Genomic DNA, 72,089 nt, shown 5'->3' on the forward strand with positions numbered 1-72,089 from the left:
TTAGTTATTGACACTTTCGCTGTCAAAGTTCATATGTGGTTCTTTTTGTCAAAATCTAATGGCTCTAGCAGAATGCAAGTTAGTTGTCCATCCCGGAACAGAAAATCAATCTTGCGAACAGAGTAAAAATATCTTACAAAATTTTCTACTATCTTCTGAATAAATTTTATATTTGATTTTAATCGCTGATTTTTTTTTTTTTTGGAAATATAATCGCTGATTTTATATACCAAATGATTATAATTTATTTGGTTGTAATCATAAATTAATTATTAATTTTTAATAAATTATAATAATTTGATGTACGAAAATAAACAACTGAGATTGAATGTAAAATTCATTATTTTTACATTAGTACAAGTTAATCCCATTAAAAAAAAGGTAATCCTATCCCCTAAATAATTGTGGTTTAAATTAACCCCGTGTTTTCCCACCGGTAGAGACCAAGGGCATGAAAATAAAAATAAAATTATTTACTAAACAATAAAAATAAAAAGGAAATTAAAACAAACATAAAAGTTTATGAAAAAAAAATCTTTGACAGCATTAATTAGCTTTATGAACAAAAAAACCAAGAAGAATGTAGGCAAACCGTTATGCTCAATATCTTTCAATAGATTTTAACCACCCACTTCGGTATATAATAATATGGTACTGTAAAATATATCATGGGCGTGCCGCATTTGAAACCTTAATTTTTCTCTCTAAGTAACCTAAAAAAAAAAAAAAGAAGGAATCAACGAAGCATATCCTTATCTTAATCTTAAAAAGAGTATAATAAAATCATTCGTGGGTCTCACGGTTTTCGATTGCTATGGCTTTTGAGCCCGTGGACCTGGTTCTACACATTAAATTTGGAAATGTATCGAATAAAATATGATCCGAAAAATTATAATTATATAAAAATAAATTAATTGTGATTTTATAATTATCTATTTTAATATATTTTTTTCTTTTTTTCTTTATTATCATTGATCTCCGTAACTCCTTTATGGGACATTTGATAGAGAAAAACTTTTTTTTTACCCTGAAATCATAATTACCAAAAATATGATGAGAAAGCAAATTTTCGAGGAATGTGATCAAAAGTCAAAACGCTATTTGGTAGGAAAAAATATTAATGAAAATATTTGCTCAAATTTATTGATTATATATTTGATTGATTGTTAAATAATATGAAAATGTCACATTTTTCTAACACCCGGAATTTTAAGAATACCTCTCTCCTCGTGATATTTTTTTATATCATTTTGCTATACAATTTGTTCACAAATTAGAATCTCGAAAAAATAAGATTTCCACAAAAAATTTCAAAGACCTTCCATCAAACATGGTTAAATTAGTTTCCTAATATCAATTTCCCGGAAATTGTACCGAAAGCTCCCTAATTTTTCGGCCTCTCGCCCATTGAATTTGACCATGCTTTTCTTTTCTCGGATGAACTTCCAAGAAAGCTCAACTATGCATGGGCCCTTGTTTTTTAGGAAGCCCACCGACTCCGAGTATACGGAATGCACCTTAGTTTAGGACTTTAATTTCTTCCAGAAGAAGAATCTCCCATTTAATCATTTGAGCATCTTATACCCCGCCCTACCAAATAACGTATAGTCTGTCAGTTCTGGAAGGTTTAAAAACATGATGACCAAGATATCTCAACTTCTTTTTTTTTCGATATATGATAGAATTGCGATATATATTAGGATTTTGGGTTTGATGTTTGTACTTTTAAAGGATATAAGTTATGTCATTTTGTGAGAGATATAGAACAAGAAATGAAAATCATGGGAAGGAAAGTGAGTGATTTTTTTAATTTAAATTTTAAATACAAAAATATTATTTTATGTCTATCTCTCTCTTAAAATGACATAACTTTATATCATTTAAAATGACAAATATTTTTCTCTTTTCTATATAATATTAAGATTATATATAAAAATAATTCAAAATATCCTAAAAGATTTCTACAACTCACTTATCATGTTGGACATTAGGAATATGCATGAGATTGAACCGTAAATTATGATGGAATTATCGGTATTATAATTATGGAATTTAACTAGGTTAAAAAAATTATTAATATAACTTCGAATATTCTACATAATCTTTTAGTATTAATTTTTCTATTTTCTATATGTATTATTTATTTCCTTATTTTAGGGTCCGATTAAGTATAAATAGGTATTGGTATTTTTTTTATTTGTATAACATAATATCACATGAACATATATACAATATTATTCTGTATATTATTTTTTCCATCCTTCTTCCCTCTCTACCCTTAAATTTCTGTAATTTCAAGAGCGAAAATAATAGTTTCGCAGTATTTTATTTAAATATAAAAAGCCATGCTGAGATATTCTAGCAATTGCAATATTTCATAAATCTTCGTGTACACAAGCATACACGAGCTATAAATACTGAATAAAAAAAAAAAAAATTAACGTGGTAATAAGCGAGTCTCGATCTTACGTAAATGACCAAAGTTCAAAGAAATGAAAATACACCGCGGTCAGAAAGAAGAATTATACATAATGAGTAAATTAACATTAAATACTTATAAAAATAATTATTTTCCCGTGAAATAAAAATTTTAATGTCTCATAATTATTTTATATTTAAATAAACGGTATGTCAATTGTTAGTTGATTTAGTATATATACACAAATTATGTAAATTGGCACATTTAGAATAATCTATCCAATAATTTAATGAATAATCCTACGTAGATAAACTCATCATATTATATACATAATTAGGGAATGTCAAATGTGCCTGCTAATGTTTATTATATGCCCCCAAGCATTTTCATATATATTCGATTGTGGCAAAAGAAAGACAACTTTGTAGAGGCCACTAACCGACAAAATTTTGAGTCAACTTTCGAATTCAAAATCTACGACTAGAAAAACAGACAACGGCCACGAAGGCCAAGAATTCGAGAATAACGTTTGTTAAACGCTATAACAACAGTTTCCTTTCAGTGTTAACCAACTTCTTACTATTCCCCCCTCTCTCTCACTATATATATATTATACCTGTGAGGCTGTGAGTCATCCCAAACCATTAATCAATCATCAAACACATCAAATTCCAATATTACTCTTTCCTCTCTATTAGTATTAGTTTTGTGATTGACCCCTTAAGTTACTGAGAAACATGAGTGTAGAAATACTAGATGGTGCCACCATTATAAGTTTCGTGGAAGACGAGGAAGCCTTCAATGTGTCTGTGAATGACCTTTTTGCTCAACTTGACACGGACAAGGATGGTCTTCTTTCCTACGGTGAGATGTTGAAGGAGTTGCAAAGCCTGAGGGTGTTTGAGACCCATTTTGGCATCGATGTGAAGCGTGACCCTGATGAGCTTGCTCGTGTTTATGAGTCTCTGTTCGTGCAATTCGATCATGATTTGAATGGGAGAGTTGATATGCAAGAATTCAAAGAGGAAACGAAGCAGATGATGCTTGCAATGGCAAATGGATTGGGCTCTATCCCAATTCAGATGGCCCTCGAAGAAGATAGCCTCCTCATGAAGGCTGTTCAACGAGAGTACTATCCTAAAATTGCTGCTTATAGAGCTTAGTATATCATCTTTACTCATATGTTTCATTCATGTGTTGTCTTGTCATCAGTGCGTTTTTTTTTTTTTTAATTCCTTTTACGTTTTTTGTTCAGTTGAGCACTTGTTAATTGAACAACTACTCCTCTTTAATGAGAAATTAAAATCCTCTGGAAAATTTATCAATTCTTTTTGTTATTATGTCAAACTTAGAACTGTTTGGATCCTATCTTTTTGAGCTCTCTTTTTTGGTACATAATAGGGCAAAGCCCCAAGCAAAACAGAAAAGAAAAGAAGACATGAACAACAATAAAAAAGAGAAAAACATAAACTAAAAACTCAGAGGAAGAACCATAGGAGGATCTCCTAGATCCAAACAATCAGCCGTAATCACCAGCTTCAAGTCATAATGAGGAGATTCAATGAAAGAGAGATCATAGCTTGAATTAATGGCTTCTTTCGCTATCCAGTTTGCACAGCTATTACAGGCTCTAGGAACATGAGCAAAAGAAACAATCCAGTCTCTTTTTAAGCTTTTAAGCTAGAAACTACTTTTAAATTAAAGTTTAAAAAATAGAGTTTACAAAAAAATGTTAAAAACTGTTTGGTGATTATACATAAAATTTTTAACTTAAAAAGCACACATTTTAAGAAAAGTTCATCTCTTTGTCTTTATAGCTCTTCATTTGAATAAAAGCATACAATTCAAGAAAAGTTGATAAGAGTTAAAAAAAAAGCTTATCTTATGAGCTTTTGACTTTTGATTTTTTTTTATTATAAAAAAAAATCTCTTCATTATAAAAAATTTTTCACAAAATTTGTTTAACTTAACTTTTACTTATGAGTAATTTTTAACTTAAAAAATTCAAATATCCACTTAGTCTTGGCCATACACAAGAATCTAATTGTGTAGGGGCAAAATAGTATAAAAAGTGGCGTAGCACAAACATGTTCGGTTTGCCAAGTTTCGATTATTTCAACAACTGGCCATCTGATGATGATATGGGTAGTTTATGCTTGGGTTCGATTGATACTTTGTAAAAAAGATATAACTACAAAAAAATATTCACGATGGATTGAAAACAAGTGATTTCTGGACCGAACCAGGCCCGAAGATATTAAGGACCAAGGGCGATGGCAATTTATTACGGTCGAGAAATTAATTTTAAAATACTTCCAACTGAGTTTTAATTTAGTAATATTTTACTTTTGATTTAAAAGTTTGTATAATTACTTAATGTCACGTCATACATTTTTAGTAGAATAATATAATTCGTAAGAATCTCTCCGAGTTGTTAATTAGATATACAATTTATTATATACACTCAAGTTATTATTTGATACGTATAAAGCTGTAAAGATAGTCATAATATAAATTTATTATTAAAAATATTTTTATACTAACTAAATAATGATTTTAATATGAAATAAAATAATATAATATAAAGAAAACTTCCCATAAAATGAGGGCAGGGTATAAAATATCTCCTCCTTTGAAAGAGGCTCTATGACACCACACTACTAAAAAAACATTAATTAGAGACGGAATAATTCTGTCACTGAGTGAAATATTTCTGTCACTAAATAAACTAGTGACAGAATTAGGGACGGACAAAAATCCGTTACATTATGGCTCGTCACTAACAGGTTGAGACAGAATTATGAATCTGTCTCTAATAGACACGAATTTTAGGACGAAACAAATCGGTCTCTATCTGAGACGGAACAAATTCTGTCACTATCAGAGACAAACATATTTTCCTCCCTGATAGTGATGGATAAATCTGTCCCTGTGATATTATTCCGTCACTAATTTATGCACTTGAAATATGCCTAATCCGTATCTATCAGGGACGAAAGTTGTCTGTCTCTGGTAGTGACAGATTTTTTCCCTCTCTATTAATGACATATATTTTTTCATCTTTGTTAGTGACAGATAATTTTCATCTCTGTTAGTGATGGATCGCTTTTGTCTTTGTTAGTGATAGAACTTTTTCTGTCTCTATTAGTAATGGATTTTTTCTATCTCTATTAGTGAGAATGTTTTCCATCCCAATTGATGACGAATATTTCTATCTCTATTTTCCATCCCTAATATTTGATTTTTTTCAAAATAAGTTACATTGAAATTTTTTATTATTATTAAAACCTAATGTTTCTTATCATCCAATAATTCTATAGCAAATTCAACCAACACAGAATATGAAATAGCTAATACTAAATGAAAATGAGATACCAAATCAAATCCAATCACTATAATATAATAAGTTTTAACGCGAATTCATGAAAAATAATAAATGTATGAGATAATAAGTAATATTCACAAATTAAAATAAGAGAAGAAAATATAATCCTACAATAATCGCCGGTCTATTTGCTTTTTCGTAACAGTAATTTGTTGCTACATGTTCTCATATTTCTATTGTAACTGCTCATTCTGGTTGGATAAGCTGGTGACCAAGTCTCTTATCATACGATTATACTCATATATGGAGACTCCTAACGAGTTGACAAAAATATGCACAGACTTATAATTCATCGCCTTTACATCGGAACCATATATTCAACCTTTCTTGTGCATACCACCAACAACTTGCTAGAATAACAGATCATTAGATTGGCAAATGGGTGTCTTTACCCCAGCCACCAATGAATTGTCACGATCAATCATATGCTTCAAGAAATCATCTTAAAATTATAAAAATTACATTAGTTATCATTTAAATTTAATTCAATATCAAATAAATAAAAATACCTAAATATTACAAACTCACAGTAGCTTTTAGTTAAATATTTCAACCATTTATAGATCTACCATTCAAGTTTCTATAATCCTTAGAGGTTATCTCAAATTTATGGTAGATACAATAGATGTAATTGTTACCACCGAAGTAAATTGAAGAGAAAATACAATTAACTTTTGAACACAATTATTTTTTTAGACTAGTTTTAAGACTTTTATTAGATTTTCTATTTTTGTTTTCAAACTCAACAAAATAAGTGGCAATTTTTTATGAATTTTCTGAGAGTAATAATTACAGTATTAAAATAAAAATTTATGAAAAATATTTAGGTTTCACGTACCCAGTCCCATAACGACATTACTACTTTTTTAACAAAAAAGCTCATGCTTTAAATCAGTGTCATGTTTTGTTGATTTCCTAATCTTAAATTTTTAATTTCTTACATAGAATCGAGGCTCACTTATTTAAGTCCCTTCAATGTACATTTTCCTTTGGTTTTTTGGTTAATCAAACTTTTTTGGTTTCTTCTGATTTTAAATATATTAGATGGCTATTTATCAAATAAAGTAAATTGGACAAGAAAAATGAAAATAATAAACATATGGAAAGTTCAAACTTTTTGCTGAATTACATGAAAAAGACGACCACAAAGGGTTCCTACAATCTTTTTTCACAAAAAACTTTATCAAACAAACGAAAAGGGTAGAAAATAAATACCTGTCATGGTCATTTTTATGTTTTCATGTGAAAATGGAAAGTAACTTTGCATAATCAGAGACAGCTACGTGAACTTGAACTGGAAATTAAATTGAATGAGAGAGACTTCAAATTCTTCTAAAATTGCTGGAAGATTTGTTACCAAAGAAGAACACGACTATCAAACTGATGAAGTGGGGAAACAATTTGAATAAGATGAGGACGTGCTGGGGGAGAGGGAGGCGGAGAAGTTATTGAGGGTGAAAAATTACAAAAGTGGGAAAAAAAATTTAAAGAGGAGGGAATATGAAATTTTTTTACAGAAGGGCGCGAAATGAAAGACTTCATAATGATAATAGCAAAGAAATATAACTCAGTTAAAAATATTTTCTTAATTATCATTCCACGTTGAAGTCCTAATTTGTTATGATACATGATAGATGATATAAACGAGAGATGATAGATGATAAGAGAGGAATTTTGAAATTAAAAAAAATCTGAAATTTCGACATCACGTCCTATCTACCTTTATTTTTGAAATTTTATGCCAATATAAATGAAATACCATAAGTGAATAAAGAATAATATTTTATTCAAACGACAAAGATTATAATTAATTTATAAAATATAAATTTCTTTATTTTAAATATTAATTGGACGGAATTGCATATTTTTTAATTTTTTGTGGCATAGTGGTTTAGTTTTCTTTTTTCCATCTTACCATTGATTTAAGGATGCATATTATATTATATCATTTGAATGTAAATAAGTTATCTACATTCGCTCCCAAAACGACGTCGTTTTGGGTTGAAAAATTAAAAAATTATAATGAAAAAGACTATTATAACCCTGAAATAAATTATAATTACAAAAATACCTTAATTTCTGCCTCAAAACGACATCGTTTTGAGCTCACTGTAGATAAATTATCTACATTGACTGTAGAAAAAGCAAACCCTATATATATATATACATACACACGTATATATATAGGGTAAAATCATTTATACAGCTGTTGTACGTACAAAAATTAAATTTAAACCGTTGATTGGTTACGATTCCCCACATTTAATGTGATCACCCACCTTTGTATGATTATAATTCCTCAAATTTAATTGTTGCACATACAGCAACTACAAAAAATTTAAATGCGATCACCCACATTTAATTGTCCTATATATACATATTACACTCTTAATCTTGGACTCCTAAGTCTTACACCGAAGTCAAAAAAGATCTCTCCCATATATGTGTGTGTGTATGTGTTTGTGTGTGGGCAGAATATTCCTATATAGGGTATAAGAATAAAAAGTCTTACACCTAATCTTAATGATTGATTTGCTTTAATCTAACGAACTCAAAATTCTAATAAATAGGAACCATTAGATATAAATAGGATCAACAAATAAGATTGAGAGTGTAACTTACATCAGTGTAAAATAATCTTGACCCTATAAGGGGAGGATCTTTTGACTTGATGAGTCTCCAATTTACTATGTATTAAGCGTTAATATGAGCATGCAATTGATTTAAAAGTAATTAAAAGTTATGAATTATAATTAAAATGTTATTTTATTCTCAGAAATATTCTAATACAAATTCTTAAATTTTGCAGTAATTTTCAGCTCTATAAAAAGATATATTTGAGAGCTTAAGTGGATTTATTTTATTAAATCTTATAATTGATTGAAGATCTTATTGAAGATTCTCTTGAATATTTTTTAGGAAGTTGTTTCCTTTAAATATAAAAGAGAAGATTTTAAAGATATGATTGAAGATTATATTAAAGATTTCATTAAAGATATTATGGGAAATTAAAAAATATGGTTTAAGATTTAATGCAAGATCACACAAGAAAATAAAAAGATATGATTTCTTCTATGAGAAGAGGGCTGACACATTCAAGAGTGGAGCTTTTGGGAAGAGCATTTTGAAGAATCGAGAGAAGGAATCCTATTGCGGATGGATTACTGAAGCTAGGGATTACTGAAGTGAACCCGTAAGAACAATAGTGCAACTGGTTAACCGCTCTTCAAAGCAATCTTATGGCATCATTGATGATATATTGGTAAAGGTAGACAAATTCATCATTCCTGTTGATTTTGTCATCCTTGACACTGAGGAAGATGTCATTATTCCTATGATTTTTGGAATACCCTTCTTGCAACTTCAGGAGCACTGATTGATATATATACTTAAAGGTGAGCTAATCTTACGAGTAGACGGAGAGCAAGCAGTATTCAAGTTCTTTGACAAAGAGGATCTCACACCTGAAGTTCAACCGCAAGATCAGGTTTACTACCTTGGAGTAAAGAAATAAAAGGAGGAATCTCCTCAAGAATGTAAGCCAAAGGTTAAGATGGAGAAACCTGATAGTAGAGGAAAGCATGAAAACTTGGATATTCTTGCTATGGTCCCACACAAGTCGTTACTCTTAATCTTGAATTTTCTTGCTTCGTGCTCGCACAAGTTATCGCTTCAAAACTAGGATTTTTTACCCTATGGTTGCACAAGTTGTTGCTTCAAGTGCAATTAACTGACTTCCGAGCTCTTATTTTTCTATATCTTATGGGCTAATCGGATGCGGTTGTCTCGTTTAATAGGTTTGTGATTTGATTTCTAAAGAAGCCTTTTAATGAGTCTAAGCTTGTACTATTTTGAAAATAGATCAGTGACAGATTTAGAGATGGAATGTGCATTTTCGTCTCTAATTTCCTCACTAATAAAGACAGAAAAAAATTCATCTCTATTAGTGAGGGATCTTGTTCCATTCATAATAGAGACAAATTATTTTCCATCCGCATTTGAGATAGAAAGTGATCTATCTCTATTAGAGATGAATTTTGAGACTGGTCAATTACTTTCATCTCAAAATTTGTACCAAATAGAGACAATTTTTTTTGTCTCAAATAAGGATGGAACACAATCTCTCACTAATAGAGATAAAACAATTCCATCTCTAACAATGATTGGAGACTGAATATGTATTTCCATCTCTAAGAGAGTCAGATTATTTTTTGTCACTATTTGAGATGAAAAGTAACGTATCTCTATTAGAGACGGATTTTGAGACAAGTCATTTACTTTCGTCTCAAAATCTGTCCCAAACAGAGACACATTACTTTTTGTCTCAAATAGGAACAAAAAATAATGTCTCTCTTAGGCATGGAACTCGATCCCTGACTCATAGAGACCAAAAAATATTTGTGTCTATCAGTGACGGAATTAGAGATGAAAATAAATGTTCGGTCTCTAAATCTATCACTGATAGAGATGAAAAAATCTGTCACTGAATTCCCTCACTAAATCCAAATGTATCCACCTAACACTATCATTATTTTCTACATATTAAGTTTTATCTCTAAATCTATCTCTATTAGAAACGAAAAAATAGTCGTCTCTATTAGGGACAGATTTAGAGACGAAATGATACCTATTAGAGAAAGATTGATGTTCCGTCTCTAAATCTGTCAATAACAGAGACATAAATATTATTGTCTCTAATTTCCTCCCTATTTATGAGGGATTGTTATTCCCTATCTGAATTCGTCCTTTTTAGAGATGGATTTTTTTCCGTCTCTAAATTTCGTCACTAATCCATGCTTTTTTAGTAGTGCCATACAAAGGGTAACTTTATTACAAATCCGTTCTTCTAGTATTCCATTCTTTTCTTTCTTTTTTTGGGGTACAAAAGTATTCCATTCTTTTGACTAACATGGGATTGAAATATTATAAAATGAAAGAGGGCGAATTAATGGACAGCCCGTTATTATAAGCATGACTTTATTTTATTTAATTTTTAGCTAACAGAAACTCTCATTAGCATAAGCATTTATAATGCAAGGCATTATGTTATGTTTATTAACTCAACTTCATTATTTCAATTGTTTGCAAATCAACCAACAAAAGTTGAAATTGACTTCTTTTTTTATCATACTTAATTTTTAGTATAGAAACTAAATTGATATTGAGGAAAAAATATAAGTATCAAAATTATGTTTTAACCTAATACTATTAATCTAATTCTTTATATATATATATATATATATATATATATATATATATATATATATCAAATAAATTAGAGTTGTTAGATATAAAGATTAATGACTAAAATTGAGAGCGTAACTTATATTGGTTTTAGCTCTTGTTCATCCTGTTTATATCTAATAGTTCTAATTTATTAGATATAAAAGTTATTATAGGCAAGCAAATTAATGATTAAGATCGAGTTTAAAACTTCTTATTTGTACACTGGTGTAAGTTGATTGTGTCCCTGCCCAACATATGTAGGATAAGATAATTTGAGATCCCATTTGAACTGTTGATTTTCATCAATTTAATGACTATAATTTATTATGATATACCTATTAATTAATTATTAATAAATTACCACATTAGAGTGACAGAATCAATGGTTCAGATGGGATGTCAAATTAAAAAGTTTGATATCAATGTCAAATGATGTTATATATATATGGGCTATATATGTGTGTGTGTTTATCGTTTCTCAAGCTGCTTGAGATAATTTTATCTCCAGCTACTAAATTATAAGCATACAAAGATTGATCAATGATGATAAAGGAAGAGAGAAAAAAAAGGGAATCATAATCATTCAAATTAAGGTGAATAAATTAATATAAGAAAATAAATAAATAAAACGAAATAGTTTTAAAGTGGCCGGAGATAAACTTATCTCAAGCTACTTGAGAAATATTTTTTCCTATATATATATATTACTCTTATGTAATATAAGATATGTTGTCTCATATTGTAGATACAATCATGTGGTGTGCCCAGAATTTATTAAAAAGGAAAAAAAAGAAAAAAGAAAAAGGCACAAAAATCGATGAGTCTATAAGAAGTTATATTACTCTCAAGCAACATGAGAGTAATATAATCCATATATAAATAGGTTATTCTATCTATATTTTTTTGTGCTTATATTACCTATCATTTTACAACACTGTTAGATCATAATCTCTATAGGAGAGAGAAATAATAAAAGTTAGTTAAGATTCTGATGTAACGATGTTGGAGAGTGACATATAAGATAGGTATAAAAAAATAGGTAGAATAACATATTCCATATATATATATGAAAATAGCAACGGAAATTTTCAAAGGAAAAATATTTCCATTGGTATTTTTGACGGAATTCTAGTTAAATTTCATTGCAAACTGTGTCAGAACTTTTCGATGGAAATAATTTCCGTCTAAATTTTCAACAGAAATTTTTTCGGTTGCAAATTTCGACGAAAAAAAATTCTGTCAGCTTTCATCAAAGTGTTTTTAAACGAAAAAATCCGTCGAAAAGGAATTTTTCGACAAAATTTTTATTGTTTGTAAAGAAAAAATTCAATAGAAAATATGGATTTTTCTTGTAGTGACTGTCATATGTTTGACTCTCATCATCCAAGTAAGACATTAAAATTATATGAAATTATGAAACATTATACAAATAACGCAAAAAATATTTAATTGATAAAATTTGATTTTAATTTAAAGATACTGCAACTTTTTCCGAATCTGTTGATACAACATCAATGTCGCAAGCATTATCGAATACTGTTTGATCATAAAAATTAAAAATATTTGTAAAACTAATACAAAGTACCAATATAATCAAATAACGTTTGCAAACGAAAACAATATATATATTAGCTATTTTTTTCTTTCTCTTCAGAAGTTGTCGGCTGACGTGGGGAGTGAAAAAACAATTTTCATATCATAACTATGTACTCGTCGGAGTACATCGTTATAATCGATAGCAGAAGAGATTTTTTTAGCAGCACCTGAGAAAAAAGTGACCCATATATATATGGAGAGGGTTATGTTTATGAATTTTTTGTTTACAAAATCTTACAAACTACATTATGTACTCCGGGGAGTATACTTAACTGGAAATATGCTCCTCAGAACACATAGTGTAGTTTGTAAATAAATAATTTTTAAATATAACCTATCAAATATGGAAAAATTGTTTGTCATTTTAAATGACATAAAGTTATGTCATTTTAAGAGAGAGAGAGACATATAATAATATTTTTTTATTTAAAATTTAAATTAAAAAAATGACTCACTTTCTCTCTCATGATTTTCATTCCTGGTGTCTATCTCTCTTCTAAAATGACATAACTTATCAAGGGTGTTCGTCAACCGATTCAAACCGCGATGATCAAACCGAAAAACCGATAACCGAATAAACCGAAAACAGAAAGAAAAAAAACGGCAAATTTTAATTGGATTGGATTGGTTTTTGGATGGATTGATGAAAACTGATCCAATCCAAACCGATCCAATATATTAATTTTCCTCTACCTGCTTGGTCCTTTCCCAATCATAGCTCAAAAATTTCCAAATCCAAGACCCATTAACCCATCAACTAAATCCACAAGAAAAAACCTAGTCACATCTCATCAACAAAATTTCACCTGTGTAGAGCTTCATATCTTATTGTCCCAAAAAAAAATTATATTATCGTTTAATGATGTTTTTGTATTTCAAAAATATAATAATTTACAAAGGCAATATATACAAAAGATGATATTTGCACAATAATCATGAAACTAATTTTAGGATTTTCAAAAAACTAAAAACCGGTCCAATCCAAACCGAAAAAAATTGGATTGGATCGTCGGATTTGAAAAAAAAAACAAATCAAGTGGATGACTACATAATCAAATCGAAGGGATTGGATCAGATGATTTTTGCTTCCAAAACTGATCCAATCCAGACCGCGAACATCCCTATAACTTATGTCATTTAAAATGACAAACATCAAACCCATCAAATATATATAGGGTTATATTATTCTTATGTTGCATGAGATAATATAATTTCCTAAATATTCATCGATTGTTGTGCTTATATTTTTTCTTTTTTAATAAGTAATGAGACCCACTATGTTGAGATATATAGTCCCACATTGATTGTATGAACAACTAATGTGGAGTTTATAATGCCTTGGACACTCCCACCCTTTGAAAATTTATATATATGAGAGAAATATTTCTCCTATCATAAGAGATAAACTTATCTCCAGAAACCCCAAAACTACGTCGTTTTGGGATTGAGAGAATTAATGAAGGATAATTTTGAAATTTTTATTTATTTCTTTGTTATATGAATTTTAACAAAATACTCTTAATTATTTCCTCCAACCTTCAGAACGGTGTAATTTTGAAGTTGCTGGAGATAAATTTATCTCTTGTGGCAAGAGAAACGATATATATATATATATATAGGTAGGATCCTTTGACACCAGTGTCAAATTTGAAATTTGACACCTTATCTGAGAGCCATTAGATCAAACAACATCAATGGCTCTGATTTGTAAGCATGTGATACCATTGATCTTTTTTGATCTATTGGCTCTCAGATGAGGTGTCAAATTTTAAATTTGACACTAGTGTCAAAGGATCGTACCTCATATATATATATATATATATATATATATATATATATATATATATATATATAGATAGATAGATAAAGTATTTCTCCAATTACTGGAGATAAATTATCTCTAATGACCCCCAAATTATATCTTTTTGAATTAATGAAGGATGTTTTCGTAATTTTGTTTATTATATGAATTTTACCGAAACTCACTTCATTAATTAAAAACAACATAGTTTTGAGGGTCGCGGGAGATAACTTATCTCCAATGATTGAAGAAATATTTTATCATATATATATATATAGGGTTAGGATCATTTTACACCAGTATAAGTTACACTCTTAATCTTGTCCGTTGATTCCACTTATATCTAAAGGCTCTAATTTTTTTATTAATGTGAGCCATTGGATACAAGTGGATCAATGGTCAAGATTGAGTGTAAGACTTCTAACTCTTACACCGGTGTAAGAATATCTTGCCCCATATATATATATATATACATATATATATATTTGTATATATATATATATATATATGGGGAGGGTTCTTTTGACTCCAGAGTAAGACTTTTAAGTCTTACTCCAAATCCCAGCCGTTGATGGACGGAAATCAACGGTTGTCATTAATAGTATAATTAATAATTAATTAATTAATATAACTTCTTAAATTATAACCGTTGGATGGACGGAAATCAACGGTTAGGATAGAGAGTAAGACTTATAAGTCTTACTCTCGAGTCAAATGATCTCTCTCCTATATATATATATATATATATATACAGGGCTTATCATTTCTCAAGCTGCCGGAGATAATTTTATCTCCAGCTACCAAATCATAACCGTACAAAGATGGATCAATGGTAATAAAGAAGAAGAAAAAAAGGAAATCATAACCATTCAAAGGTGAATCAATTAAGATAACAAAATAAATAAACAAAATGACGTAGTTTTGTGATGGTCGGAGATAAACTTATCTCAAGTTGTCAGAGAAATGTTTTTCCCATATATATATATATATATATATGGAGCGTGATTGGGTATCTACTCAGCTTTTTAAAATAAAGATAATTCCATTTAACTATTAGGACTTTGATACAGATGAAGATCTGTATTGAGTAACAAGAACAATCTGTTTTCTATGTATATTCAAGATAACTGTTTCTACACAACCAACTACCTTTTATAGGTGTTTCTACAAGCCACGTAGGCATAGCCTCTCACTTTATTAACTACCTCAACTATTAACAGCCCGTAAACTATACAAAGACAGTGGGCTTAAACTATAAGCTAGATGACAAAGCCATTGGGCTTATAGGACAAAGTCCTTGACCCATGTTGGACCACTCCTTATCCTTGTCCCCTTTCTTGTTACCGTATCAGACTTTGGCCGCGGACTTTGCAAAGATTTACATACACGGGATAGGCCAAGTTTGTCCAAGAGAGTCAACATCGGTCGGTTTCTTTTCATCTTTCACTACCCAGTCATTAGCTTTTGCCTTTTCATATTTCCTACCAAACACTATATTTTAACGCTCAACGACACCTAATCTCCCATCATAAGTGTAAAAAGGAGGAAAATGTAGAAATCAACTAGTTTCCATGACGTCATTACGTAGTGCGCAAGATGTCTACCCTGAGTCAACAAAATAAGACAGAAAATAACCTACATACTAATATATAAAGCACTCTCTGAATTGCACCCTAACCAGTAACCACAAAGCACCGAAACATAAGAAAAATCAAATAAAATAGTACGTATCAGTAGCGAATTAAGCTAGCTTCTCCCCCGAACATAAAGCTATCAAACATGAAGGTAAGATCACTTGTCATGATTAATAATTACATTACCTGATCTATGCAATTTCTTTTTCAATAATAATCTCTATACTGCTTCCGCAGAAAATAGTTATCCAGGTGCACATGGAAAGTGACAAATGCAGAAGCAAGGCCCTGAAAATTGCTGCTGTCTTTCAAGGTGCACGTTTTGTAACTTCAAGTATATCAATTTTAAATATAAATAGTCTTCAATATGCTTATTAATATACTGATTCAAATCAAACATATAAACAGGTGTGCATTCAGTGTCATTAGAAGGCGAAAGCAGAGATCAAGTGGCGGTGACTGGAGATGGAATCGATTCTGTTTGCTTGACTAATAAGTTGAGAAAGAAGTTCTGCTCTGCTACCCTTTTAAGTGTTGCAGATGCGAACACTTCTGATGGAGATGGAGATGCCGGAGGTTTAAAGTTCTGCTATGCTCCTCCACCTTGTCCCTCCTACCCTGTAGTTTATAATCAAGACCCCAATCCTTGCTCCATCCTCTAAGTTGCTTCTCGTTGGGGATGGCTTTAACTTTCCATCAAAGGATCAAACAATCCACGAAGAAAATGCTTTATGCATTAGGTATCAAAGAATAAAATTACATTTGCATAAATACTCTCTCTTTTTCTCTACCCTGTCTGGATAAGAAATAAGATAAACATTTTTCATGTAGGCTGAACTACTAAGATAAACATTTTAAGGTTCGAATTCCAATATATTTGGGTGTAGGTAAGAGATAAGATTTTATTGTGATGTGACCGAAATTTCAATTGCAACTCAAACTTTAAAGCTATAACGTAAAGATTTATGAAAAACTTTCAGGTTTGAAAAGTGCATGGATTCTAAAAGGTTTAGTATTTCTTTTAATATTTTATGGATATAATAATGCATTTGAATCTATTTGAAAAATGGGTGTATGTATCATTCTCATATTACGCATCGATTCTTCCTCTATAGCTACTCAACCGTTAAGGGTGTGATTCATCCATGTCGTTGTGTACCGCGGTTGTGCAAAAACATACTTCATTTGCCATGCTCTTGATCTGATTTTAACCTCACTCATAAATATTTATTTTTTTAGCTGAGTTTCAATACTGACCCACTTTTATTTGGCTCAGTTTTAGACCTAATTTGTTTTAATAATGACCCAAAACTTGACCCGCACTCATTATGTGAAAAAAAAGAAAAAAAATCACAATTACGTTAAAAGAAAAGTTTTAACGTAAAACAATTATGTCAAAAAATTTTACGAAAAATATTTTCATAAAAATTTTCGACGAAAAATATTTTCATCAAAATTTGTGACTGAACATTTCTGAAAAAAATTTGACGGAAATTTTTTTTTACGGAATTTAAATTTCGTCAAAATATTTCAGTAAAAAACATATTCATCAATTTTTTTGAATAAACACATTTCCATTGAAATTTTTTGACGAAAATATTTTTGTTAAATTTTTGGACAAAACAAAATTTTGTTGAAATTATTAGCGAAACACATTTTCATCGAAAATTTTCGACTAAATATTTTCGTCAAGTTTTTTGATAAAAAATATTTCGATCAAAATTTTCAAAGGAACAAATTTCTGTCAAAAATTTTGGTAAAATTTTTGACAAAAAATATTTCGATAAAAAATTTTGACGGAAAAAATATTCTTTCAAAATTATTTAGTGAATCTAAATTTCGTCGAAAGTTTAAAATGAAACATGTCCCTCAAAACAATTTTCGTCAGAACATATTCCCATCGAAATTTTGAACGAAAAACATTCCGTTAAAATTTTTTACGGAATTCTTTTTTCGTTTAAAACATTTGATGGAGGAAATCATTTTCGTCAAGGGTTTGGTGTTTGTCATTTTAAATGACATAAGTTATGTCATTTTAGGAGAGAGATAGAAACATGAAATGGAAATCATGGGAGAGAGAAAGTGAGTGGTTTTTTTAATTTAAATTTTAAATAAAAAATAAAATTATGTGTCTATCTCTCTCTGACGTAAGTTTAATACATTTAAAATGACAAACATTTTTCCATTTCGTCAAAACTTTTGACGGAAACTAAATTTCGTCAAAAATTTCGATAGAAAATTTATTTTTGTAAAAATTTTCATTAGAGAAAAAATTCCGTCGCTTTTCGACAAAAAATATTCGGACGAAAAAAATAATTTTGTGACTAAATTTTTGTCGTTTGCAACGTAGAAATTTTATCAAAAATATGATCTTTTTAGTATTGTGAAAAGTACATAAATCATTTTGTTAGAAATTTTAAATTTAATTTAATTTGTAAAATATAATAATTATATTAATTTAAAAAAAATATTAAAATAATAAAAATATCTCATTAACCTTCCATTTTTTTCACTTACCATTTTTTTAACTACCAAACAAGGGAAGGAAATACCCTTCAATTTTCTTCCCTTCCCTCTCCCTTGGATCCCCTCATTCCCTTCCCTTCCAAACTCTCAAACAAAGTCTTAAATTTTCTATTTTCTTTGTAGTTGATAACTAAAATTATATATGTACAATCATATTAGCCAAGAGTTGCTTTAAACTAATCGATCTTTCCCTAATAATAATTGTATAATTTGGGTTTGAATTTATGAATTTCATATCAATAGACATTATTTAATTTTATAATATATTATTGTTAAAATTAGTGGTTTGTCATCTTAAGATGGGAAGAACGTTCTCTCATCCTTCACTTTTCATTAATTTTCATTAATTTTGCTTCACATGTGTAGGGGCTTAAAATTACATTTCTTTATTTATTCAACAAATATCAAATTTATTATAAAATTTATATATTTTAAAATAAATAAATAATTAAATTACATGAGTTTAAAAAATAAATCAATAACTATAAAAAAATCAAATTAAAAATATATTTTGAAACCAAGTCAAAAACGGGTCAGGTCGGATTTGACCCACTTCAGAAACCAAGTCAGATCAGATCCGTCCCGGTTCTGAACTAGTTCAAAAAAATTCAAACCAAGTCAGACTTGACTTGGATCAAATTAAAGCGGGTCGGGTCAAAATACCTGACCTATAAAAACTAAGTTGGGTCGAGTCGGCATAAAAACCTGACCCGACCTGACCTATGCACACCCCTATGTACAACTCATACAAAGGAGAAGTACAATTTTATTTTATTTTTGGTAATCTAAGGAGAAGTACATTTAACCATATAGTGAAGTGTAGTTAATATGGTTTTTCTCTTTTTAAGCAAAATTATTTATAAGTTAAAGTTTAAAAAAAAACTAAAACTAAAAGGCTAATTTTTTTTTGATGATTACATAAAATTTGTAATTTAAAAGTTAGTTAAAAGCATTATTTTAAGAAAATTATCTCTCTCTATAGCTCTTCATTAAAAAAATACACAATTCAAAAAAAGTTGATAAGAATTTTAAAAAAACTTCTTCTAAGAGCTTTTGGCTTTTTGCTTTTAATTTTATTTCTTCATTATAATTTTTTTTTCTCAAAACCTATTTAATTTAGTTTCTGCTTATAAATAACTACTAGCTTAAAAAAAATAAAATAAAAATCCAAACGTGCACTTCATCAAGTCCGAATTCAGAGATAGCAATTGCCCGACCGTTCACCAATTCGCAAAAAACAGAATAAGCGTAAAGACTGAAATTTAAAATTTAAAATTATAGAAAATTATTTGAACAAATTAAAAAAATAAAATTATTTTATATTCACATTTAACATTTTAAAAAATATTTTTTCTATTAATATTTGAATAGTTTATTTATGTTGTAAAAAATATATTTAAAAAAAAAATAAAAACCCATATTTATGAAAAAAATAGAATTCGTGTTTTTCTTAATACTTCATTTATTTTAAAATCCAATCATGTCAAAGAATTTAAAAATTAAATATTATTTTTATCTAAAATAACATATCCAAAGGAAAACTAAATATACGTGGATCTATAATTTATTTAATAGTTATATTTATCTCATTTTGTATGAGATAACTAAATTTCCTATATACACAAAAGATGGTGGTCCCACTTTTTTTTTTCTCTCCTATTAGCTATGGGTCTCACTTGCAATCTTATTTCTACAACATAAAATAATTATTTTCCTACAACATAAGAAAATTATTTCCCTTTATTTAATTAAATTTTTAATAATATTTATTATCAAATTAATTCCTCAAATATAAAAGGTTAATATACTAATACAATTTTTTTTGGGTAAACATATTAATACAATGTTAAGTCCTTTTAAAATTATTATTACCAAACAGTTATTAAATTAACTTTTTTGTTTGGCCACTTTATTCTTTTTTAAGACAAATATGATAATGTTTTGGATTTTTAAAAAAGCTAATTTTGTCATCAAAATGATCAAAAGACTAATATAAAGAAATACTAATTTATAAGATACTAATTTAATTAAAAAATTTAATATTGTAAGATGCTAAAATTACGAACAATCCTTAGATAATAACAACCTTTGATCATTTGGTGAGGAAAAAGTCAGTCGGTCTCTAGATAGCAAATAACTTCCATGTAATGAGGAAAAAGTCAGTCGTTGGCTCGTTGCCATTTTTCATTAATTAGTGGCAATTGCTTGGAAGTTGGGAATTCCGAGTCGTGCACATTCTAAACCAATGGAATATTCCAAGTCAACTTAGTATTAATACGCGGTATGTACTTGACTATTGGTAGTTATAAGTGGTGGCCCGTAGATCACTCTAGGGATTACTTTAGCATACTATTAAGTATTAGCACCTTTAACATCGATCAATTGGTATGGGATTGATCTAATTTATTATTTGATTTTGAGTTTGAATCATGAGTATATATAACTATATATGTGTTAAAAACTTGGTAGGAAGAGTTTGTTATTTTTATGATGAATCTCACAAGAATTAGATTAGTCAAAACAATCAACGAATAAGTAAAGAATTAAAAAATAAAAATTGAAATATTTTTCTAAAATATTTGTTGTTTTAATTTAATTTTAGTTGGGAATAATATTTTTCCAGCAAGATAGAGACAACTTTTTAACTCTTGCACTTCCGTGAAAATGGGTAGAATATTTTTTCTCTTTTTTTTTTTCTTTTTCACTTTTATGTGAATGCAGCAGGAGAAATAGTAATCCTTTAATTTTATATATAAAATTCATTTAAGAAGTTTCCAGTCTTGTTTTAATGATATATTCTAAATTGATTCCAGCGGAAGCTACAAGAAAAAAGTTTATTTGTGACAAAAATTTTCATCACAAATTTTGTCACAAATGACAATTTTCGACACAAATAATCAAATTTCGTCACAAATAAATTTGCGACTTAAGAATTTGTGACGAAATTTCCTATGTAGTGACGAAATTTTGGACACTAATAAAATTTTTTATTGTAGTATAGTTATTTCATTGAATTTTTTTGTAATTATTATATTTTATCAATCCATTTTATGTATCAAAAGTTTTTAGAATGCCCAGTAAAATTTCATAAAAATCAAGAATTAATTGAACTTCATTCAACTATTTTATGTGAATTTATAAGTAGATCCTCATTCTTCAAATGCTTGTAATTTGGTCTTTATAGTTTTCATTATTGTTTTGGTTCTTATTTTTTTATTTAGATAATGTTTGTTTGTTTTTTTCTGGATATTATTCATCTATTCATTGATTACTCAACTAGTTCGATTCAAATCGAGTAAGACGATATGATCGGAAAAACTCTCCCTACTAAATTCTAATACAGCTGCATTCCGAGAGACTCAAACTCAAGACCCCAGATAACAACACTTACGAGTTGATTCACGCGCTTGTTGGTTGTTTGTTATATTTTTATTTATTTAAATTTTAGTTTTTCAAAAGCTATATTTTAATAAATAATGACGTCAATAAGAACCAATATTGTTCTAAAAAATAAAAATTAATATGTTAATAAATAGAAATACATAGACTAAATTAAATAAGTAAAAAATAAAAACTAATAGTTTAGTATAGGCTAAGTGTTCGTGATTTTTAATGACACAACTTTGTGTTATTTTTAATGACAACTACTTTTTCCTTAGTAATATTAACCAAAACTTAAATTACTAAAAGTATATAAAAAAGAAGGAAAAAATATTTGTTCTTTTAAAGGATATAAAATTATAGTCATCTGAAGTTTTATAATAAAATATCCGAAATTTTGAAAAAAAAAATTCATCAAATTCTCTTCAATGAGACCTCATTGTGTAGATTTCAAAAAATTATGTGGAATCAAAATTTTTTTTTACCTAATTCAGACACATGAGTTAAAAGTTATGACTTTTCAAAGTTTTATGATCAAACTGTTAATTTTTTGTACCACGTGTCAGCACCAGATAAGTCACGACCTTTGTGGGGCGTATCTCTCTATTAAAACATGTCCCATGTGGGGCATGTCTCTTTCCATTAGGTCACACCTCATGTGGAACATATTTAAATATTGCTATAGATTCATATTTACATTTAAAATGAGTATGTTTTAGTAAATATTTATTAAAAAATTATTTAATTTTTTTTGCCCAAATAGGTGTATGTATTAGTTTCGTATTACGCATCGATTCTTCCTCTATAGTTACTCAACCGTTGAGGGTGTCATTCATCCATGTCGTTGTGTACAGATCATTCAAAGGAGAAGTACAATTAATCATAATTATATAGTGAAGTGTCGTTAATATGGTTTTCATCAAGTCCGAATTCAGAGATAGCGATTGCCCGACCGTTCGTAATGACTTCTTAGTCGAGATTGAAAAGTTCGTCTCAACAAAATAAAAGTGAGTGGAAAATCAATGGGTCTCACTGTTTTCGATTGTTATGGCTTTTGAGCTTGAGGACTTGGAGAAAAACATTTTGTTGCACTAGGAGCAACGAATTTGGTGCTCCTCTTTACTAAAAAGAGAGTTTATTTTGCTTTTTATCCATGTTTTTTTTATATGTTTGTTTAAGTCCTAAAAATTTTCTTCTTTTAGTAAAATGAAACACCAATCGTTTTTAGTGCACTAAAGTTTTTCTCGTGGATACTGTTAGGTAAGGGTGTAAACGGCCAGCCGATTTAACAGGGGCTTACAGTTCGACCTATTATATAAAATCAAATAGCACAGACTCATACCTCATAAAAAATCTATTTAGAAAGAGGGACCCAGAATATTTTTTATATTTCGGATCTATAAGTCTACAGATCTGCTTATACCATATTATTTATTTTAAATATAATAAATAAATTATCATTTTAATGATTTTGAATGATAAAGTAACATTATTTTAATTTATTTTTTTAACTAGTGAAGGCCTACAGCTTAAAAGGCTAATAGGTTTGGATCAAAAGCTTTTTTTTTTCAAATATAAATTCATCCAAACTTATAATTTGAGCCTATATAAGACTAACAAATCAAGTCATACCTAAAATATTTTTAAGAAAGAATCTAGCCCGACTTAGTCTATTTATACCCCTACTCTCAGGTCAAATAAAACGTAAAATAGACATGTTAAAAAAAAGCATACTCATACAAAAATAAATCAATATTAATGATTTTATAACTATTTATTTTATTATGGAGAAAGTTATATTTACAAACTTTTTGTTTACAAACTCTTACAAACTATATTAAGTATGACCAGTCATACTTCAATCAAGAGTATATGACTAGTCATACTTAGTGTAATTTGTAAAAAAAATTGTAAACGAATTCTTCCCATTTTTTTTTCTTTATCATTATTGATTCACTTTATATAATAATAATTTCTCTGAAATTTTATTCAACATGAAAGGATGACTCCCTTCCGCACATTAAACTTTTCGGCCTCTCACTGTAGAGTTGGCCCATGCTTTTCTTTTCTCCGGTGACTTCCAAGAAAGCAAATCTATGCATTGAGCCATTGACCCTTATTTTTTAGGAAGCCCACCGACTCCGAGTATACGGAATGCAGCTTAGCTTAGGACTTGAATTTCTTCCAGAAGAAGAATCTCCCATTTAATCGTTTGAGCATTTTATACTACACCCTACCAAATAACTTATTGTCTGCCAGTTCTTGAAGGTTAAAAGCATGATGACTAAAATATCTCAACTTCTTTTTTTCGATATATAATAGAATATATATATTGCGATAGATAAATTATAATTCGAGAAACTATGTATGTTTATTAACACTTCATTATTTCAATCGTTTGCAAATCAACTAAAAGTTGACATGAACTAGTATAGAAATTAAATTGAATTTCAGGATAAAATATAAGAACTAAAATTATGTTTTAACGTAATATTATTAATGTGCCAAACTACTAAATATTACTTCATACTATCTAATTCTTTATATAGAGAGGGGGTAGCATCAATTTATATTAGTGTAAATTTTTTTTTTTTTTATATTCATTTTTAGCTATTGATTTATTCTTATTTAGGGACCCATATATAATTAATAAATTTAAATTATTAGAGACAAGTGAGATGATTGAAGGTATAACGATTATATATATATGTATATATAAAACGAAAGAGGTGGACAATATTATCTACCCAGCTTTGTAAATAAAGAACATTCCATATTTTCATTTAACTATGAGGACTTTGGCCGTGGACTTTGCAAATAGGCTCACATACATGGGACAGGAAAAAAATATCAAACCCAAAATAGAATTCAGACACGAGGCCAAGTTTGTCAAAGAGAGACAACACGGTCGGTTTCTTTTTTTATTTGGAGTTATCCAACCCTAATTATCTCTTTGAGGCGAGTCGGCTCCCTCCGGTATCCCCACGAACTTCGACTCTTTGAGCCAACTATGAGACTAATCCGGAGTGCGGGGGATCAGAGTGATGGCTAAAGGTTCAGCCCCTCCCCAATCATTATGTATAAAAAAAAAAACTACCCAATCATTAGCTTTTAAAGCCTTTGATTATTCCTTTATATTTCCTACCAAACTCGATATTTTAACGCTAATTTCCCATCATAAGTGTAAAACGGAGAAAAATGTAGAAATCAACTAGTTTCCATGGCGTGCGTACGTAGATGTTTACCCTGAGTCAACAAAACAATACAGAAAATAGCTTATATATAAAGCACTCTCTGAATTACACCCTAACCAGTAACCACAAAGCACCGAAACATAAGAAAAATCAAATAAAATAGTACGTATCAGTAGCGAATTAAGCTAGCTTCTCCTCGGCCCGAACATAAAGCTATCAAACATGAAGGTAAGATCACTTGTCATGATTAATAATTACATTACATGATCTATGCAATTTCTTTTTCAATAATAAGCTCTATACTGCTTCCACAGAAAATAATTATCCAGGTGCAAATGAACAGTGACAAATGCAGAAGCAAGGCCATGAAAATTGCTGCAGTCTTTCAAGGTACACGTTTTGTAACTTAAAAGTATCAATTTTAAATATTATAAATAGTCTTCAATATGCTTATTATTAATATACTGATTCTCTGTTGTGGTTGTGGCCAAATGGAACATATATATATACAATACAGGTGTGGATTCAGTGTCATTAGAAGGCGAAAGCAGAGATAAAGTGGTGGTGACTGGAGATGGAATCGATTCTGTTTGCTTGACTAATAAGTTGAGAAAGAAGTTCTGCAATGCCACCCTTTTAAGTGTCGGAGATGCGAAAACGACTTCTAGTGGAAGTGACACCACTAAAATTGAAAATATGAAGTTCTGCTATGCTCCTCCACCTTGTCCCTCCTATCCAGTAGTTTATGATTCATACCCCAATACTTGCTCGATCCTCTAAGTTGCTTCTCGTTGGGGATGGCTTTACCTTTCCATCAAAGGATCAAACCATCCATGAATTGTAAATTCTTTATGCATCAGATATCAAAGAATAAAATTACATTTGCATATATACTCTCTCTTCTTTTCTTTACCCTTTCTGGATAAGAAATAAGATAAACATTTTTCGTGTAGGCTGAACTACTAAGATAAACATTCTAAGGTTCAAATTCCAATATATTTTGGGTGTAGGTAAGTAAGAGATAAGATTTTATTGTGATGTGACTGAAATTTCAATTGCAACCCAAACTTTAAAGCTATAACGTAAGGATTTATGAAAAACTTTAAAGCTACTCGTTATAGAGAGTCATTGCTATAGATGATATATAATACTACTTGCTAAAGTGCGACAACATATTAAAATTTTAAATATTTTCACTAAAAACCATCAAAAAAAGATATTTTCATTAAAATTTAAAGTGCTTAGTTTAATTCTTTATTAAAGTGCTCATATTTAGTTGATGGCCAGGCTTGTAGCCCACTTGCATTTTCCAGTGTAATTGAGATCCTATGGTGTTTAAGATGGGTTTGGATATCTTCATATTCCATTTTTATTTTTGTTTTTTGTTTTTCACTTGGATCCCAGTGAAAGTCTGATAATTTTTTATTTTTTTTAAAAAATGTCCATAGTTGATTGGCAATTGATTCGTATTTATTAGTGCATATGTGTATTTCAAATTTTCTTTGAATACCGTTAATTTTCCAAAACAAAGCAAGGTTTGTAAACACAAATAGCAATAGAAAAATCCTTGATATTCAAGAGAAAAAAAAAAGAAATGAAAAGGTAATGTAAAAGGTGGGGGATTAAACCGTTTATTTGACTACACTTCGAAAACTAAATATTTTTCTATTTGATTTCCTTAATAAATAAAATTATTTTATATTCATATTTAAAATTTTAAAAAATATTTTTTCTTTTAATATTTGAATAGTTTATTTATGTTGTAAAAGATATATTTAAAAAAAAAATCAAAAACCCATATTTATAAAAAAACAGAATTCATGTTTTTCTTAATACTCCATTTTTTTAAAATCCAATCATGTCAAAGAATGTAAAAAATAAATAATATTTTTATCTAAAATAACATATCCAAAGGAAAACTAAGTATACGTGGGTCTATAATTTATTTAATTAAATTTTTAATAATATTTATTATCAAATTAATTCCTCAAATATAAAAGGTTAATATATTAATACAATGTTATTATTGTATAAGTCCTTTTAAAATTATCATTACCAAACAGTTATTAAATTAACTGTTTTGTTTCACCACTTTATTCTCTATTAAGACAAATATGATAATGTTTTTTGGATTTTTTAAAAAGCTAATATTGTCATAAAAATTATCAAAAGACTAATATAAAGAAATAATAATTTTTAAGATACTAATTTAATAAAAAAAAATTAAAAATTTAATATTGTAAGATGCTAAAATTACGAACAATCCTTAGATAATAATAATCTTTGATTATTTGGTGAGGAAAAAGTCAGTGGGTCTCTAGATAGCAAATAACTTCCATGTAATAAGGAAAAAGTCAGTCGTTGGGTCGTTGCCATTTTTCATTAATTAGTGGCAATTGCTTGGAAGTTGGAAATTGGAATAGTCCAAGTCCAAGTCCAAGTCCAAGTCGTGCACACTCTAAGATATTCCAAGTCAACTTTATTAGTCTAATACGCGGTACGTACGTACTTGACTATTGGTAGTTATAACTTATAAGTGGTAGCCCGTTGATCACTCTAGGGATTACTTTAGCATACTATTAATTAGCACCTTTAACATGCATCAATTGGTATGGGATTGATCTAATTTATTATTTTATTTTGAGTTTGAATCATGAGTATATATGTGTTAAAAACTTGCTAGGAAGAGTTTTCTATTTTTATGATAAATCTCACAAGAATTAGATTAGTCAAACAATCAATGAATAGGTAAAGAATTAAAAAATAAAAATTGAATGGAAAATATATACTTTTAAAATATTTGTTGTTTTAATTTAATTTTAGTTGGGAATAATATTTTTCCAGCAAGATAGAGACAACTTTAACTCTTGCACTCACGTGAAAATAGGTAGAATGTTTTTTCTCTTTCTCTTTCTTTTTTACTTTTATGTGAGTACAGCAGGACAAATATCAATCCTTTAATTTTATATATAAAATTCATATATGAAGTTTCCAGTCTTGTTTTAATGATATATTCTAAATTGATTCCAGGGGAAGACTTTGTATAGTTATTTCATTGAATTTTTTTGTAATTATTATATTTTATCAATCCATTTTATGTATCAAAAGTTTTTAGTATGCCCAGTAAAATTTCATAAAATTTAAGAATTAATTGAACTTCATTCAACTATTTTATGTGAATTTATAAGTAGATCCTCATTCTTCAAATGCTTGTAATTAATTTGGTCTTTATAGTTTTCATTATGGTTTTGGTTCTTATTTTTTTATTTAGATATTGTTTGTTATATTTTTTTGAATATTATTCATCCGTTCATTGATTACTCAACTAGTTTGATTCAAATCGAGTAAAACGATATGAGCAGCAAAACTCTCCCTACTAAGTTTTAATACAGCTGCATTCCGAGAGACTCAAGACCCCAAGTAACAACACTTACGAGTTGATTTACGTGCTTGTTGGTTGTTTGTTATATTTTTATTTATTTAAATTTTAGTTTTTCAAAAGCTATATTTTAATAAATAATGACAACAAGAACCAATAATGTTCTAAAAATTAAAAATTAATATATTAATAAATAGAAATACATAGACTAAATTAAATAAGTAAAAATATAAAACTAATAGTTTAGTATAATAGGGGTAAGTGTTCGTCATTTTTAATGACACAACTTTGTGTTATTTTTAATAAAAACTACTTTTTCCTTAGTAATATTAACCAAAACTTAAATTACTAAAAGTATATAAAAAAGAAGGAAAAAAATATTTATTATTTTAAAGGATATAAGGTTGTGTCATTTTAAGTGAGAGAAAGATACAAACTAATATATTTTTATTTAAAACTTAAATTAAAAAAATAGAAAAAATATTTGTTCTTTTAAAGGACATATAGTTGTGTCATTTTAAGTAAGAGAAAGACACAACCTAATTTTTTTATTTTAAATTTAAATTTAAAAAAGAAATACTCATTTTCTCTCCCATGATTTTTATTACTTGTGTCTTTTTCTTACTTGAAATGACATAACTCTATGTCCTTTAAAAGGACAAAACATTAAACCCAAAAAAAATACTAACTTTCTTCTCTTATGATTTTCATTGCTTGTGTGTCTTTCTCTCACTTAAAATGACAAAAACAAACATCAAACCGTAAAAAGAAATATATTTTCTCATATATTGTTTTAACATGACTATTTTATGTGAGAAATTTCAGTCATTCATTTATAAGTCAATGGTTAATAATTAAAATAATTATTTCTTATTTTTCATTGATTTGTTATGGAATAATAAATTCTTTCAGACATAAGTTGATCCATTAATTAATGAGATCGTTCACACAATATATGGTCATATTATAAGGTCGATCGATAGGTTACATAGTAACTTTATATTTCCTATCAAAAATATTTTAATTACAAAAAAGACCTAATTTTCCACTATGAGTATAAAATAAAAAATTTACTCTAATGCATACCAAAAAAAAAAAAATTTACTCTAATGCTTTTAAAAAAAATAAATCAATATATAGAAGATCAAATATTAAATATATATTGCATGTTGCTTAATATGTAATGAATTTTCAAACATTTATAATAAAATTAATAGCTTGCAAATATTTGACAAATTTTTATAACTACGATAATTTTATGTGTATGATAGATCTAGAGTCTCCAGTAAAAAGGAAGGAATTAATAAAACAAATAAATCTTGATTCATGAATTATCCTCGATCTCTGTGAAATCGATGGCTATCAGCTAACTTTATTTTCTTATTGATCTTAGCAAAGTGTCTGAAGAGTACGATCAAGTTGAAATTCAACAATAGTAAGGAAGTAAACTCAAGCAGTAAGGACGAAAGTGCTGCAATAACTTCACACAACTAGTTGCTTAATTAGTATGTTCCACCGACACTAACACGGGACACGATACGACACTCTGACACGTTAATTTTAAAAAATGTTAAATTTTGACACGTTAGGACACGTTTTGATATTATATAATATTTTTAATTTATGTAGTGTATATTATATTTAGTATTCAATAATTTAACAAAAAAAAGCTAAATTTATAATACTCATCAGTTTTGGAAAAAAACATAATATATCTCAAATATTTATATTAAACTCAATAAAATCGTAATCGTAATCTAACGAATCTAATAGTTGGAACTCAAAATGCAACGCAACGTGACCTTTGAAATTTTTTGAGTCTTTGCAATGAGTATTGGAGTGTCGGAAGGTGTCGATGAGTGTCAGGAAGTGTCGAACACGACACGTTAGGATTCTTGAAGTGTCGGTGTTTTATGGCTTAATTATAATATCATATCAAGTTGCAACGCTTTGTGCACAACAGCTTCGGTCGAAATTTTTAAGAGAATAAAAATTATATGAAATCGTATAATTTTTTTTTTCAAATTTTTGTGTGTATTTGTATATTTGTTTAATGTTGTTGTAACTTTAATTAATATTATTTGCTAAGCAATACCATCTTATACAAAACAAAATATAAAAAGTCAAAGGTGAAAGATGAAACGGAAGAATAGCGCACAGCCCATTAAGCAAGAGAAAAAATGGCATTGTCTCCAATAATTTCCACGTGATTAGGGTGGCCAGTGAAGCTGAATATTGGCTGAACCACTTATAAGGAGGATCATAGGATTTGGGACCAAAATGTCATGTTTTATCAAAAAATTTATCTCAATGTCATGTGAATAATATTTTTTACCAGACTGCAACGTGTCATAATTCGCTATCACTAGTAACGAATTTCGTGGCCAATAATTTTGTGACACATAGTTATATTGCAGACAAAATTCACTGTCAATAGTAATGAATTATGACACGTCAGTTTTTTACTGTGAAAGTGTGTCACGTGTCATAAAATTATTGGTGAACATAATATGCTACCGGTCGTAGCAAATTATGCTTACATGACAGTCTGGTAAAAAATACTGTTTGCGTGTCATTTGAGTATATTTTTTACCAAAAGATAATATTTTGGTCGAATCATATACGAGAAATTCTTGCATGCATATACATCCTGTTCGTCGAAAATATTTTCATATACGAAATATATCGACCACTCAGTACATACATGATTTATCAAATATGAAAAAAATAATATATTTACCTTAATTTTATCTTTATGGTTATTGTTTTCCATATCGTTATTTTTTTTTTCATTTTAGTAAAAATGTACTTACCCCGTTGTACTGAAGATTTGTTCCTGTCCGTCGTTGATACTAGCTAGCTATCTATTAGACCTTCACGATTCTAAGGGCACCTAGAACTAGAAGCCTCGAACCCGAAGGGGAAATAGTTAGAAAGTCCACGCTCTTTAGTGTGCTGCACATGCTGACTTTTATATTTCACAATTTTGCAAGAAAGATGGAATGGCACAACAAATTGCATCCCCAATGTGTTGCCCACATGCATGCGGTTCAAAAATAATCATTTTAGATAACATGGTTCAATAGAATAAAAATAAGAATTATTTAGTATATAAAACAACTAACATGCCTTGTTTAACTTTTTTTGCTCATATATAAATACAAAATTCACGGATCACCAAGGTCATGCAAACTTGCCCTTATCGTATGAACTGTCTTTAAGACTTTTTCATTATTAAAGGATTTAGGTTTACTTTTTCATTTTTGATATTTTTTTAGTTAAAACTATGGCACTTCTAAACTTTTTCAAACTAAAAAATCAGTATTGAACTTCATTTTCATTAGGTCAAGCTATTTGAATACTACCTCCTTCCTTTACCCTCTACACCTCTTTTTGATTTGTATTTTTACTTAACAATCTTAAGCAAAAGCTTCAGAAAAGAAAATAAATCCTTTATTCCATGCGTTTGTTCAGTTCACTCCACCATACCATACACGAGGTCCTAACTCGTTTAGGCTTTCCATCAACTTGCTCATAAAAGAAAGGCACACCACATGAAAAAACTTGAATCGTGACTTAAGAACATGTCACATATTGTAACTATGCCACTAAATGTGTTCATCCAAAAAAATAAAGCAATACTCTGCAAAAGCATTTGAAAATTGACAGTGAAGAATCCTTGGAAATTTTTTATGGCTTCCTAACCTGTCCCCAAAGCTACTGGCATCAAACTAAAGTAACATAAAAAAAAAAAAGCCACCCCAAGGACAGAGGAAGCAGTAACCAGAAAGGGAAAGACATAACCCCAGTAACAAGCAAGCTTTATGAAAGCCTATCCACTGCAAGCCATGTGCAAAAAGTATATGATGCTAAAGCAATAAAAACATGCACTCAAATCCATCCACTTTAATCTTTCTTTAACTTTCCAGCTTCTAATATTTTCAGATTTAGTGGTACCATTCCAGCTCTGCAAGGCTCAGCAGACAGATCATGAGATCAAAAACTTATTTCTAGTGAACATGTGGTTTCTCTCTAGATATAAAGCCTAGTAGTTTCGTGTAACCTTAAAATACAACTTTATTTAATGTATAATATTGTGTGTACAAGTAAGAATGTCACTTGCCTTTTATACTTTATCCAATTCTAATGATGTAGTTAGCTAGTGTCCTCCACTATATGTGCATTGGCATATTAATATAGTTGTGGACAATAACTTCATTGGGATCTAAACTGAGATGGAGTTGGTAAGAAGTGTCTTCTCCAAAAATCGTTCTTTTGGGTCTCATGAAAGCAAAGTGAGTGTCTGTCAAGTTCTATAGCTTCTCTATTTCTTTCTTCTCTTAATGCTTTTCTTGTTATCTACTACAGAATTAGCATAAAACTGTTCTGTTAGCTAAAATTTTCTACTTCCAATGCTGTTATCATTCATTGCTCTTAACTAGAGTCCATGAATAAACCAGCTTTGAATTCTGGTGTGCTAACAGGTGAGACGCAATACTGTGGAAAATAGAAGATGGGTATCTGTTAGATCGTACTTGTGTGGCGACGAGTTCAATTCAGTCCTTGCAGAGGAAGATTCAGCTTCAGTTAAGAGCTCTGAAGCCACGGTTACACAGCCAATACCCGAGGAGTTGACTGATAAAGGAGACACCAAGAGTGAAGAAACTGTGGAGAATGTAACACAGAAAAGGCCAAATTCAAACACCAAATTATTGAATGAGGAAGAAGCAGCTATTCTTATTCAATCAGCATATAGAGGCTTCCTGGTTAGCTCACCAAACTTTAATCACATCAATTTTCATGAAAGTAAAGTAAATATTTGAGCACATATTCATGTGTTTAACTTAAAGGTTGCTTGTGCTGAGTTCAAGTGTGTGCATGATATGAATGAAATTTGCTAGACTGAAGAGAGAATGGAGGAGAATGACAATTTCTGCAACAATGTCAATTTTCATCGTTCCCCTTTATTTCTCACATTCCCATCCTCTCACCCCTTTTAAATTTTTAATTGCTAAAATGTCAATGTTTACTGGCTAGAATTATAGAATATAACGGTATATTTAATACTCATATGATTCATAGTATGTTTTACCCTTGCATAAGGAATATTTCTTGCTTATTAACACATCACTAGTGTACTGCACATTTCAGCTTAGGCGTCAAAATGAAGAAATCAGATTGAAAACTGGTAAAGAAGAGCTCAATTTAGTAACAGAAAGTCCAGATAGCAAGTCCATGGGCACATCAGTTGAAGTCCAAACTGGGAACTCCACGGAAGTTTTCTCGGTTGAAGGAGAAAAAATGAGCATTTACCAGCGTATTCAACGCAGGACCAGAACTCAAGCAATAAAGCAAAAGGTATAAGTATAACAGAAGACAATGTTACTTTGTGAACTAGCACTTCATTTTGGTTAGAAGAGAAAAATAAATGAGTCACTTGAACAGAAGACAAGGACAAAGAAATTAGAGAGAATTACCATTTAAGGCATCTTCCCAATCATATTTTAAACTTCAGATGATTAACCAAAAGAGTGGTTAATATTTTCTCAAAAATTAAAAAAGAGAAAAAGAACAACTAGTGTGGTTAAAAATATGTAAAGCAAGGTCGACATGTTAACTTGAGTAACCAGGTCAACATGCTAAAAGCACGCAAGGATTGTTAAGATGCTAGGTATATAGTGATAGAAACGAGGCCTGTGTTTATATATGGATCAATAGCATTGCAAACAGCATGTTATAACATGGTTCAAAGGGTAATGTTACATATTCACAAAAAAGAGGGGTGATATTACATATAGCACATTGTTGAAGCATTTATAAGAGTCTGAACTTTAATTAGTATCCATCAAATTGGCAATAATTCACCATCAATCAAAATTCTCTTAAGCTGCATAATAACATAGACATTATCAGGATGACTGGGATGACAGCACCGTGAGTAGCTATGTTTCAAAAATGAGGAGACAGAACAGAATGGAGGCAACAACCAGGAGGGAAAGAGCACTAGCTTATGCTTTCTCACAACAGGTAAACATCAAAAACTATTTCATGTATGGAAAGGATATGGCAAGAAACAAAACACTAATCCTGGTTGCTGCAGTTACGAATTTGTTCAAAGAGAAAATCAACAAAATATAACAGCATGGAATCAAATATGAGCTGGAGCTGGCTTGAACGGTGGATGGCAACCCGTCTTCCAGACACCTCATCAGTTGAAAGCCATGCTATGAAGCAGTATGACCCTTTTATCAGTAATCACAAATTCACAATCAAGACAAGATTTTTAGATACTGCTGGGGAAGAAAAAGAGAGTTGTGGGTCAAATGAAGTGCCCTTTCATTTTGATAACTTATCAATAAATTCAAGAGAAGAAAAAGTTAGCTTCAAACCACCAACAGCGAAGACCAACTTTAAAGCTAGGAGAACTGTGTCAAGGCGGAAAACAGTGCCAAGTTATCAATTCCCTGAAGAGCAGCCAAAGGTCAGAGACTCAGAATCTCTTCATTAGTTCACAAGCCATCCAAGTCAAGCATAACAAATTCATGATTCATGATTCATGTTTGTGTATTCAATATTTCCTTCCTCACAATGATTTTTAATTAGATTTAGTCATGATCATGAAAGCTGTCATTAATATGCATGAGTATGTTGCTTCACTTGCTTGTATATGTCCATCACCACTGTCTTCTAAATATAATTTTTATGTTCCGCCAGGTAGGCAAGAGAGATGGTTCAAACAATGCTAGCAACGATATTAAGCAAAAACAAAAGCAACTAGGAAGCAAAACAGAAATGACATTTAGCACCTCCAAAGCTTCTGATGTGTAAATTCCAACATTTATCTGCCAAATAAAGTCAACTTATGTGTGTAACCAAAAAAAAAAAGAAAATGAAAAAGAAAGTCAACTTGTGTGTCTGGTGTTGAGATGTAATGGTTGGATTCTCTTGTAGATTCTTGATTCCATCCTCTTATGTGTACAATTTCTCTTCAGTACATATTATCAAGTGCATGGAAAGAGATGGTTGTTCTGATGATTTGCTTTTCAAGAATTCATCCATTCTTAAGCAGTAAATGCAATATAATCACAATTAGTTTAATATTGATAGGACACTAAAATATATTTTTCCACTGAGAAATTAAATGCTGAATATTAACATCCAACTTTGCGTACTTTTATCATACAAAAGTGTTTGGAAACATGTTCTTTGCAAAAATACAAGGATGAAACTCCATACTATCCACCCCACCCCTACCATCATGATAGGGAGGCTTGTACACTGTGATTTGCCCTTATCATACAAAAGTATTATGATTGCCGAAAACCCAATCCCTGTCCCATTTGTTCTCTCCCTTTAATACATTCTTCAATTAAGATTGCCGAGCTGAAGCATTAAGTAACTGTTGCTGTAAATAGTATAGAAGTCCCACATTGAGTGTGTCTCTTTGTATAGTCCCACATTGAGTGTGTCTCTTTGTATTCTTCAATTGGTTTGCTATATAATAGCACCAATGTTGTGTAGTTTAATATAACAAGGATTACAATGAATACCTCTTGTCTCTTGGTAATTAACATGGTATCTAGAGCTTAACAAGAGGAATCCTAATCCGCGGTTTTTCGGTGGACCAGTGTTCGCTGAGTAATATTTTTTTTTTCAGAAACCGTCACATCTGTCAGTTTCCGGCTTCCCTATTTTGTTTCTGACCTTGTCTGAGTACTGCCGCTGTCCAGAACCACCGTTGACCACCGTCTCCGGCGACTTTTCCGGCGAAACTCCCATCAATTTGACCGCCACAACAAGGCGGTCCTGTCTGTCCAACACCTCAGCCACGCGCCCACACGCGCGGGAGGAAGCTTCTGCCGTCTGCTTCATTGCAGCGGCGCGTGGAGGCGCGTGCAGCTCCGGCTGGACCTCCGACCACCACGGTTCAACTCGTCTTCTCCTTGCGCACCTGGATCTGTCCTCACTTTGTTGTTCAGACTTCGTTTCGGCTTCCGACAGTGTCTCTTTCTCTTGCTGGTTCCTATTCACACGTGTTTCTTTGCTTTTGGTTGCTGTTTGCTTTTGTTTCAGGTGATCTATGGCTGATTTGTCACCCCACGATGCATCCAAGGGTTCTCAAAAGGCTGACCCGCCTGTTTTTTCTATGGTGACACATTTTCTCCCGTGGCGAAAATGACTTCTGTTCGCCTCTTTATTACTATGGCAGTCATTCATCACTGGCCTATGTATCAGCTCCACATAAAGAATGCTTTCTTCCATGGTGATCTGCGGGAAGAGGTTTATATGGAGCAACCTCCTGGGTTTGTTGCTCAGGGAGAGTCTAACCTAGTTTGTCGTCTCCGAAGATCCTTGTATGGTCTAAAGCAGTCTCCCCGGGCTTGGTTTGGAAGGTTTAGCACTGTTGTACAACAGTTTGGCATGACTCGAAGTGAGGCTGATCACTCAGTCTTTTACAAACACTCTGATTCAGGTTCTATTTATTTGGTAGTATATGTTGATGATATCGTCATTACAGGTAATGATACTCATGGCATAACTCAGATAAAACAACATTTGTGCCATCATTTTCAAACAAAGGACCTTGGAAGACTCCGATATTTCTTAGGGATAGAAGTGGCCCAATCCAAAGATGGCATTGTACTATCACAGAGAAAATATGCTATGGATATTCTTGAGGAAACAGCATTGTTAAATGCTAAGCCCGTTGATACTCCTATGGATCCAAATGTCAAGCTTATACCAAATCAGGGGGAGCTATTTTCTAATCCAGAAAGATATAGAAGATTGATTGGGAAACTGAACTATCTCACAGTTACTCGACCAGACATTTCCTTTGCAGTCAGTGTAGTAAGTCAGTTCTTGAATTCTCCCTGTGAAGATCACTGGAATGCAGTAATCCGTATCCTCAAGTACATCAAGACTGCTCCTGGCAAAGGTCTTCTCTATGAAAACAAAGGTCATACCAGAGTTGTAGGATACTCAGATGCTGATTGGGCAGGTTCTCCTATTGATAGAAGATCCACTTCTGGGTATTGTGTATTCGTTGGAGATAACTTGATTTCCTGGAGAAGTAAGAAGCAAAGTGTAGTTGCTAGATCAAGTGCTGAAGCAGAATATCGCTCCATGGCCACAGCTACCTGTGAACTCATCTGGTTAAAACAGCTACTGAAGGAACTCAAGTTTGGAGACACTGGCCCAACATCTCTCATTTGTGATAATCAAGCTGCTTTGCATATTGCTTCAAATCCAGTGTTTCATGAAAGGACTAAGCACATTGAGATAGATTGTCATTTCCTTAGGGAAAAGGTTCTCTCAGGAGATATAGTCACTCATTTTGTCAACTCAAATGATCAATTAGCTGATGTATTTACTAAGTCTTTGAGAGGACCTAGGATAGACCAAATATGTAACAAGCTTGGTGCATACGATCTATATGCTCCAGCTTGAGGGGAAGTGTTGCTGTATATAGTATAGAAGTCCCACATTGAGTGTGTCTCTTTGTATAGTCCCACATTGAGTGTGTCTCTTTGTATTCTTCAATTGGTTTGCTATATAATAGCACCAATGTTGTGTAGTTTAATATAACAAGGATTACAATGAATGCCTCTTGTCTGTTGGTAATTAACAGTAACCTTAGTATTAAGGAAAACCTCTAACTTTAGTACTTTTAATGAAGAAAGAAAGATAAACCGTGCAACTGAGCTGTAAACTAAGTATTATGATTCAACTCTTATATTTAGTATCACCACCGAGGAGAAAAGGAAAGAAAAATATAAAAAAAACCCGTTTCTTGGAGTAAAACTTGCAATAGATTTCAATCAACGTATCTGTACAGGAGGAATTGCCATTCAAGATGGTTAAAGGCATGGAGAAGCTCAACTCTTATCTCTTGAGCTAGTTGTCAAATCTGAGGATAAAACGCACAGGTATATTGTGCATTAAATAATAAATTTTCCATGAAAATATAATAGCATTACCATCAATTATACTATATAAGTCCCAAAACTAAAATTACAAGTTCGTGGATAAATCACGAATGAAAGGTTCCGCCCTCCACATATTATTTCATTTTGTGGTTATTCCTCTTCTTGTTTTGAATTGCATCATTTAGGCACATGTATAACTGAACAACAAGAAGGTACTTTTTCGTTTTCCACTAACAAAAATCATAATTGAGAGCTAAGCTTCCCAAATAACAATTTTTAAACATCCAATATTTAATTACTACCACAGTATTTAACCATTAACTGAATTTCCAGTGTCAAATCTGTTAACGGTTTTAACCCATGAGGCCACCATGATTTGTGAAGGAATTGGGTCACCCACCAGAAAAAGGCAAAGACAAGGATGGGCAATTTTGACTTTTCATGTACAAATGTTTTGAGTTTGAGCCTTGGGAAAGTTTTCCTTGTACCTAAGTTTTCCCTAAGTTACCATTTGTCCTTGCGAAAGATGAACAAGTCCAATTTTCGCTAAGCATAAATCAAAATGGCACCTTTCTTTATTCTGCTTCTATTAGCCTCTTCCTTGAATCATGGGTATGCTCAATTTCAACCTAAAGACCAAGCTTTTATATCCTTGTTGATTACCCAGAGTGGCCTTGATTTTGTGAAAGACTTGCTGGTGAACGAGGCAATTTCCTCAATAATCTCACTCCGATTGCCGAATATTGAAAAGACTGCGAAAATCCCAGTTGTGGGTAATGTCTACATGGTGCTTTCCAACATCACAATATACCAAATCGACGTTCCTTCTTCGCATGTCAAGCCTGCGGAGACTGGGATTTCAATTTTAGCTTCTGGGGTTACTTGTAATTTGAGCATGAATTGGTATTACTCTTATAGTACGTGGCTTGGGCCTGTTGAGATTTCTGACAAAGGTAGAGCACAAGTTCAGGTAAGAAAATGAATTCATGTATTTATGTAAAGAATGATGCTTTGTTAAGTAGCAAAATTGTGTTATTATTAGAACATAATCTCTTTATGGAGGAGGGTTGGTTTCTTTGGTTCACTTGTTGCTTGTTGTTAGTTGAAATTTAAAGAGGCGCTGTTGCAAATTGGATGCTTTGTGATTTGAAGGATACCGTGTCATTTTCTATTGTGGGTTTTGGTATCTACTGATGTTAACTTATTTAATGATAAACTGCACTGTAGCACTCGGTATGGAACTTGTATGTGGTATTCTTGTTTTACTTATTTTATATTAAGTTAATTTCCTTATCTGTGATTATTCTTGTGTGCATGGGCTCAAAAAGATACCTATTTCTTGTTACTACTGTTACTGTTTCTATCCGTTCATCTTTTTTCACGACTTTAATAAAAAAGGATTTTGATAAGTGCTACTGCTGGATAGGTTGAAGGCATGGAAGTCGGACTTACATTGGGTTTGGAGAACCAGGAAGGATCTTTAGAGCTGAAACTTAAGGACTGCAGATCTTATGTTGAAGCTATTTCAATAAAATTGGATGGAGGTGCATCTCTGCTTTATCAAGGGTATGACAATATCCATATTTGATTCTAGCTCATAAAGGATTCTAGATTTCATATTTCTTGTATCCTTTGTTGCTTTTATTGAACTTGTGTTGACAGCCAATTATCTTTCTTCCTTTTAAATGTAGATGCCTCAGTTTTCCTTCCCAATGGTATATTCTTAATGTCTAAATTCTATATCTTCTGCATTTATGAATATTATAGTGTTAACAGTATTATAGCTCACCAGAACAAGCTGTATGCAACCACTTTGTTCTGAGGTTGTTTTAGTGCTTAAACCCTCTGCTAGTTTGCACTTTGCAGCATTACCAAATAGTCCAACTGGCCAAAGACAACACACTAGGAATAGAGTGAGCCTCATGGCCAAAGGGCTAGACCATAGTATCTTGTACTTGGCTATTAGGTGATTATGCCATAATCTAAGCATATTGAATCAATGTGGGGCTTGGACTAACCATATGACCTAAAATGGCCACCGAACTTATCTTTTGGTTGGCTATTTGGTGTCTATGCATGTAACAATACAACCATATTCTATGAACATGGGACTTGCTGTATCCAGAGGCGGAGGGAGGGGGGCTAGGGGTTGGCGACCGCCCCCCCTGAATTTGATGAAATTTTTTAACAATACATAGAATGATTTTTTAAAACGTTCTGGTGGTGGTTATGAAGATGAATGTTCTGGAAGTGGATATGGGAATGAGCATGAAGATCGTTCTAGTGGAGGGTATGGACGTGATGGTCGCTCTGGAGGTGGATATGGCTATGGAGACTAGAACATTGAAGGCTTCTTCTGAAAGCACTGATTTTAGTAAATATATATTATGATAAAGGCTATGTGTGTATAGTTCGTAGATACTCATAATTATGCGTAACTCCGCAGTTTTTTGTTTTGGTTGAAGACTCTAGTGGTGGCTGTGTGTGTATATGCTGTCACGTTTGAGTTTTAAGCTTTTTCTATTTTGTATAATAGTTTTCTACTATCCCTTCTTTGTTTGTTGCTTCGTACTTAGCAACATTAATTCTACCATGGCAATATGCCTGTGAATTTCACCTTGTAATAAAATAAACCACGGGATTATTGTATATCTTGTTAAGGTTGTTTTACTCTCTCTTTTTTTTTTTACTATTCCTGTTGTCAATTCTGTGGTGTGTGAGGGTGGTTATTGTTTGTGTTTTCTTTTGTCCTAACCCTGCTACTTAACAAGAGTATATAGTACTAAAATTTATATTTCTTATTTTTTTTTTTAAAACATCATTTCGATCATTTTTTTTAATACAACTGGGAATTGAACACATAATCTAACCTACCAAAATCCCTCACTAGATCAATTCTAATGGCTACTCTAGATTTGGTGTTTTATTCAATAAGCTTGGCATTTCTTGGATGAAAAATTAAGTGGACAAAATCTAGATTTGGTGGTACTAAATTTCTGAATGTTTATTACATGTTGGTATATATAAAAAAAAAAATTCGCCTCCCCTATTTAACAATCCTGGCTCCGCCTCTGGCTGTAGCACAAATAAAGTCCTCCAGTACAAAAAACATCTGGAGAAATTTCATTAGCTAGCGTGTTCATCTTAATCAGGAATTTTCTGTCATTCTTATCTAGCGGAATCTCTTCTTGTTTTCTTCAGGTTCTCCTTCAACTGAAAATAATTCTCAAAAGCAGAGAACAATATGATGAAACATTTATTGAAGAATGTATCAACTTGAAATAGGTTTGACTTTAAAATGTGGAAGGCATATATATACACTGAATATGATAATTATCATATCCACAATTTCAAATCATGTGCTCTTGAAAGAATCTTCACTCTGTAATCAACGTCACACTGGTCATTTTTTTATGGCCTAGAAACACTATACCTAAGATCACCATCAGGAGGATCTTTTTCTCGTACAATTTCCAACTTTTTGCAGCTAGTTTGATAAATCCTCACTCAAACATGATATTTTTTGAAATAGGGAGAAAGTACATCATAGGATCTATCTTGTTCTAGTTAATGAACTCTGTAATTTTCAAGTAAACAATATTTGGAGGCTTCCAGCATGTTGAGTTTTTATCATCCTCTATTCACATATTGACTTATCACTTTTGTCTGGCAAATAATATGATTATATGGTTTTTATAACTTTTAGTTTTGCTTCATATCTAACAGGATAGTTGATGCTTTTGAAGGGCTAATTGGGTCAACAGTAGAAAATGCTATTACCAAGAAACTTAAAGAAGGGATTTCAAGAGTTGAATCATATTTGAGAAGTCTTCCAAACGAGGTTCCAGTCAATGATCATGCTTCTTTGAATGTAACCTTTGTCAATGATGTTTTATTAAGTGATTCGTCTATCCAATTTGAAACCAATGGATTATTTAGAGAAAGAAGTGTTTTGCTTCCTGTTCCTAGCCTCAGCCACAAGAACTCAAAACTTCCAATTCTCTGCACAAATTCATCCAAAATGCTTGGAATCACTTTGGATGAAGCTGTTTTTAACTCTGCTTCAGCCTTGTATTATGATGTAAGTTTGGATGTTTGGTCATGGTCTTAAAAGCATGGATTTTCTTAAAATGGTTGTGTATCATTAGATTGGTGTCAAATGAGAAATTGCTTTCTGTGTTCAGGCAAACTTTATGCACTGGGTTGTGGACCAAGTACCAGATCAATCTCTATTGAATACTGCAGAATGGAGATTTGTTGTTCCCCAGCTGTACAAGAAATACCCAAATCATGACATGAACTTGAATATATCTTTATCTTCTCCTCCAGTTGTGGAAATTTCAAATCAGAAAGCTGGTTCCGTCATATTTGCAGACTTAACAATTGATGTTTTGGAAGAAGATAAAGTAATACCAGTGGCATGCATCTCATTGGTAGGATCATTAATATTTAAATCAATTACATCTATTGTCATAATTTATTTATGTGTATGCTTTTTCTATCACCATTCTGAATATTACTTGGGTGTTTCTATACTCGATATTATTTTGTTTACGATGAATTCTATGGTTGTTGTGGATGTAAAATGGAGCTCTGCATGCAATGTGAAGCTTTTGAACAAAAACCTTTTTCTATTCTAAAACCTTAATTGTACAACTTTGAGCACCCCACTTTTACACATTATTATTTTTTTCTTTAACAGGAAGCTAATCCATATCAGCTTTGTCAATACTCTCATTCATCCAAGAACCTAGCTAATCAATCTTCCACTCCGCTGGATTGCCTTGTCCACAGTCCTGGGCTGCTTTGGTTACAGAGACTGTTTGTGTTTGCCCTGTATAATTTTCATTTTCAGACTCATGAATAGTTATCAGTTTCTGGGATTGCTATCAATGATAGCTTCAACTACAGTAATTACCTGTTAAAAACTAGAATAATTATGGTTTCCCTTACATTCGTGATGTAGGATACACTTGCATCAAGAAAGGCTGAGTTTAAAGACCTAATCATTTTAGCAGTTTAGTTTAGTTTTGATTTTGGGGCTGTTTGTTACAAAAGACTTGCTAATTTATCATAATTGTATAGGTTTATTAGTATTAGTAATTGTGCATGGAATATATTTTATCCAGACACTATGCACACCACTGGTGGATAGACGGCACATTATGATGGTATAGCTGGCTTAAAAAAATTAAAGCTAAGATAGAGTGGTGAACTGTGTCAGAATATTAGGATTCTTATTGTCTTTAGAATCTTATGATGTTAGTACAAGGGCCATGCTTATACTAGTTGAACTACTAATTAGTAGTGTAGATAATTAGTGGTTTGCAATTTGCATCACATAACACACCATATAATCATCAGATGCCAACTATTTAGAGTCTCTTCTCTTTTTCCATCTAACCCCTATAATTTAATTATGGTACCATAGTAGTGCCACCCTCCGTATCCTAATCCTGTCTTCTACTGCTGCCAGAGTTTCCATTATTCATCAGATTTTGGCATTCTTCTCATCTGTGTCCACCTTACAATAAATTGTCATTTCTTGTTTGTGGTTGTAATATTGATCCTTTACAATGACCACTATTTCTATACTACATCCTGTTTGCACAGGTAATTCAAGCTTCGGGTTCTATCAAAATCAATGGTAACAACCTCGTAGGTGCTGTCAGATTGGATGACTTTTCAATGTCATTGAAATGGAGCAATATTGGCAATCTGCGGATGTACTTGATTCAGGTGCCCTTGTGTTGTATATAATGTATATAGTGAATAAAAATTTAAAACTTCTTCAATTGATAAAGGTGTGTTATGCTTTCCTACTGCAGCCTTTTGTATGGACGCTTATTGAAACTGTCTTCTTGCCGTATGCAAATGCACATCTCAGTAAAGGGTTACCTTTGCCCATCATTCATGGTTTCATCTTACAAAATGCGGAGGTAATCTTGTCAACTTCAAGAATCGCAGTTTGCAGTGATGTAGCAGTTGCAGAATCAGACAAGTTTTTCTTCAAATTAATTGAGTAGATAAAAAGTGTTTTGTAAATGGATTGTAAATATTCCTTATCAGAATTCAAGATGATACGTCTACTTGTGCAATCTTCTTTCTTTTGTTAATTGTGCAACCATCACGCCATGGTGTACAAAATACAGACTTTGATACAAGTAGTGGCACCATGAATTCTCATGTAAATTGAGGTTTAGTAGTGAAAATTATACCTGCCGTGTAGCCTGCACATCTCAACTCCAACAAATTCTGGTTTACGGATCAATACACTGAATAAATAGTCTTAACATCATATAAAACAAGTTGATTTGCTTTCCCTATTGTGGAATGATATTGGATTTTGGACACCCAAAAAGTCAATATAAGTGGGGAAAATGACTATCAGTAGAATGGAAGAAGTTTGAGGGAAGATGTAAAGGTGAAGCTTTAGCTCAATTGCAGAATAGAATTGTCATATGATACAAGGATGGAAGCAACATCCTTTAGACACCATCAAGAATCACTCTCACTCTCACTCTCACTGTCCTTTTCTTTTTCTTTCTTGGGTTGCGGTTAATTTTGGGTACATAAAATTCGATGTGCTGCATAAAACACTCTCTGGTTTGCCACCGAGGAATTGAGTCTCTGAGCCTCAGCAATGCGGAAATGAATATTTTCATCGTTTCTTCTTTGTCACCAAGGAGTTGAATCTGAAGTCTATTAATTCTTATTTGGGATAGGTTATTATGATTATCTTTTTACATACCTATTTTACCTATTCATTCTCAATATTCTTAGATTAAAATATGAAGAGAAGCGACAAAGTATGAAAAAAGAATAGGTACAATAAATAAAATAAAAAAAGCAGACATAATATGCTATATTGACAAATTAACAATCATCATCACATTTAGGATATATATAATCTTGATCGGCCTTAATGATAAATATTATAGTTTTTAATTATTATACTCGTAATTTCTGTTTTGTTTTTATTTAATAAAAGCAAAATAAGGTTAAAATCACTAAACATGTTTAGTTGATTTTCACTAAAAAAATATTTTCTAAGAAATATATTTTAAAATCATGTGAATTCCGAAAAAAATATAAAAAAATTTCTTCGAGTTTTTAAAATGAGAAATTGAAATGACAATAATAATTATGTAGAAAAAAGAAAGAAAGAAAAGGCAATAGTAACTTTGTAATTAAACAATGATTGTAATAACAACTATATCAACCCTTTCTGTACCAAAATAAAAACAAAAAACTACATCAAGTCATCAAAAAAAACATTTTGTTAAAATTTAAAAATGAAATTAATTTGTAAAGAGTCAAAACGGCTGTTTTGCAACTTAACCTTATCCTCCAACACCATGCCATCAACTGGTGGTTCAGACAGACACAAACGTTTGCAAAACCCAGTTTAAACCCTCGTGAATCTCTCCCTCTCTGTCTCTGTTCGATTTCAGCAGGTAATAATGCAAATTTCTCTTAGCAATTCAGCCTTCAAGACCCCTCAAATATTCCCATTTCACCAACCCATATTCTCTCAAAAGCTACTTAACCACCACCAAGTTTCATTGCAAACCCACGTCAATGCCCTTAAAGGGTCGGGGTATTTATCCGAAATCAGCAAAGCTATTGATCACGAAGAACAGTACAGGATAGCCCGGTCACAGGTTTTACGTAAAGGTTTGGACTTGGAAGGTTATTCTATAGAGGGTCTTTCAATTGGAGGTCAAGAGACCTGTATCATAATCCCTGAATTCAAGTGCACTTTCGATATTGGGAGGTGCCCAACCAGAGCTATTCATCAAAACTTCGTTTTTATTACTCATGCTCATCTTGATCACATTGTAAGCTCCTCCACTTTTGTGTAGTGATGTTCTTGTTTATTTTTCTTTTTGCTTTTTGATTAGTAGAAGGGAAAAAAGAAGAAAATTACACAAAGCCCAAGTTATCTAAAGATATTGATTATTGATAGAAAAGCCAAATTCATTATTGATTAACATACAGTTTGTGACCTGAAAAACCTAACTATTCCTACCAGAACATAGGTCTGTTTATGGTTGTAAGCATTAACATTGATAGCATATTAAGAACAGTTTAGAACTTTAGATAATCTAATGCTGGCATTTCTTTTCAGTCTTCACTATTTGTTGTGATTTGTGAATGTGTTTTTGCATCCTAGTACTTTGTTGGTGAGCTTTATGCCTTCTCTGTCCCTTGTACATTGGATGTTGAGTGTACACTTAGCATGAGCCCATGATGATTTTGAATGATTTAGGGAGGGCTGCCAATGTATGTAGCTAGCCGGGGTTTATACAATTTGAAACCTCCCACTGTATTTGTGCCTCCTTGCATCAAAGAGGATGTTGAGAAGCTGATTGATATTCACAAGACAATGGGCCAAGTTGAATTGAACGTTGAATTGGTTGCTTTGGATGTGGGTATGTGTCTCTGTCTTTCTTTAATGATCAGGGGTTTTCTTCAATGAAATATGATTTGTGAAGTTTCATTTCAGGGGAGACATATGAGATACGGAATAACCTTGTTGTCCGACCATTCAGAACTCAACATGTTATACCCAGCCAGGTATCTTTCAAGCGGTCATTCTGTAGCCGTTGTCTTTTAACTGAGGAATATTATGAGTATCACTGTATCAGTATTAAAACATATCTCAAGCTTTTGAACAGTATTTGTGTTGTCATCTATGGTGTTGTCTTTCGATGCCAGATATTTCCAGTCTGAAATTTTGTTGAGAAATGTTATCCTCATGTTTTGACTCTTGAAGCCACATACTTGCTTTAATTTTTAGTTGTTTATTTTGTGTACTTTTCATGTACTCTATACATCTCTTTTGTGTGATATATTCTCATAATAAAACATTTTAATCATGAATCTTATTGTTTAAAATATATATTAAAAGAGAGAGAGATAGAGAACAATGAGAATGAGCGAGCTCCTATTAACTGATTTTTTCCCCATGGTAATCATCTGGATTTATCTAATGTTAATACTTGGAACAGTACAAGAATGCTTTTTAGGTCTCCTAGAATAAGAGCAATGCTAACGTGGTAGTATTATGCAGGGTTATGTAGTCTACTCAATCAGGAAAAAGCTGAAGAAGCAGTACATGCACCTGAACGGAAAACAAATTGAGAAATTAAAGAAGTCAGGTGTTGAGGTTTGTAATAACTGAAACTCAATTCCGATTTAAATCTTCTTTGATCTTTACTTTTAATGAACTCTCCTTTGTAGATTACTGACGTTATATTATCACCTGAGGTGGCCTTCACCGGTGATACAACATCGGATTTTATGCTTGACCCACTTAATGCTGATGCATTGAGAGCCAAAATTCTTATAACTGAGGTACAACACAATCTTTTAATGAAATGAGTTGCCGACTTTGAAAATTGACATCATGATCTACTGAAATCCTTACAGATAGACAATAGTAATAGAAGTTCAGAATTCAAATATGGGACAGCATCTTAAAATATATAACTATATAAGAAGCCGCAGCATAAAGCAGCCTTCAAGTTTATCTCATTCCATAAATTAAATAAATTTCTAATCTAATGTTTCCTTTCCAGAAGGGGGTCTTTTTCTTACTGATCATTTTTACCACTTGAGGTATTTTCATGAGAATTTCCAGTTAACCCTTTTCATTTGTGCTTGGTCAGAGTGGAATTGGAAGGAAAGAAAACAAATAATGTAAAGGATGAGGTTATAGTTTTTTATGGTGTTCAGTTATTGATAATACAGGGTTTCTTTCTTTGAGGGGTTTACGAAGACATTGCAGGGCCTTATTGTTTTATGTATTTTGGTTATGATTTTTCTGCTCGCTTTCGCTGTATGTTGTATTCCTGGCAGATTTCTTGTCCTATTCGTTTATAGTCTTTCCTTTCTTCTTAATTCTGCTTTTATCCCATAGAGAAGGGGAAAAAAGACAAGGATTTCCTGCTTGCCATCCATTCCTCTCTTATTGAAGTTAAAAAAAGAAATTGCTTTCCTTATACAAATGTGAAGATAGAAGGACAATAGGTGAGAGGTTACAAGAAGGAGAATAAAATAGATCAAATTTAATGTGATATGGGACTTTCTTCTTTCTTTTTTCTCCTTCTTTAACTTTTACCTTTTCTCCTTTCCTAGTCATTCTTTGTCACAATTAATTGTGACAAGTTATAGATTAACTAACAGTATAATGAAAGCAATTGCCTTTGGCTGTGTGCCAGTGTTGCTTTTATTGTATACCAATTGTTTGTCCTCTTTGTTGTGTAGCTGATATCAGAATTACTAGAGACCCCTAAGTTGGTATTGACAGTACTTTTAGACTCTAGGTCTTGGCTTACTCGAAAAAAAATAATTAAAACTTTTCAAAAATGCTATAGCTGTTCTTTTTGTAGTGTGCTCGTACTTCTTACTTCTTTATTGTTATCTTAACTCTATCCTTTTTGTTTACTTTGTTTGATTGTTAAAACTTTTTTAATAGGCAACTTTCCTAGATGAATCATTCAGCATAGATCATGCTCGGCAACATGGTCATACGCATCTATTTGAGGTAATGTGACGTTAATTCTGTTATGGCTACTTTATAGGTAGCTTGACAAATCAAGGTACACCAAGATGACTTTAGCAGCTCTCATGCTTGCGCTTCCTCTTTTATGTTTCTATCTTGTATAAGTCAGGTGTCCTGTAATTTATAGCCATTTCATAATCTTTTTTATTATCAACAAATTTTTGTGGCCAAATTCGTATTTTACAGAATAGTTAGACTGCAACTAAGAACCAAGTACATAGATTATTAGTCATATAACATATTGCATTTATTACTCGATCTCATGTCATTTCTAGATAAAAACCTAGAACCTCTAGACAAATTCCCACTGCTTATTCTTGTGATTGACTGGTTCTCAAAATGATGACTCTACTCGTGGAGATTCATGATTAGTAAATGTGTGTTCATTGTGTAGATCATCAAAAATGCTCAATGGATTCGCAACAAAGCAGTTCTGTTGACTCATTTTTCATCAAGATACAATATAGAGGTAATGCTACAGTTTTCCTTTTATACTAGTTCTGCGGACATGCATCCCCCAAGTGCTCATATCAGCATGTGTACCATTTAGATGCAAAACTTCAGGATTTGTGAATTTGTCTTGACCTTCCTTTTGGAGGGGCATATCCTCTTGTACCACTTTTATAATTATGTAAAGAAAATTTTGTGCCTCTTTAACAAGTCAGTAAATAAAATAGGCATTTTTATTTTTATTTTTATTTTTTTCATACTCAGGATATTCGTCAAGCTGCATCAAAATTGCAGTCCAAGGTGTCAGCGAAAGTGGTTCCTCTTACAGAAGGCTTCAAATCATTGTACTCTTAAGTGTTCAAAGTCATGTCAATCCTTACCATTATCAGCATATTAACGAGTACCGAGAAAACAAAAAAAGTGTCATCAGTTGTATCTCGGCTTCATAGTTTTCTTGTAAATTAGAGAGGTATATTTATTTTTGGTTTTTTTTTCCATGTAATCTACTATTTATTCCTACGAAATCGAGTAGCACGACTTAGTAGTCACACCTCTAATGTAATTTACAGTTTGGTCAGCGTTAAAGATTCTATATTAAGTCCGTTTCATATGTTCCTATATGCTATAAATCATTGGTTCATAGAAATGTTTTTAGTACAATATGTTGTCGTAGCTCTGTTTTGGGTATCTATTTTGTTTACTGCTAGTGGTGATTATTCATGATGCATTGGTTATATTCTATTCTTCTTTTGCACAATGGAAATGTATATGTGAATGAATAGTTTTAATTATCTCTTCTTTACCATCTCAGGATATATTTTAGAGGTAATTGTGTTCCTAGGAATGGATTCTTTCCTACTAAAATTTCATATAATTTTATTGTGTAAACTTTTTATACTTATTTATTTTTATAAATATTTACAAATTTTCATAGGATCTTACTTATATAATATCAATGAGGAGACAGAAAAATATAAATTTTTCGTATAATAAGGTAATATAACATTTTAATTTAAGGGTATCCATTCTTTTATGTTCTTAATTTCTTATACACTGGACAAACCGTGACAAGTATAGAGCTGTAAAATTTTTTTTTTTTGGTAAGCAGTATAGAGCTGTAATTTTATTATGTCGTTATTATTACAAATTTACAAAATTTAGCCCTATGGGCCATTTGACCCCAAAAAAAAAGTGCTAGGACCTAGTCTGGTCCAAAGATATTGGTTTGTGTTTCAGTCTGACCTAATGTATTTTTATTTTATTTTTTGAGATTATATCACATTTTGCGTTGACTCAACCATACTTTATTTTTTATAATATTTTTTTTAATATTAGGTATCATTTCTAATATTTTATATTTAAAAGTAATCCCTTGTGCAAAATAATATGACAATATTCTTGTAGTTGTAAGAAATATGACAATATGATATGAGGCTTCTTATTTTTACACTTATGTAAATTAATCCTCCCTCAAAGTTATAATATTTAAATATAACTTGTATACTTCCATTAGGTTTTAATCAATGTTGTCAAAATCAGAACGTACCGGCCGATTTATCGGGAAATCAGAACCCCAATTGATCGTTGAACCAGTTTTGGTGTTTTTTAAAAATTCATTTCACCCAATGTGGTCCTACCAGGATTCAAACCTAGCCCTCATGTTATTTGTGATATTTTATTATTACAATAATATTTATTATATACTTTCATATAAATTCAAATCAAGCAATTCAACCTGTAACCACTCAGTTGGATAATGATCCACTGATTCAGTAACTGGGTCAATCATCAGTCCGATTTTTATATCGTTCATTTTAATTTTGTTTTGTTTTTTTTTAAAGAGAGACTGTTTTGTTGGCTAACAGTATATTTCAATCAGAATACACATCACGACGGACACGCTCCAAATTGGAAAATTTGTCGGACACGCGGTCAATATTTAGGGATACGCGGTCAACTCTCCGACACGTTTTTCCGACACGCAGTCAACGCTCGGACATGTTTTTTTATAAAAAAAAAAACAATCTTAATTTTATTTTTTTAACTAAATATAAAAGAAATAATTTATAAATTAATTTTTTTCTATTATGAAATTTGATATGAAAAATTAACAAAATACGAAAATTTATTTATATTTATATTTATGTTATGAAATTTAAATATTTGATTGGTTATATGACTTATTATGGACTCTTATATGTATTAAATATAAATTATATTATATATATTAAAAAAAAATTAATATCAAAACGTGTCCCAACATGTCAAAGTATGACATTTTTTAAAATTAATGTGTCAGCATCGTGTCCCGTATCCCGTGTCTGTATCCGTGATCATAGCACATCACACATTACACAACAGGCTATTGCTTGATTTTCATAGTCCAATAAAAAATAAAAATAATCGAGCCAATCCATTTGTACTAGGTCATCTTTACAGGTTGTGCTACACTGTTTTTTTTTTTTTAAGGATTACAAGAGATCACGTTTAACAATTTTTAATTTCAATAATGCAAGTCTTTAGTTAACACGAGTTAAAGGTTTATTCGGTTTATTTTCAATATATTAATGTTGATTTTGACTTATGACGAAATCAATTTAAGATTTAATATGGAATAAAACTAAATAAGAAGATCATGAATGAACTCTGACAATAAAACAAAATATAATTTAATAAAATTGAAAATCAATCCCCTAAACTAATAATGTTTTGCTTTAACATAAACATATCATATGAAAAAATTTATCCATTCATCGATAAATTATTGGTCACAAAAGAGAAAAAATGATCATTTTAATTATTAACCGTTGAATTAAAATTTTCACGTGATATGAACTTAAAAATAATAATTTTATGCAAACAAAAATTAGATTAATTTTTTTAAAAAACCAAAATTATTTTATATTTTGAAAATCACTTTTAAATAAAAAATAGTATTTTAATTATTTTTTTCAAAAGTTAAAAATATCGACTATCAAAAAATTGTGATTTTAGTACTTTTTACCAGTGTTTAAAAACTCGGCCCGACCATCGACTTAGTCGAGATCAAGGGTCACGAGTTTAACCAAAGGATCACGGGGTCACTTCGGTGACCCAATTTTTTACATTAAAAATATGTAAATATATGTCCTATATGAAAAATTCAAAAAATCAAACTACCAATCATCAAATATTCAAAACATACTTAACATACATCCACAAGTCAATATCACATAAGCTAATCAAACTATCAACGTATAAAACACATATTCCAATGGAGATAATGAAAAATTATATCATCAAACTCAGGTCCACCTTGTCTTCTCACGCACCCACAACAACATGTTAAAGGAGATCTCTTACCCAAGAGAGAATAGCGGAGGAGAGGTGGTGGTGCAACGAATCAACGGTGGAGAGAGAAGAACCAGCATGACGGAGGAAATGGAGAGAGAAGACCGAAGAAAAGAAGAAGAATGATTCAGATTTTAGATCTAATTCTAGATCTAGGGAGCAACGAGTTTTTTTTATACACCAAACGATGTCTTTTCTGGTGTAAATTTAAAAAAAAAAATGCAATTACCTCATCTGACCCGGGAGTCACAGGTTCAACTGGGGAGTTTTTGGGGTCAAAGCGCACGCAATGGCGGGGTCGACCCCGGGTGAGGCAGGGTTTAAAAACACTATTTTTTATTGATTTTTTTTTCGTAAGTTGCACTAATCACATGTTAAGGCTAGAAAATTTGGGATGTGTTTGATTGTATTCTATTTTTTTATTCTTAAAATTGTTTTGTATAATAATTAATGAAATAAGTGTTTTTTATGTTTTGTTTGTTTTGAAAGTTAAAAGTCAAAATACAAAACAAAAACAACCCATGTTCTCTAAATTTGATTCTAAAAACAAAAAACAATTATAATTTTCAAAACTTTAACGAGTTTATTTTTTTTATTTTTTTATCCTGAAAATCATAAAATTGTCTTTTAAAACATATTTCAAATAGGCTGTAACATCCCAAGGGCTGGCAAGGGTAGAGAGTGATCGCACGTGCAAAAGAGCACTGAAAATGAGCGGCTTATGCCAACTGTTGCAGTTGAGGGTACATTAATGAATCGAATCAACACCAGAAATAGAGTGATTTCAGAGACTATGCTGGTATGGGACGGTACAATTGGAGATAGCATATAAGAATTACTTGGTACTATCTATACTAACAAGATGCATATATTTTTCAGTAGCTCGAAACGGGAGAACTCTGTAGTTAAGCATGTTTAACTTGGAGAAATTTTGGGATGAGTGACCTCCTAGAAAGTGTTCCCAAGAAGTGTGTAAGTGAGAATAAAGTACGCTAAAAAGTCTAATGTTAGTTTGCGGGGACAGTCATTGATCCTTGCAAATTATTGGGCGTTACACAGGCCTTTGGTTTCGAAAAAGTATTATTTTATTTTTGTATCTGACTTTTATTTTTATAAAAAAGATATCAAAATACACATACAAAGTGAAAAATAATTTTATTTTGAAAAAATTAAACAGGTTCTTAAAAAAAAAAAAAGTAATCCATCCAAATCGGTATTTTATAATATTAAGGGTGTGCATGACAACTATTATATTCCATGGAACTATTTATGAAAAGAAACAATTCTTTTATATTTTTGTGCCTTCAAACAATTTCTGAGAAAAAAATGTGTTTGATAACAAATTTTATTTTTATTCTGAGAATGAGAATTGCTTTTAATAACACAACAAATAATAGAATAAAAAAGTATTCCTATTAAGCACAAAAAAAATTTGGATCATCACTTTCCTTTTCATATGGTGGGGTGGTGGTGGTTGTGGCATGGCGGTGGCAACGGTGGCAGTGGTAGTGACGTGGTGTTGACATGGTGGTGGTGGTGACGACAATGATTGCAGCGATGGTGGTACTAATGGTGGCGGGAGTGGTGGCAGTGACGACAGTGGTCATGTCGAGATGGTGATGGTGGCGGTGGTGATGATGGTAGTGGTGGATAGTGATTGAGAGAGACAAGTGTTTTTCATTTTGTGTCTGGGAACAAAAAAATTATAATTTATTTTATTCTTTTTTCTGTTTCCCACCACAGAAATTGAACCGATTCATTCTTGGGAACAAAGAAATAAATTGATTTTGTTAAACACTATTTCTATCCATTTCTGTTCCTGAGAACAAAAATTTTAAAAAAAAAAAAATTATTCTGAAAAAATTGTCATGCACACCCTAAAACTAAGGCTGCGAATGACAATCATTCTGATTACTGGCACTGTTTCTGAAAAGAAATGATTCTCTATTTTTGTGCCTTGGAACAATTCTGAGAATCAGAATTACGTTTGTTAACATATTTTATTTTTATTCCGAGAATCAGAATTACGTTTGATAACACAATTTTTTTTTATTCCGAGAAATAAAAAATCAAACTTTAATACATTATTCATTATCTTTATTTATTTAATAAAAAAGATGTAACAACTGTAGTGTGCAAATAACAACGCACAATACAAAACTGAAAAGTGAAAACAAGGTCGTATATGGTCCTATCGTTTTTATGCAATATACTGAAGATTGGGTTGTCAATTTTTATTTTTATTTTTTACATTTTTATGTTAAAGGAAGGATTTTTAACGTTTTGCTAAGTTCTTCTTGTGTTGTTAATTCATTATATTTGATTGATGGGTTATTTTATTTGAATTTCCATTTTGTTATCCGGGGAACTGTGTGTTAGGGTTCGTACGGGGGTCATTTTGTTTTATTTTGATGGTGTGTTTGTGCTATTTTAGGTGTACACAGGTGTTCTTCTTTTCTTTTCTTTTTTCGTAAAATTTCAGATTTGGGTGGTATATTGAATTACCAATCTTTCTGTTCATACAGTGATGTATGCAATCTCTTTCTTTTGTTTCATCATGTGGGGTTTGGTTTTTACCTCATCCTTATATTATATGCATCCACATTCACATTATTCACATTCACATCATCGCCGTCAGCGCTGTCAGCTTCCGTCATTCTCCGTAGTTGGGGCATTTCGTGTTGGAGAGTGAAATTAACGGAGAAAGCTTTGAGTTTTGCAGAAATTCGAACTAATTCTGTTTTTGTGTTGGTTTGGTGTTGTTGTGTGAGGGGAGGGAGGGAGAGAGAGAGGAGAGAAAAAACTGATTCTATTTTTGTGTCAAGAATGAGAAAAGTATAAATTTTTTGATTCTTTTTTTTGTTTTCCGGCACAAAAATTAAACCGGTTCATCTGGGGAACAAAAAAATAAACCGATTTTACCAAACGAGTTTCTCATCCATTTTTATTCTCAGGAACAGAAATTGAAAAAAAAAACTCATTCCGGAAAAGTTGTCATGCACACCCTAAGACTCGAGAGAATCTATTCTCAAATCAACAAAATTAATTTAAGATTAGAATATTAATCATACACTTTAATTGTAAATTGTTTAAGAAAACATCTCATTACTTGTATTGTGATTTTTAGGATGTGATGTCTTCGTATCTCATGCTTAGTATAATCATCCCTACATTACATAACAAAAAAGTTGTCAACATTAATATTTTATATTTTTTTTATCATAAAAAATATTTATTTCGTCTATAATTTTTCATTTTTTTTTACGAATTTTAACATTTTTTAATTTGAATAATATGTTGCAAGTCATTTAGATAACATTAGTTAAAGGATTATTCGGTTCAGTCAAATAAATGCTCAGCAGCTCTTGGTCCACTTGCACTTATCCAACCAGATAAAAAAAAAAAAAAAAAAAAATTATATAATCCAAATTAAAAGGTATCATAACAATTCAGCGAGCTAGTTGTGCAATTATAAATCGCAAGTTAATTTACTAGTATTTTTCTTGACAAGCGGCTCCAAACTCGGGTCAACATCCACATGACTCATTTATGTGGGCCAAGGGCACGTTACTTGCCTCGTCAATGAACTGGGAATTATTTGAGGTTTGACTATGATATGCAAAAATAATAAAACAACACATCAGCAATATGGATAATCATCATGCTAACAAAATAGATAGAAAAGGCGGATATATAGTAGTAAACACCTCTTCTATTGAATTCTAAGTCAGCTCTTTTCGTAAGATAAGAAATCATATATTGAATAGGATAAAATGTGACAATAGGATAAGTTAATTATATCATATTAACTCACCAAACAAGAGATAAAAGTAAGATAGGATAAGATAACTTATCCTATCTTCTTTATCAGGTGCTCCAAATAGACTTATATATAAAATTAGGGATAGGATATTGTGACACCCAAGTTATGTTACACCCATGTGACACCCAGTCAATCTCACCGTTAGATCGCTTATGTTGATCCAACGGTTATATTTATTTCCATCTTTGTATGGTCATGATTTCCCAAATTTAATTTTTATATTTATTTTTACATTTGTATAGTTATGATTTCCTATATTTAATGCTTTCACTTTAAATTTGAGAAATCATAACCATACAAAGATGAAAATAAATATAACTGTTAGATCAACATAAGCGATCTAACGGTGAGATTGACTGGGTGTCGCATGAGTGTAACATAACTTGGGTCTCACAATATCCTATCTCATACAATTAATAGCTTAGTTCAATTTTTTGAAAGAAATTAAACAGTACATGATTATATTACTGATACTCCTTGTTGTCCCTGTTCTATTATCCTATATGATTGTTGTGTAAAGTATTTTTTATATATATATTTTATTACAAACATTTGGTATAGTTTTTAAAGGTTAGTAGATTTTCATTTAACTTAACTAATAACTAAAATATTTTTAGGATGTCTCGTGGTCCAAAACAAATTGGGCTACTTTTAGCTTAAAAATAAGATGGCTTAAAATAAAAATCTTAATCAAAGGTAGAGGCTCAAAATTAACTTAGTTTTGTTATAAGCCTTTTTAGCTTAAAATTAAGTTATATATGTGCTTGGATTAGTCTTGTTGTCCCTGTTCTATTATCCGATATGATTGTTGACATGCTTTAGTTAGGGGTTCAAAGACCATTGAAGCTCATCGCCCATCACTTTATAGCCGGAACGGTTAGGTGAGTTGTAACAAAAATAAAAAAGAAAGAACCAAAATTTGAAATATTTTTGGTATGGACCTCACATAAAGGTCTATATTATAAAAGATTCAAAAAGGACTGATACTCAATATTAATAAAATCAGTTTGGTCGGGCTAGGTCGATCCAGAAATCGGTAAATTGATTATAGAACCAATTCAGGTAAAGCAATAGAACGGTCATGCATCAGAATCGATGTGACTCGGTACGACTCGATCGGTTTTCATGAAAATCGATGACCCGGCTCGGTCTCAAATTTTTTTTCCAAAAATAAAGTTTTCAAAAAAAAAAATTATGATCGACATATTTGAATATTTTTTGCTTATTGACTTAAATAAGTTATGTACCTATAACAATAATATTATCTCAATACTCAATGGGTGCAGCTCAGTTGGTAACTTGGCGCTGAGTTAGTGGGGTTGGATATGTGTTCGATTCCCGCTGAATGCTTTCTTGGGGAGGGGGCTGAACCTTTAGCCGTCACTGTTCCCCCGCACTCCGGATTAGTCCCATAGCCGGCTCAAAGAGTCGAAGCTCGTGGAGATACCGGAGGGAGCCAACTCGTCTCAAAGAGATAATTAGGGTTGGGTAACTCCAAAAAAAATAATAATATTATCTCAATTATACAATATGCAGAAAATTTTGATTTGATTTATAATTAGAGATGTTATTTACTGAACCTGAAGCCTAGTATCACGATCATTATATTTTTGTTTGATCCTTTATTAGATAATAATGTGTGATTTATTATTTTTTATATTAAAATATTTGAAATTTTTATATTTTTTTAGATATTTGAGTATGTTTATATATTTTTAATATAAATTATAGAATTACATATAATTACCAGGTAATGCGATTCAACCAGTAATCCACTGGTTGAATACTCAGTACCTTAACCAGGTCAATGATCGGACCGATTTTAATAACATTGCTAATAGCATAGAGGGAAATTAAGAAAAAACTCTTTAATTATACTAATCCTAATACAGTAGATAAAGAACTGTACCTTAATATTTCTAAGAGATCCAGAAATTCATTCTTGTCAAATAACCTATTTATAAATAAAGAGTTAAGTTAATAAGGTACATATTCTATAAATTCACTCTCTCTTAGTTATCATTCACTGTGCATGTACCCCACATTTGATTATGTCTTTATTATAATAGTAGATGATGGTTCGCTATTTTCTAAGATATCTTCGCTACTTGAGAAATGACATTTATATCCAAGATTAACCTGCCACTAGGGATGTAAATAGGTCAGGCTAGGCCGAGCTTTGGCCTTCTTGGCTTTAGCCTACGTAAAAAAATATTCAGCCTATCTGGCCTACTAAAGGCTTTATTTATAAGCCAAGTCTGACCTATTTTAAAAAATTAGAGAGTCTTATATGGCCTACAGGCCTTGTAGGCCTCCCTAGTGATATTTTTTTTAATATTTTTAAAATTTTTTAAAATATTCACTTGACATTACAAATCATTAACGCGTTCATAAATTGCTGCATTTTTTTACACGAGATATAAATTTCACTAATGAGCATTAAAATTTTTATAATAGTATAAAAAATAACTATAAAAATAGAGAGAGGTTATACTTACTACTTCCTTTTTTTACTATTTCTTACTACCAAATCTTAACTGTTGATTTCTGTCAATCTAACGGTTATAATTTATTGAAAAATAATAATTAATTAATAAGTATGACCCAATAAATTACAACCGTTAGATTGATGGAAATCAACAATTAAAATTTAGTAGTAAGAGATAATAAGAAAAAGAGGTAGTAACTATAACCTTCCCCGTAAAAATATACTGAGCAAAGTTCCATTCATGCATGCACTAGTACTTCTCATAATTCATAAAAAATGACAAACAAAAAAGAGTCAAAATAATATCCCGGCTCTATAATGTATATCAAAGAGGAATAAAGTCAAAAAATGGGGAAAATAAGAAAAATATAATCACTAGGTCAACCAAAACTGAAATAAAGTCTACAAGAGAATGTCATTAATTGAAATATCTTTAAACCACCATCAAGATAAGGGAAAAGAAAGTATTATTGAAAGATGCTTCATCATTAACATCATAATCCAACAAGGTACCCATTGCACCTAAAATAAATATATTATTTTATTTTATTTTTAAAAAATTAAATAGGCCAGCCTACAAGGCTTTAGGCCAGACTTGACAAAATTGGCTAATGGCCTACTTGTTAAAAATGCTTTATTATAAGCCTAAGCCTACTCTACTTTTTCAACATAGGCTGGGCTAGGCCAGACTCAACGTAAGCCGGACTGAAGGCTAGGCCAGGTTGGACATCTCATCCTGCCACTCATCCTGGACATCTCTGTCTATTTAAAACTAAAATACATACGATTTCAAAATAAAAAAATTGGGGGAGACTCGAATATAGAGTATTACGTTCTACCTGTAATCCCAGTTGTAACTTATAGGTGGTGTTTGGTTAGGGAGAAATTTTTTGAATACTAGGGAAATGTAATAGATAGGAAAATGGTTGGAAAGTGAGTTTGGTAGGAAAATATAAAAGAAGCTGTTTGGTTCGGCAAAAGTTTACCGGGGAAATTGGGTTAAATTTTATGAGTGTATGTTTGGTTGAAGATAGAATTTTGATGGGAAAATTGTTTGAAATTACAAAACTATCCTTATTTAAAAAACCTGTTGTTTTATTACAAAATACGAACCACAATAAATAATGTGCCTCTTTCTTCCGTTGGTGGCTGTCGTCTTTGATTGTTTCCGTCGTTGTCTCCATCTATCCACGTATTAGCATGAAAACAAAATCAGATTCCATGGACTTTGCCCATGATGTTAGTACATAAAGAGATACATCTAAACTCATGAATAGAAACCAGAACAAAAAAATTACACACACTTCAAACGGTGGAGGGACCATAAAATAAAAGTCAGCACACACAAAACCAAAAACAATTATAAGGCTGCATAAGATCAACACTAAACCCAGGAACTGCCCGAAAGTTGGGGAAGGAAAATCGAAACCCAGGAACTGCCCGAAAATGGAGGAGGGGTATATTTGTCACCCCATTATCCACCTTTTTCAGATATCAGATTTCCTCACACAATTCCACCCGTTGAAACGTAATCTCCAACAATGCTAAATTCTGATTTTTACACTTCCTCTTGCATTGCAGGGCAAGTGGGATTGATGGCAAACTTTAACAAAAATTCCCAACCAAACGTTGATAACTCACATTCCCACCATCACTTAGCCAGGAAAGTTTTTCCTTCTCCCCAACCAAACACAACCATAAGGATTAGACTGGCCTTAACAATTTTCCAGTCAAACATACTCTGATACGCTTGTTTCGGTCACTAACCAACCGGTTGATGCAGATCTCACTTTATAATTTTTTTAATCGCGTAGTTCTTTTTCCTTTTTTAATCTTAATTACATTCCATCCTTAATCTCAAAGTTATTTTTAGTTTTTGCTTAAATTAATCATATATATCATACTTATAATTTTATTTTAAATTTAAAAATACTCATACAGAACTATTTATGTATTACTCTTTTATTTTTTGTCCTCTTGTTTTATATTCTTAGGGGAGTATATTGGATTAGAATTTTAAAAGATTTTTTTTGAGATAGAAAATCTTATAGAATTTAAAAAACTATTTAGAATTGGAGAGACTTTTAAGATTTTTTTAAAAGACTTTTTTTATAATCAAGATTTCATAAGATTGGATTTTAAAAGATTTTAATAGAATTTATAAAATTTGAAAGAACAATATGGATTTATAAAATTTTATATGTATTTTTAACAAACATTCAAAATTACAAGAGTTAATAAAAAAACATAACAAAGAAATACAATGATATTAATAAAAAAAGTAAAACCTAAAATAATTTTCTCAATTAGTAAAACATAATATAATTTTAACAAATATTCAAAAATTTTAAACAACAGCTCTCCACATATCTAAAGTTATACTAGTCTCCACTAGAGCTGGCAAAATGGGCCGAGCCCGCCGGGCCGGCCCGCCCCGCCCCGCCAAACGGGGCGGGGCGGGCTGAGTTTTCTAAACCCGCTGCCCGCCAAGCCCACCTCGCCAAGCCCGGGCTGATTTTTTTTTTTTTAATTTTTAGTGTAAAATGTGACGGGCTTGGCGGGCAGCCCGCCCCGCCCGCCCAAACGGGGCGGGGCGGGCAGAGATATCTAGCCCACCTTCAATGGCGGGGCGGGGCGGGCCAGCCCGCTTTTTAGCGGGCTTTTGGCGGGCAGGGGCTGGCAGCCCGCTTTGCCACCTCTAGTCTCCACGTATTAGCATTTCCTCAGTCCTGCTCTTGGGTTTGACCAAGTGGTAGAAAATTATCTTTTTCATTTAGTATCAGAGCTATGCATATATGATTATAAAACTCAATTTTTTATTTATTAAAATAATTTTAAATTTGCATATAGAACTTAAAGTTCATAATAAAATTTCGTTTGGAATTTTTTGCAATTGATCTTGGAAATCTTCAAACTTTTGTTCTATGTGATGATAGTTTTCTAACCATATATTATATGCATATTTTCATTGAGTATTCTAAGAAAATTTTGAATATGAATTTTTGGATTTTATTTCATGAAAGTTCATAAAATTTCTTAAATTATTTTCAATCGATACATTAAAACCTTAAATTGCTTTGGAGCTTTTGAAAAACAAGTTTTTAGTTATCTATTGACACAAAAATTGATTGAAATCGTTTCCTAAAGCGAAGGAATTTCTTTCATGAATGTATTGTTACGAAATATATGGTTCATATTATGAAAGTTTCAATCCTTCTTTAAATTAATATTGTTTCATGGGGCAGGATATTCTTACACCAGTGTAAGAGTTAGAAGTCTTACACTCAATCTTGACCATTGATCCACTTGTATCCAATGGCTCACATTACGAAAAAATTAGAGCCTTAGATATAAGTGAGATCAACGGATAAGATTAAGAGTGTAACTTACACTGGTGTAAAATGATCCTGACCCTTGTTTCATTGATATAAAATGAAAATTGGTTTGAGGATTTTAGTTCCTCGGATATTTTTCCACTGTTTTATGTTGTTTTTAATATAAAAATCACACATTTTTGTGTCAAGAAAAATCGCGACTCATAGATTCAATAATCATTTTTTAAACTTTCAAAAGCTCCCAAAATTTGCTAAAAAGTATGCTATTTTTGAGATGGATTATATTAGAATCTTGTTGGTTTGTTATTTTTGAATTGTTTTGCGATGAAAATCGCTCAAAAATCTACTATTTTTGAGCTTCGACGAAGCTCTTATGGCGGAACTCGATTTCGAGCCGGTCAACCCGCCAAAGGAAGAAAAAAAAATGTTGGTTTGTTATTTTTGAATTGTTTTGTGATGAAAATCGCTAAAAAATCTACTATTTTTGAGTTTCGACAAAGCTCTTACAGCGGAACTCGATTTCGAGCCGGTCAACCTTTCAAAGGAAGACGAAAAAGATGTTGGTTTGTTATTTTTGAATTATTTTTTGATGAAAATTGCTCAAAAATAGTAGATACTATTTTTGAGCTTCGACGAAATTCTTATGACGGAACTCGGTTTCGAGCCGGTCAAATTGCCAAAGGAAGAAGAAAAGGACACTGTAATAGATAAATCTCAAAAAATTTAGGGATTATAGTGAGATGGTGAGAGATGCTCCATAATCTATTAAAATCATTTCAAATCACAGTTGAATCCAACTCCTTATTATATTGACAGTGTCCCCTATAAAGACAATAAACTTTTAGGTTGATTATGCTATTTTATACTATTCACAGTAGACTTCAGTTGCGATTTGTGAATACGATGTCAACAAGTCGTGATTATTTACGCAAAGAGATCTAGGAGAATAAGAAACCTTGATTGTGTTGTTCACAATATCACGTGACAACCAAGAATCTCGAAACCCCCTAAAATCCAACAACCATAATATACACAGAATTCACCGCTGTGTCATGCCATCTCTATAATTACAACCTTGGTCGATCAAAATTCGAGCACTTAGTTGATAACATCGTTATCAACTTGCAGTAAAGAAACTTCCTTATAATCTTTTTCACTTGGCTTTCTTTATCTGCATCCCTTTTTCTTCTCTTGCTGTCGCCACACCACACCCTCTTTATTCACTTTGCCAAAGCTCTAATCTTTCCTCTCCAATCCCTGTTAATCCGTCCTTTTTTTTTTTATTTTCTCGATCTGGGTGTTTCGTTTTTCGAGATTTGAATCTTTTTTTTTCTTGGATTTTTTATTCTTAAAAAGATCTGATTTTTGTGCTCTGTTTTGTTTCGAATCCCTTCTTAAAACCACCTTCTTGTGCTGTTTCTTGATCTGGGTCTGAAGGAAATAGCTGTTTTTTTTCGATTATGAGGAAAAGGGAGAGGGAAAATCCTTGTGGGGTGTGTGGCCACTATCACAAATACGAAGAAGGGGAAGTGTGTTCGATTTGCGGCCACCGGATTCCGGTTGGATCGGAGAAAGCTTCGATACAAGTTAGCGCTTTCCCTTCGGTGATTTTGCCGGAATTTCTTTACCTTGGCAGCTACGATAATGCATCACGCTCGGAGCTTCTCAAGACTCAGGGAATTTCCCGCATCCTCAATGTAAGTAGGGGTCTTGTTGATTTCTCAAATCTGTGATTGAATTGATGTTTTTTTTTTCTTTTTCTTTTATTCCTTGTGTGGTCTGGCATCAACTTGAATGTTGAATGTTTCAATGATCGCCTCTGAATGATGACGTATGTTTTTAATATTTACAGTCATAATTATGGGTATGCTTTCGGTGAAATATTTAATGGTTGATAGTTAATAAATTCTGAAAATATAATTTGGTTGGCCTTATGAGCGGTTAAGGTTTGTTTGGTTATTGGGGAAACACATGAAATTGAACTTGTAACTTCATTGCTGGTTATACTGATTGTTTGGCGGCAAGGAATTAGTTCTAATAAGGCATATAGGGAAGTGGCTAAAAGTAAAAAATGATATCTGAAGTGTTTTCACATAGTGTGCTTTGCACTCTAATTAATAGCTCCTTTAAGTTAGAGAAACTCGAAGTAGTAGTACCTAGGGCAAATGGATGGTTCCTCATTCTTTTCTTGTTGAATGTTTATTTTCTTATACTTTAGATTTTCTGCCTGTGCAGACTGTCCCTTCTTGTCAAAATCTCTACAAGAATTCATTTACCTATCACTGCCTCCCAGATGACAAAACTTTACCATTTGATGAAGCAATTCAGTTTTTAGGTATGTTCCTTTTTTAAAAAAAATTCTGTTTTGATCATTTCATTTGATAAAGTACTTTTTGAACTTGTAGTTAGTTTACATTTTATAGATACCTATCAAACATGATACTAACACATGCTATTGGTTAATAATATATTTCAGTTGTATACTTTTATTCAGCCAGGTATACATTCTAAAGTATTCAATTTAAGATTGATTTATAGTTGTCTTAGTCTCAAGTATTTGATATCATCAGCTATCTATTTTTTTTTTAAGCTCCTCCTGTATGGCATTCAATTAAATAATTGTGGTTTCAACTAGGAAGCCTATGATTTAAAAGAAGGGGTACATGATCTGCTTTGTGCACTTTGCCTTTCATAGTGTTTGTTATGTATGAAAATGTGGGTTTCTTTCTCTTTCTTCTAAAAGAAGAGGTACATGATATATTGGGCTTTTTCACCCTTTTGCCCCTCATTAATTATTTAATAACCATTTTTCCCCTTATTGCAAACTATTTACCAATCTGCCCCTCTTTAATCGATTAAATGGTCAAATGAAGATTTAATCGATTAAATCTTCCTCTTTATCAGAAGAACAACCTTATGCATGGGAGATTTAATCGATTAAATAGGGAGATTTAATCGACTAAATCTTCAAGTCAACGATTTTTGCCTATTTTGACCATTTAATCGATTAAAGAGGGACATATTGGTAGATAGTTCTGAATAAGGGGCAAAATGGTTATTAAATAATTAATGAGGGGCAAAAGGGTGAAAAAGCCGGATATATTGCATGCACTTTTCTTTCATAGTGATTGTTGTTGTTGCTCTTCTAAAAGAATGGGCACATTTTCTTTCAATTGTTTGCTATGCTTTATATACTTTTACTTTCATAGTGTTTGATTATTCTTCTTTTTCCAAAAGCCTTTCTCTATGAACCATCTTTCAATTCGAATACTGATATAAGTAAACTGAAAAGAAAAAGAAAAGCCACTGTAAAATCACATTGGACGTGGGATACTCATTCTTGTCCATCTCTAAAACTTCTTTCTCTATCTCCTTATTCAAAAAAATTTCTCTTCTAAAATTTTTCTCACTTCCTCAGCAATAGGAAATCATGAAGCACCTGCTTAAAGTCAATATTGAAGGGAGCTGCTTCGGAAATTTGATTATTTGAGAGAATCCCCACCACCAACTAGTTTATCATAGTGGTTCTTTTATTTTTCTCATTATGACCTTCCTTATCCATGACATCAGGTCTTCAACTTCTCCTTGACATATTTAGGCTTCTTTCAGAGCTTGAAACTTTCCCAGTAGTTCATAATCAATATGGTATTAGAGTGGTACTATCTTCATAGTCTTTTTGTCTCTTTTTTTCCTTTTCTCTACCTAAATCCGTATAATTTAATCACGGTATCAACTATCAAAGTGGTACCATCTTCTGTGACCTATCCCCTCATTATTCAGCTGCAAAGTTTCCTAAACTTCGGTACTCTTGTTTGGTATATTCTGTCACCTTACCTTAATTTGCCACAGTCTTTTGTCTTCTTGTTGGCCATGACAAATTCCAGTCTTCCTTTTCTCTTTGGTTCGTCTTTGTTAATGGATTTCTCTATCGGCCTCTGCCACCATCTTCCCTGGAATCCCTAGATCAGTTTGTCACCTCTGTCATGTGTCCTGCTGTCACACTTTCTCTTCCAGCTGCTTTTAATCTCGGATCTACTGATTTGAGGTGCATTTCACTTCACCGCTTTTCCCCACCTCAGATTTTTCTGCCCGCTTCGGCAAGTCTTCTTCTGCCCTTATCCAGCCAGTTCGCATGCCTACAAGTGTAGATTTGGATAAATATTACTGAATTGGTGTAGATTTGAAAGTTTTGACCTTGTGATATGGCCCACAAATGTGGGGACACTTGCTGAAAGGATGGGGACTCGCTACTCCATCATGCAATTTCTAAAATAAATAAATAAATAAAGGTGCTGTCATGTTGGAACTCGCTGTTCCATGTAGTTAGTCTCTTGCCAATGTAAAAAATGCTTCTCTCAAGGCAAAGTTATCAAATGTGGATTGTGGCCTATCGCGGCCAACCCTGAAAAATGCTATAACGCTATGGCGTGTTGCGGTTGCAGAAATAGTGGAATAGATCAATAGAACCTAGATATACCATACATATAAATGCTCAAAAATAAAAACATTCATTCATAACGAAAAATTGTTCCAAAACAAACAGGAATTCCAAATAGTCAATTAAAAGGATCTAAATATTGTCAATATTCCAAAATAAAAGCTTGGTCAGCCTGAAATCCTAAACCCATTACCCATATTATTCTGTTTCTATCAATAAAAAAATAAAAAGCAGAAGCATCAACAAGGAACAAAACAATTCTTCAATACAATTAACACAACAAATTATTAAAAAAACAATGACACCCAAAAAAATACAAAGATAGAATCCGAGAGAGACGCAGAGAGCTTAAAAGGTAAATAATAAAAGAGTACAAAGATAAATAATAAAAGCAGAGGCTAGAGAGCTTACTTGCGAACGTGAGAAAGAGAGTGGTAGAGAGCAAGCAAGAGCGAGAGAGGCAATGCCACGCGAGAGACTGAGAGCGAGAAAGGAAGAGACGTGTGCGACACAAAAAGAGAGTGGATTAGGGTTAAACTTGCAAAAGACTAAAAAACCCTTAAAATATTTTTGTTAGACATTTAAAATGAGGACAAAATTGATATTTTGCCTTGTGACACTGTTGTGGTGCGATTTGGTGCGACATAGATTGTTGCGGCGAGGCACTGCAATGTGCAACTGGCGCGGCTCGCAGTGCTATTGCGTTGCAATTGACTACCATGTCTTAAAGAGGATGCAGAAGTGCATGATCACATCAAGAATCTAATAAAGCCCTTCAAGCAAACCCCAAAAAAGAATTAAAAACAAATTTACCGTGCCACAGTCACGAAGATGGTTGAACCGACACCACAAGCCATAGCTGCAATAACCCGTCCTTAAATAGTGGATACAATCAGCCTCATCAGCTGCAGAGGGTGTGATTCGCAACCACCCAATCCCAGTTGCCACGGGGACTGCATTCTTGTCCATGTCTTTGTCCCAAATGCAGTTTGACCTTGCTGTCACCAATCTGAGACTCTCTTGCCCCTTCTCCATTCCTAGATGTTGTTGCCTGTCATTGTATTATATTTTTAATTTATTTTCTTTTAGTGTTTTTTATTGTAACAATAGTAATACAAGTTGGAGATCAGAGTAAATAAAGATTGTTTTTGGGTTTCCCTTGCCACAAAATGAGAGAGAGAGAGAGAACGGCTCCTTTACGCTGGTGATCAATACACAAAACAGAGTAAGAGAGATTGAAGGATGCTCGAGATCGAAACAGAATCTGCAAGATGAGGTTGTGCCGCAGTCAAAGAGGTAGCTTTGTCATAGACTTGCTGGAAAATGGGTGAGAGAGAGAACGAATCATAGGCGGCGCTGTAGATTGATATTTTGGAGTGAAGTTGTAAACAAGGGAGGGTTCAGAAAGACAAGGGGTAAAAGTCTTTTCTACCCTTAAAATTAAAATATTGGACATAATACCCTTAATATTAAAAAATTTCTTTTCCTCCATCAATAGCGCTCTGCGGCCAAGTGCCGCTGCCTGCTGCGGATGCGGTGTTGCGCCGTTTTTTTCATCTATGATTAGAATCAAGAGTCTGGTGTAAGTATAAATAGGGGTTAGCATTTTGTGTTTGGGGAAAGACCATTCAATTTTTTTTAAAAAAAAAAACTAATTACCAAAAAAATATAAATAGTAAACTAATTATCATTCTGGGACTGTTTAGCACACGTGGGCTTGCTATATGTGCAAGATGCTATTCCACATGGCGCCTTCAATATAACATAAAATTGTTGTATGTATTAGCATCTTCAACATACACTAGCCACATGACACACTTTTCTCTGCTCTCCTGATAATTAAATTGTTCTTGTAAATCATAACGCACATTAACCAACACAAAATACTGATTAATTGTGAGAGTTAATTAATTGCCTCAAATGTCGTTATTAACTCACCATTAATGCGCCAAATTGTACTTTCATTACTTTTACTACTGATTCAGTTCTTTTTGTGCTTAGTTAAGTGCCAAAAAAAGCACAAGCAGAAATGGAATAGGAAAAGGTGCGAATTTTGCACCCAAATTTCGTCTCTCTTCCTAAACCACCCGAAATTCGCTAGTCATGTGGGATGACCAATTTTTTTTTGTGTGCGTGGCGCTGTCTCAGAGGAACAAGGAGCCAAACAGCCACTGTGAGGCAACAAACCAAGGCAGCGATGGTTGAGTGTGGCTGGATTCTTGTCGAAGAAGTCTGCAAAGACCTCCGTAAAGACGGCTTCTGAAAAAGTGTTCAGAAGATGTATCGTCATGCATGACATCACCCACCCCCCCCAAAACAAACAAAACCCACCCACCAGAGCACCATCACTAATTATGGAGGGGTTGATTTTGGGTTTGGGGGAAAAAGAGGGAGGGAGGGGGGCGGGGGATGATACACACAAATCTGTAGATCTGCGATGACCAGCTGTGGCGGTTGAAAAGAATTAGGGTATCTGTTGCAATTGAAAAGTGGTAAATGTTAGGAGAAAAAATTATGAAAAACCCCAATAATTAAAGTACATAGAAAAGGAAATAAAGGAATTATTCTATTTCTATACATAGTTTTACAAATTCGTCATGTTAAAAGTATGTTTTAGGTTATCTTTAATAATCGATCTTGTTAGAATATATTAGATGTGATTAGATATGATTAGATGTGATTAAATATGATTAGATTTGATTAGATATGATTAGATTACTTCCTATCCGTAAATATTCTGATTGTATTAGGTCTGGGCCTTTCACTTAAGCCCATTAGGGTCTCTATATATTGTAACTCTTTGAATTAGATTAATACACAACATATTATTTTATATTCAAGTTGGTATCAGAGCTCTTTGTTCTAGGAATTTTTCGCTTCCGCTAAAACCCTAAGCCCACTGCTTAGGCGTTCTCTCCTTCCTCTAACGCCGTGCGTCCCTCCGGCTTAGTTCTACACTGTTCACGATGTTTTCCAAAAAAAAAAAAATACTGTTCATCTCGTCCGTACACTTTATTGTTCACCGTCTGTACATGCTGCACTATTCACCGTCCGTACGATTTCACTGTTCATCGTGTCCGTACCGTTACTGTTCACTGTCCGTACAGGCACTGTTCACCCCGTCCGTACAGGTACTGTTCACGAAAAAAAAAAATTTCTTTTGTTTCAGATTTGGTCATCTCCTATATAATATTATGGCAGCAAATGATTCTGATCATTCAGAGGTCAATTCTCAACCTCCTCCTGTCAAAAATTCTCCCAATATCATCTCTACCAATGTTGGGTCCATTACCTCTTCAAAATTGAAGGGTTCTGTTAATTACAAGAATTGGGCCACCTCTCTTGCTGCGAATATAGCTCAGCAGTCAGACAATGCATCATTTGGTTCAGTTTCTCTCTCACTTGTGGACTATGCTGCACTCCAAGCTCTTCTCAAGAAGGCTTCTCCTCAGTCTCAGTCCTCCGCTCCATATACTGGTAATCCCGTTGCTTGTGTTTCTCAATCTACATCACTTGACACTTGGATATTTGACTCAGGTGCTACCGATCATCTCTGTGGTAATAAGGAACTCTTTACATCTCTTACATATTCTGATCATTTACCTTCATTTACCCTTGCTGATGGAACCAAAGCTCCAGTTCGTGGGATTGGACAAGCTCGTCCGACCTCTACCTTGGCCTTGACATCTGTTTATTACATTCCCGGCATCCCTTATAACTTAATTTTTATTAGTAAATTGATCCACTCCCTCACTTGCACCATTAACCATTCTGTTTCTGTGCAGGATCCGGGTACGGGGAAGATGATTGGAGTGGGTCGTGAGTCACGGGGGTTGTACTATCTAGAGGTGCCTCGTCCTTCGGTGGCATGCTTTCTCACAGAATCTCCACAACTTATCCACAGTCGCCTCGGTCATCCAAGTGTTTCAAAGTTGCAGAAGATGGTTCCTCTTTTATCCGGTCTTCAGTCTTTAGATTGTGTGTCATGTCAACAAGGGAAGTATACACGCTCCTCTTTTGCCAGTCGAGTCAATAAACGAGTTGATGCCCCTTTCTCTCTTGTTTATTCAGATATCTGGGGTCCAAGTCGTACCTTGTCTGTTTTAGGTTTTCGGTATTTCGTTACCTTTATTGATGATTTCTCCCGTTGCACTTGGATTTATTTAATGAAAAACCGCTATGAGTTGTTTTCTATTTATCAAAAAATTTCTGTTGAAATTCATACTCAATTTGGTGCCTCTATACATATTTTATGTAGTGATAATGCTAAGGAATATGTTTCTGTGGACTTTTCTAATTTCTTAGCCAAACAGGATACTTTACGCCAAACTACTTGTCCTCACACTCCACAACAAAATGGAGTAGCTGAACGTAAGAATAGACATCTCATTGAGACTGCACGGACTCTTCTTATTCACATGCATGTTCCTCTTCACTTTTGGGCCGATGCAGTCCTTGCCTCTTGTTTTCTCATCAACCGTATGCTCTCATCTGTGCTTAATAATGACATTCCTTATAACTTATTGCTTCCAGATGTTCCTCTCTATCCTCTATCCCCACATGTCTTTGGTTGTACCTGTTTTGTTCATGATCTCACCCCTGGTAAGGACAAGTTAACATCTAAAGCCTTTAAATGTATTTTTCTTGGTTATTCTCGTCTTCAAAAGGGTTATCGTTGTTATTCTCCCGATCTTAAGCGTTACTTAGTTTCCGCTGATGTCACTTTTCTTGATCAACAACCCTTTAATTCTATTCCATATCCGTTGTCACAGGTTGATCATGTTCTTCCTGTCCCTTTTCTTGACTTGTCTTTGCCAGCTGCAGGTGCTTCTATTCCAGATGAGGAACCTATTGCTTCTATTCCAGATGAGCAACCTATTGCTTCTATACCTGCGGACCGTCCACTTCTCACCTATCAACGTCGTAAAATTGTGCCTCCTGTCGACTCGACTCTTGCTGACTCATCGCCCACTGCTGTTGATTCTTCCTCTCTGGATCCTTCACCAGAGGCTCTTCCCATTGCTCAAAGAAAAGGTACACGTACTACTCGTAATCCTTATCCTCTTTATACCTTTTTGAGCTATGACCGTCTTTCTTCACCTCATTTCACCTTTGTTTCTAGTCTTTCTTCTGTTTCTATTCCTAAGACCACAGGTGAAGCACTTTCCCATCCAGGGTGGCGCCA

The 72,089-nt window shown here is 32.1% G+C and overlaps 7 protein-coding genes across 8 annotated transcripts in view; all 7 read left to right on the forward strand.

Annotated features, from left to right (window-relative positions):
* The first annotated feature begins 3,068 nt into the window (after positions 1–3,068).
* Positions 3,069–3,698, forward strand: LOC133304675 (uncharacterized). The gene has a single exon (XM_061504728.1). It carries the CDS (start codon positions 3,157–3,159, stop codon positions 3,580–3,582), a length of 426 nt encoding a protein of 141 aa, XP_061360712.1. The 5' UTR covers positions 3,069–3,156; the 3' UTR covers positions 3,583–3,698.
* A 12,423-nt stretch (positions 3,699–16,121) lies between these two features.
* On the forward strand, positions 16,122–16,848 carry LOC133304649 (heavy metal-associated isoprenylated plant protein 47-like). The gene is made up of 3 exons (XM_061504699.1): positions 16,122–16,212; positions 16,299–16,374; positions 16,470–16,848. The coding sequence occupies exons 1-3, from the start codon at positions 16,207–16,209 to the stop codon at positions 16,721–16,723; spliced, it is 336 nt and encodes a 111-aa protein (XP_061360683.1). The 5' UTR covers positions 16,122–16,206; the 3' UTR covers positions 16,724–16,848.
* Positions 16,849–25,265: 8,417 nt separating this feature from the next.
* Positions 25,266–26,016, forward strand: LOC133304676 (heavy metal-associated isoprenylated plant protein 47-like). Its single transcript, XM_061504729.1, has 3 exons — positions 25,266–25,390; positions 25,477–25,552; positions 25,680–26,016. Exons 1-3 carry the CDS (start codon positions 25,385–25,387, stop codon positions 25,940–25,942), a joined length of 345 nt encoding a protein of 114 aa, XP_061360713.1. The 5' UTR covers positions 25,266–25,384; the 3' UTR covers positions 25,943–26,016.
* A 6,760-nt stretch (positions 26,017–32,776) lies between these two features.
* On the forward strand, positions 32,777–35,514 carry LOC133304660 (protein IQ-DOMAIN 33). The gene is made up of 6 exons (XM_061504710.1): positions 32,777–32,836; positions 33,026–33,307; positions 33,693–33,899; positions 34,455–34,568; positions 34,642–35,022; positions 35,256–35,514. The coding sequence occupies exons 1-6, from the start codon at positions 32,777–32,779 to the stop codon at positions 35,367–35,369; spliced, it is 1,158 nt and encodes a 385-aa protein (XP_061360694.1). The 3' UTR covers positions 35,370–35,514.
* A 3,482-nt stretch (positions 35,515–38,996) lies between these two features.
* LOC133304666 (putative BPI/LBP family protein At1g04970) lies at positions 38,997–44,690 on the forward strand. Of its 2 annotated transcripts, XM_061504718.1 has the most exons (6): positions 38,997–39,440; positions 39,897–40,036; positions 42,197–42,551; positions 42,655–42,903; positions 44,084–44,209; positions 44,299–44,690. In XM_061504718.1, the coding sequence occupies exons 1-6, from the start codon at positions 39,033–39,035 to the stop codon at positions 44,494–44,496; spliced, it is 1,476 nt and encodes a 491-aa protein (XP_061360702.1). In that variant the 5' UTR covers positions 38,997–39,032; the 3' UTR covers positions 44,497–44,690. The 2 variants fall into 2 exon arrangements, with proteins under 2 accessions (XP_061360702.1, XP_061360703.1); XM_061504719.1 differs by lacking the exons at positions 44,084–44,209; positions 44,299–44,690 and adding an exon at positions 43,173–43,385.
* A 1,146-nt stretch (positions 44,691–45,836) lies between these two features.
* Positions 45,837–50,123, forward strand: LOC133304661 (tRNase Z TRZ2, chloroplastic). The gene is made up of 8 exons (XM_061504711.1): positions 45,837–46,311; positions 46,743–46,905; positions 46,980–47,050; positions 47,547–47,642; positions 47,717–47,830; positions 48,954–49,022; positions 49,435–49,509; positions 49,755–50,123. The coding sequence occupies exons 1-8, from the start codon at positions 45,934–45,936 to the stop codon at positions 49,842–49,844; spliced, it is 1,056 nt and encodes a 351-aa protein (XP_061360695.1). The 5' UTR covers positions 45,837–45,933; the 3' UTR covers positions 49,845–50,123.
* A 13,377-nt stretch (positions 50,124–63,500) lies between these two features.
* The window catches only part of LOC133304668 (protein-tyrosine-phosphatase IBR5), a 12,569-nt gene continuing 3,980 nt past the window's right edge, over positions 63,501–72,089 (forward strand). Inside the window, exons 1-2 of the mRNA XM_061504722.1 lie at positions 63,501–64,163; positions 64,702–64,801. Coding sequence (XP_061360706.1) covers positions 63,927–64,163; positions 64,702–64,801 — 337 coding nt within the window. The 5' untranslated portion in view covers positions 63,501–63,926. The remainder of the gene's footprint in view (positions 64,164–64,701; positions 64,802–72,089) is intronic.

This window comes from Gastrolobium bilobum, unplaced genomic scaffold (genome assembly GCF_033153095.1).
Source record: "Gastrolobium bilobum isolate Gb01-03AN ecotype WA unplaced genomic scaffold, APGP_CSIRO_Gbil_v1 utg2366, whole genome shotgun sequence".
Lineage (NCBI taxonomy): Eukaryota > Viridiplantae > Streptophyta > Magnoliopsida > Fabales > Fabaceae > Gastrolobium > Gastrolobium bilobum.

What these genes read in the sequence shown, in the direction of transcription:
- LOC133304649 (XM_061504699.1), top strand. An exon ending in AATTGCTGCTGTCTTTCAAG is followed by an intron (nt 16,375 to 16,469) that starts GTGCACGTTTTG and finishes ACATATAAACAG; the next exon opens with GTGTGCATTCAGTGTCATTA.
- LOC133304676 (XM_061504729.1), top strand. An exon ending in AATTGCTGCAGTCTTTCAAG is followed by an intron (nt 25,553 to 25,679) that starts GTACACGTTTTG and finishes TATACAATACAG; the next exon opens with GTGTGGATTCAGTGTCATTA.
- LOC133304666 (XM_061504718.1), top strand. Translation starts at nt 39,033, where the DNA reads ATGGCACCTTTCTTTATTCTGCTTCTATTAGCCTCTTCCTTGAATCAT. An exon ending in AAGGTAGAGCACAAGTTCAG is followed by an intron (nt 39,441 to 39,896) that starts GTAAGAAAATGA and finishes ACTGCTGGATAG; the next exon opens with GTTGAAGGCATGGAAGTCGG. An exon ending in CAGTGGCATGCATCTCATTG is followed by an intron (nt 42,904 to 44,083) that starts GTAGGATCATTA and finishes CTGTTTGCACAG; the next exon opens with GTAATTCAAGCTTCGGGTTC.
- LOC133304661 (XM_061504711.1), top strand. Translation starts at nt 45,934, where the DNA reads ATGCAAATTTCTCTTAGCAATTCAGCCTTCAAGACCCCTCAAATATTC. An exon ending in ATTGGTTGCTTTGGATGTGG is followed by an intron (nt 46,906 to 46,979) that starts GTATGTGTCTCT and finishes GTTTCATTTCAG; the next exon opens with GGGAGACATATGAGATACGG. An exon ending in TAAAGAAGTCAGGTGTTGAG is followed by an intron (nt 47,643 to 47,716) that starts GTTTGTAATAAC and finishes TCTCCTTTGTAG; the next exon opens with ATTACTGACGTTATATTATC.
- LOC133304660 (XM_061504710.1), top strand. Translation starts at nt 32,777, where the DNA reads ATGGAGTTGGTAAGAAGTGTCTTCTCCAAAAATCGTTCTTTTGGGTCT. An exon ending in CAGCATATAGAGGCTTCCTG is followed by an intron (nt 33,308 to 33,692) that starts GTTAGCTCACCA and finishes TGCACATTTCAG; the next exon opens with CTTAGGCGTCAAAATGAAGA. An exon ending in TCCCTGAAGAGCAGCCAAAG is followed by an intron (nt 35,023 to 35,255) that starts GTCAGAGACTCA and finishes ATGTTCCGCCAG; the next exon opens with GTAGGCAAGAGAGATGGTTC.
- LOC133304675 (XM_061504728.1), top strand. Translation starts at nt 3,157, where the DNA reads ATGAGTGTAGAAATACTAGATGGTGCCACCATTATAAGTTTCGTGGAA.